This window comes from Silene latifolia, chromosome 6, assembly GCF_048544455.1.
Source record: "Silene latifolia isolate original U9 population chromosome 6, ASM4854445v1, whole genome shotgun sequence".
In the NCBI taxonomy this organism is placed as follows: Eukaryota; Viridiplantae; Streptophyta; class Magnoliopsida; order Caryophyllales; family Caryophyllaceae; genus Silene; species Silene latifolia.
Window position 1 is genome coordinate 11,201,323 of NC_133531.1, and position 72,089 is coordinate 11,273,411.

At 37.3% G+C, this 72,089-nt stretch overlaps 1 protein-coding gene across 1 annotated transcript; it reads right to left on the bottom strand.

Moving 5' to 3' along the window:
• Positions 1-3,640: 3,640 nt before the first annotated feature.
• LOC141586325 (protein DOWNY MILDEW RESISTANCE 6-like) lies at positions 3,641-52,482 on the bottom strand. The gene is made up of 4 exons (XM_074407517.1): positions 52,167-52,482; positions 51,158-51,405; positions 15,773-16,097; positions 3,641-4,441 (listed from the first exon to the last, which is right to left on the bottom strand). The coding sequence occupies exons 1-4, from the start codon at positions 52,362-52,364 to the stop codon at positions 4,190-4,192; spliced, it is 1,023 nt and encodes a 340-aa protein (XP_074263618.1). The 5' UTR covers positions 52,365-52,482; the 3' UTR covers positions 3,641-4,189.
• Between the last annotated feature and the right edge of the window lie 19,607 nt (positions 52,483-72,089).

Sequence of the window (72,089 nt, forward strand, 5' to 3'; positions counted from 1 at the left end):
TCTCAAGTTGAATCCTCTAGATTCGTGCATTTTCTTTCACAAAATGATAAGGTTGGACTTGTCAAAGTTTAAAGCTAGAAAAACTTTTTACCAATTTGGTAAAATGTCACATGTTGAGTGTTTGGGGAAAAAATTTCTGAAAAATATTAAAGTTGTATGTTTAAGTCTAAACCTAATACTTATCATCACTCAAAGGCTACTTATTTAACTATTGGATTTAATTACTATAAGTTGTACTTCTTATATGATCAAATCCACTATAAATAGAAGTCTTTACTTCATTTATTACCTAAGACTTTTCAAAGTATTTATTGAGAAATCTTGCAAATCATTTGGACATTTAAAACGTTCTTATTTAAGTATTTGCAAAATGTTTTCAGTTTTGAAGTCTTCATTTGTATTCAAAAGCTGTGGACTTCCAAGTATCAGTTCGCTGCAATGTGACATAATGAGTTTGTTCCATGATTCTCGTGTTTAAGTCTTAATCGTGATCTCTATGTTCATTAAGTGAACCCTTAAGACTCAAAGACTCTGTAAATCCGTGAGATAGAACATATAAACTCTTGAAGCGGAGCGGCTTTAAGTTTGAGTGCAATCGTGTTAGATTGGCGAGTTATTTTCATTGTAAGGGTTTAGTTGTTGGAGTAAATTTCTAAACAAGCAATAAAATAACGGTTGAACGTAGATCTCGGAGTAGAGGCTGAAACAATTTTTAAAACATCGTTTGTTTGTTCATTTAATTTTACGTTCTCTTACTTTGCTATCTCTCATTTATACTTGTTGTCAGTTCTGAGTCACAGTCATCAATACTGTGACATAGAACTGTTGTATCTTCTTATGAACTTACATTTTATTAAGTTTCTCAGTTTCTCAAGTTTTGTTTTTTTAAAGTTATTCACTTAAGTTATCAATTAACTAACTTAAGAACAAATTTTAAAAAGGTACACTTAATTCACTTAGTCCTCCCTTTTAGGTGTTTATCGTTGCTAACCCTTCACAACTAGATTTTGCTAATTGGATTAAAATGGGAGAAAATCGAAAACCAGATTTTACTGATTGGATTAAAATGGGGTTTGATTAGAAGGTTAGTGATGTCCAGTCTTGGCAATGAGTTTGTCAAAGTAAAAATTTAGAAAATCCTTCATTAGATCAGTGAAATGTGGAAATCTTCCGTTTTTTAAACAGATGTTGGTAAATTCGAACAACTCTAATATCGTGACTGAGATTTCATCACTATAAACATTAGATGGATTGTTAAAACTTTCAAAAAGGGCCTAGTTAATATGATTGTTAAGATCAATCCCTAATATATTGAATCATATTTTAACGAAATAAACTTAATATGATTTCAAATGTTAATTAACATGTAAATAGTGATGTCTCATAGTGAACGGTTTTGCATTAGACTTATTATTATGAGACTTAATATGACAGAGAGTTTCACGATTGTATATTATTATTATTATTATATGTTTTAATTTTTTAAATCGGTATAAAATGCAAGGAACTGTAATTAAAATAAGATAAAATGAGAAAAACAATCAAGTTGACATCACAAATAGTAATATTATTACAGTATCATTTAACTAAAAGTCTTGTAATTTTTTACTCTTGTTCAAACTTTCCAATTTATAACACCCTAAGAAAGTTTACGAGTGATTATTTTCCTAAATTCATTATTTTCCTAATCTAGTATTTTTTATAATATTCACAGCAATATCATTAGAACTTTCCTAATACTATACAATATTGCAAGTATAAATATGACAATGATATTATGAATTTTTATACCTCAAATATTATAAAAATACTCGTCCTACTTCGGATGAATTAAAGCTTTATATACTTATATTATTTCATTCACTAAAGTTCCCGATTTCCGGTTTATATTATTTGAATTTATCATATACACGAGATTAGATTACATCTATAGATTTTAAAGAAGCAACATACATTCAAGTCTATAAGCACAAAATCATGAATGAGGTAAGAATTTATTTTGTCGTGTCTTATGTTTTTACAAGCTTTAGGTTGGTTTGATTATGTTTGTTTAATTGGTGTTGATAACTCTAGATATATATAGTTGCTACATATTATTTGCTATGAATATTTAAATCCATCCATCCTCATCATCTGTTTATCTTTTATAATATTTACGTGTAAGTATTTTAACCAAAACTAAACAAATAATTTGTGTACATGAACAGAAAGGGAGACAACTTTATTTGATAATGACTGATAAAGGAAACCCATATTCCCTACATCGGATTGAAGAACCACAAGTTACGTCAGGTGAAGATGAAGCAACTATTATAAATTTAGAGAAACCGTTGTTGGAGATGGATGGATCCATCTTTCCTCAACTGATGGCTTTTGCAGCGGTTGGTACGAGTATATTTATGGTAGGGGGTTTAGCCTATGATGAAGGAAAGAAAATATATCGTGCTTCTAAAAACGTATTTATTTATAATACAGACTCTTCTACTTTAGTTCCGGGACCAAAATTGAATTCTCCTTGCTCAAACTCTCACCCTATCACTTTGGGCTCAAAGTTATTTGTTTTGTCTAACATAATTTACACTAATTATCGTATGGATGATAAACCTAGCTTTGAGATGCTGGATACTGATGATCTTAAAAGTGGATGGTCTCCCTTGCCTTTACCGACATTCACAGTGGAGTCTGTGTTAACTGTTGATGCGCTTGCAGCGGTTTATGTTGGTGGTAGTAGTTGTTCGGGTGGTATTATAGTCTTGAGTATTTGTGATGCAGGGACTTATGTTTTTGATGTCGATAAGCAAGTGTGGAATTATGTGACGGATGAACTGTTACCTTTCGAGGAGATGGCTGTGTCATTACCACAGGATCCTTCTATCTGCTGTGCATATTCTTTGAAATCTCAAAGATTTTCGGCTTTTCGATTTTGTTATAGAAGGGATGAGAGGAATAGTGGGTTTCAAGTTGAAGAAATTCGGATTGACACTACTGATGATGATTTTTACTCGCCATTGTCAACAGAAATATGTTATCGTCCTAGAAAGACAGTTCCTGGCCCAGATGGCCTAATATATATTATCGATAGTGGTTCCTTATTTGAAAACCGGTATGTGGAGGTCAGTTCCCTCCAATTGTCCAATCTTAATCACGACTCTAATAACAAAGAACAGTCGTTGACGAGATGTGGTATGAAAAATAGGCACATTGCGGATATTGTAGATGAAGTTGAGATTACTAAGCTTGACTTGAACAAAGGACAATCGCTCAAGAGGGGTACGAATAAGAAGAAGCGGGTGGGACATGATGAAAAACGCGATGCGATTCTTGAAGTTGACTTAAGCAAAACTAAATCTTCGAAGAGAGAGAGGAAGAAGAGGGAAATGGGACATATAAAAGAAAAGAAAGAGGAGACAAAAGAGCTTACTTTGACTAGGAGATGGCGAAGGTGTTATTTTGCAGGTCCGGTTTGTGATCGTTTACTACATGTAGCTGCTGCGTTTGCTATCTAAGTAAAACTTTGCTGAATTCTACATAGAACTTTGCTGCTTAATTAATTAATCATCAGTGTCAAATTCGTGTTAAGAGTGTTGTACGCTGCTATTCAATGAATTTCATGGCGAAGTATGTAAGAATTCCGATAAAATAAGCATTCAATGGTCACAATTTCTTTGAAAGTTCAAACGATCTTTACCTTAATGGTTAACTAGCTCCAATTTAATTACAAAAACTAACCTTAATTACTAGTACAAAAAATGGCCTAATATTAGCCATCTCGACATCTCCATAAGTTCGTTATGCTCTTGTTCTTATAAAAGCCCTTTGTGACTTAAGCAAAGTCCTACAACAATTAGCCAATCAGTAAAAAACAAATGACATCAATCCTCGGCCCGATCAGTGACACCGTCTCCTGAAGAATCCACAGAAGAGTCTCCAAATACATCTTTGTACATTTCTTCCATCATAGGCTTCCATAATCTTACTCAAAGCCAAGCGCGCAAGATAGCAACAGAGGTCTCTGGCAGTCCGCGAATGGGACGCCAGGCTTGACGGTGTGTGCCTTGGATAAGCCCAATTTGTTGGAGAGTTAACCGGCTGTTATTAGTCTGACCTTCTTGGCTCAACAGGCTTAGATGGGATACTCCAGTTCCTAACCTACCCCAACAAAAACTAACGACATTTTTTCCAAGGAAACCTAACCGACTTGATTCTTGAAGAGCTCCAAACAGTGCTCTTGATCCAAATTCCGACTCCAAAACTTCTTGTAGTATTCCGGATACGTGAAACCCTTGTACACAGCCGGTGATCCGTCGACCAGGAGGGCTGGTGGAGCACTGATTATTGCATCATCCGCGGGACAAAGGAATGAAGCCACCGATATTCTAGCTGTGCAAGTATTCACTACTGCTCTGTGCCATACACTCTTGTATATTCCATTGCTCAATGCCTACATGGTTCCCAATTAGTTTTAACCGAATTTCACCGATATACTCGGTCTGGCTTAATCATTTATTTACCCTTTATGTTTATACGTGGTGTTAGAACACTTGGTTGATGATGCCAAGTTTCATTATGATTTAATTGTTTACCTCTTAGTAAGTTTTAGCAAATTGAAGCATCCCATGGTTGCTTAAAGAAGTTCAAGATGATCAAGATAAAGGACAAGTCAAGCATGCCCATAGTCTAGAAGAAATGTTGTAAACGAGGTAGTTAAGCATATTTCTTTTGCGCATAAGTTATGGCAAAACCATGCAAATGATTCATGAGATCTGTTGCACCATGGTTTCTAGTACCAACGTATGGAGATTTTTCGGGAAAATTAACAAGTGTTTGAAACTCTTTAAAAAGCTTTTCTATGGTTAAAACAAACACTATTTTAAACTGAAGAACAAAAGGAATATGTTTGCACAATAGCCAATCCCATGTGTGCAAGTTGATTTCTTCATGCTAAAAACAAGACTAATGTTTTCTTTACTTTATGGGGAACACCCCTTTTTACCTTAAAAGAAATGCAACCACCTTGAGTCTCTCAAAGAATGTTTGCTCTGCATATTCCTAAGATGAAAACACACGCTGCAAGCTTATGGGTGTTAGATTAAAGTAGTAACTCCTACATACTACCTTCTTCTATAAATAGCCAACTCATGTTTTCATTTATGGTAAGACTTGGAAAGAGCTTTTCACTGTAAAACACTTTGCAAAACCTTTCAGCATTAAAGGCTTTGTTATTCAATCATTTGCAAAACTGTTTTCTGTTTTTCAAAAGTCTTCAACTGTTTTTCAAAGCCGTAATAATCTCCAAGGTACTAGTTCGCTTAAAACTGTTGCATAAACGAATATGTTCAATGATTCTCGTGTTTAGGTCTTAATTGTAATCTCCATGTTCTTAAGTGAACCACTGAGATTCTGACTCTGTAAACCGTTGAGATAGAACCTTAAGTCTTGAAGCGGAGTAGCCTCGAGCAAATAGAAAGTCTTGAAGCGGAGTAGCATTAAGCATTGCAACCGGAGTAGGTTGGCGAGTTATTTCATTGTAATGGTTTAGTTAAGTTTGAGTAAATTTCTAAACAAGCAATAAAATAACGGTTGGACGTAGGCTCCGGAGTAGGAGCTGAACCAATTTTTAAAACACTGTCTTGTTCGTCTATTTACTCTCGTGCTCTAGTATCACTTCTTTTTTACACGTTGATCTCACTCTCAGTGCCGTGCAACAGTCTCTCATACTGTTGCATAGACCTGCTGTACCGTTTGTAAACTTACAACTCATTGAGTTTCTCAAACTCGTATTAATAGATCCTACTTGTGTTAGTCATTAACCAAGTAAAGGAGAAAATTTTTAAAAGGTACACCTAATTCACCCCCTCCCCCTCTTAGGTGTTTATCGTTCTTAACTCTTCAATTGGTATCAGAGCCTCGGCTCTTGATATTGGTTAAAACCAAAGAGTTGATCCCCTAGTTATGGACGATTCAAAACATACTAAGTATCCCATCTTTAAGGGAGAAAACTATGCCTGGTGGAAACATCGCATGGAGCACTATGTTAAAAGTACGGACTACGAGTGTTGGTTGATCATTCAAAATGGTCCCTTCAAAATTGAGGTGACTAATGCCGATGGCACTAAGTCTATCAAAAGCGAGGACAAATATGTTGAGGCTGATTATAGAAAGGTCGAGAAAAACTCTAAAGCCATGTCCATCCTTCAATATGGCATCGGTGAACAAGAGATCAACCGGATATCCGGTTGTGACTCAAGAAAAAGAAATTTGGGACACCCTAAACCTTGCTTATGAGGGAACGTCACAAGTCAAAAAATATCGTGTTGATCTTCTCATGCAACAATATGAGATGTTCAACATGGGTAAAGATGAGTCAATTAATAGTCTGTCTTCTCGTTTCTCTAGTATTGTTAATGACCTCAAGAGTCTAGGTAGAAACTTTGAATCCGAGGATGTAGTACGTAAAATCCTTCGTAGCCTATCTGAAAAATGGCAACCAAAGGTTACGGCTATTGAGGAAGCAAAAGACCTCTCTTTGTTATCCCTTGATGAACTTATGGGCTCACTCATGGCTCATGAGTTAACTCTCATGAAGCGATCCGGTGAAAGCTCTAAAGGGAAAGGACTTGCTCTTTATGCTCTCTCAAGTGATGAGGAGGATGAAGATGATGAGTTTGCAATGTTCACCAAAAACATTGTTGGCATGATAAATGGTCGAAACTCTCAAAGGCCTAATAACTATACTAACAAGCGACGCTTTCCCAAGAGAAAGTCTACCTCCACTGTTGGTTGCTTCAAATGTGGTGACAAAGGTCACCAAATCAAAGAATGCCCAAAGTGGAATGACATTAAGTCTAAAGAAAAGCGTGAGTTTGCTAAAAGAGAATACAAAAGCAAAGTAATAACTGCCATTTGGGGAATGTCCGATTCGATGAGGATGATGTCCTTGAGGAAGAATTGGATGCCAAACTTAGTATCTCGTCTCAGTCAAGCAATGATGTTCCAAAGTCAACAAAGAAAGAAAATGTCAAATGTCTTATGGCTCATTCAGTGGACTCAGATTTGATTGACCTTGAGGTAAATAAACTCAAGAAAAAGGTTCGATCTTTCTCTAAAGACAAGATCTGTCATCTCTTAGATCAATTCATAGATAAGTGTCGTATCCAAAGTAATAAATTAGAGGCTATGCAAACTGAAATTGAGGATATAGCTGAAGAAAATGTTGGTCTAAAAGAATGTCTAAATGAAGTAGATCAACCTAGTTCATCTTTGAGTCTTGAAAAGGAGATTAAAAACTCAGAAAACAGAATCATTTCTTGCTAAAAAGGTTGATGAAATACATATAACAAATCAATACAAAGCTGCATCTGGGTCTAACAAGGGAGAAGACTCTCTTGACAAAACTGTGTTCTCACTAACCAAAGAACGTGACCAACTCTTGATTGATCTTACAACATGTCAAAATGAAAAAGAAGATCTTATCAAAATATCTGAAATGCTAAATGATGAGTCAAGTCATGCTAAAAGTGCCTTAGATCGAGTGCAAAACTCAAATGATGATCTTCTAGTTCAAATTGAAACTTTGAAAAGGGTTGAACAAATCCATGCAACAAATGATGAAACTGTTGCATCTGAGTCTATGAAGGAAATTGAGACTCTCACAAAACATGTGTCTTCACTAACTAAAGAACGTGACTCCACGTTAGCTGACCTCACCCTGTGCAAAAAAGATAACAAGCAACTTGAGCAAATTGGATTCTTGCTTAGTGTAAGTAAAGCATGCTAAACATGCGTTTGACAAAGTAGGTAAATTAAATCTTGATCATCTTGCTAAAATTGACAAACTAACTAAAGAGCTAGATGAAGCTAAAATGTTCTACTTGAAATGGGAAGGAAGTCAGAATGTCTTGGAGTTTCTTCTAAAACAATCTCAAGAATATGAAAACCGTGCAAAAAATGGTGGACTTGGTTTCAAGTGCAACAGTTCTACGCACTGTTGCACTCGAAATCAAGACCCAAGCATAACTGATTTTCGAAGAAGAAAGTATGCTGGCCTTCCTGAGTACATTATCTGCAATTACTGTGGTAAAACTGGTCATGAGTTCAATGGTTGTGAAAAGAGAGTCCTCGACCTAGAAAGAAGTACTAAAGTGGTTAAAAATGTTCATACTAGAGGGAAAGAAGTCAAGAAAGGTGTCGTCAAGAAGGAACCCAAACTTGTTTGGGTTCCTAAACTAACTGTTTAATCTCTTGTAGGCATTAGCGAAAGCGGCGCAGCAATTGGTACTTAGATAGTGGATGTTCGTCACATGACGGAGATGAAAACCAATTCCTTTCGCTAGAAGCCTACGATGGTGGCATGGTGACCTTCGGTGACAACAAACGAGGTGAAATCATTGGTATTGGAAAAGTTGGTAAGTCAAGGTCACTATGTGTCGACAAAGTGTTGCTTGTCAAAGGTTTGAAACACAATCTTCTAAGCATATCACAATTGTGTGATCGAGGTAACATCGTTGAATTTCTTGCTAGTGAATGCAGAATAATTGATGGAAAAACAAAAGAACTCATTCTTCAAGGTAAACGTGTCAAAGATGTTTACATGACTAACTTATACTCATTGTCAAGTCAAACACTATCATGCATGAGTGTCCAAAAGAATGACCCTTGGCTTTGGCACAAACGACTTGGTCATGTAAATGCTAAAACACTTAACACCCTTAAGAGGCTTGATTTAGTTGATGGCATTCCTAACATCAAATTTGAATTCAAATCACTTTGTGACGATTGTGTTAAAGGCAAACAAGTAAAATGCTCCTTTAAATCCAAAAAGATTGTTAGCACTTCCTTACCTCTTGAACTTATTCACATAGACTTATGTGGACCAATGCGTATTGTTAGTAAAGGTGGAAGTCGCTATATTTGTGTCATTGTTGATGATTTTACAAGATTTGTTTGGCTTCTTTTCTTAAGCTCTAAAGATCAAACTTTCGATGAGTTCGTAATTTGGGTTAAAAAGGTCCAAAACAAATTTGGTTATAAACTTGTCTCCTTGAGATCCGACCATGGAACCGAATTTGAGAATTTATCATTTGAGTCCTATTGCAATGAGTACGGTATTAGCCACAATTTCTCGGCCGCAAGAACTCCTCAACAAAACGGGGTTGTGGAACGAATGAATCGAACTCTTGAAAATATGGCTAGGACAATGCTCATTAGCTCTAAAGTACCAAGAAATTTTTGGGCAGAGGCCGTGAACACATCTTGTTACATCTATAATCGAGTCATGATTAGAAAAATCATCGAGAAAACTCCTTATGAATTACTACGAGGAAGAAAACCTAACATCTCACATTTAAAATGCTTTGGTAGTAAATGTTTTGTGCACAATAATGGAAAAGATAACCTAGGCAAATTTGATGCTCGTAGCGATGAAGGTGTTTTTGTTGGTTATTCTGATCATAGTAAAGCCTACAAAGTTTATAACAAGAGAACCATGAAAATGGAAGAAAGCGTTCATATAATATTTGACGAATCTAGTCTCTTTGTTTCAAAAACACAGGTTAATAATGAAGATGATGATGAGGAAGACGATGACTTTGAAATTGGAATGATACGTCATGACATGGATCAAGTAGTGGAAGAAGCTGAACAACAGTTGGAGCCACCGTCACATGAGGAGGCTGACCAGAATTCAGGGGGAATTAACCCTCCCTCATCTCAAAGTGAAGCTAGCTCATCCAGGGGGAATGAGGAGTGTAGTGAACCAATCACTAACCAAATTGAAACCAATCCACAAACACACTCACACAATATTCCCCATGCAAGCGATTCATCGACACATTGTTGCATCGAACCAACCAAAGCAGATGAAACTTCTAACATCCTTGCTCCAAAGAAATGGAAGCATCAAGGCTCCCATCCTCTATCAAACTTAACCAGTGACCTTACCTCGGGAATAAAAACAGATCATCACTCCAAAACCTTTGTGCTTTTGAAGCATTCATTTCACAAATTGAACCCACAAATATCACAATGGCACTAACCGATGAATATTGGGTCACGGCTATGCAAGAGGAATTGGAGCAATTTGAGAGAAACAAGGTATGGCATCTGGTCCCTAGACCATCTCAACGTACTGTAATTGGTACGAGATGGGTCTATCGCAACAAGCTTGATGATGTTGGAGAAATCCTAAGAAATAAAGCTAGACTAGTGGTACAAGGGTTTAATCAACAAGAAGGGATTGATTACGATGAAACCTTTGCACCAGTAGCTAGGCTTGAAGCCATACGAATGCTCGTAGCCTTTGCATCTCATATTGGTATAAAACTTTTTCAAATGGATGTTAAAACTGCTTTCTTAAATGGCTATCTTGAAGAAGAAGTTTTTGTCGAACAACCCCCGGGCTTTTTAAACAATGAGTTCCCTAATCACGTATTCAAACTTGACAAAGCACTTTACGGTTTAAAACAGGCTCCCCGAGCCTGGTATGATAGGCTTTCTAAATTTCTATTAGAAAACGGCTTTGTACGTGGTTCGGTTGATAAGACGTTGTTTATCAAGTCACAGTCAGAGGAACTGTTGCTTGTGCAAGTATATGTTGATGACATTATTTTCGGTGCAACTAACAACATTCTTTATAAGTACTTTTCGGATCTTATGACTTCACGAATTTGAAATGAGCATGATGGGAGAACTTGGATTTTTCCTTGGTCTTCAAATTAAGCAAAATGAAAAAGGGACTATGATTCACCAACAAAAGTACTTAAAAGAAATGATAAGTAAGTTTGGGTTAACTAGCTCGAATCCTATGCCTACACCTATGATTGCCAAGCTTAATCTGGACAAGGACGAAAATGGTAAGAGTGTTAGTGAAAGGGTATATCGAGGTATGATCGGTTCATTGCTTTATTTAACCGCTAGTCGACCCGACATACAATTTAGTGTATGTGTGTGTGCTCGTTTCCAATCAAATCCTAAAGAATCACACTTCAAAGCCGTTAAACGGATTTTTAGGTATTTGATTGGAACACAAGGTTTATACCTTTGGTACCCAACTCACTATGACATTGATCTTGTAGGATTTTCAGATGCAGATTATGCAGGGAGTTCATTGGATAGAAAAAGCACCTCGGGTATTGCCACCTTCTTAGGACCGTGCCTTATCTCATGGGCATCCAAGAAGCAAAATACCGTTGCTCTATCCACGGCCGAAAGTGAGTACGTAAGTGCCGCTCTTTGTTGTGCTCAAATTCTTTGGGTACGACAACAATTGCGTGATTACGGTCTTATCTTCGAAACTACTCCTATATTTTGTGATAATACAAGTGCCATTAACATCTCGAAAAATCCAATACAACATTCTAGGACTAAGCACATTGATATAAGGCATCATTTTTTACGTGATCAAGTGGAAAAAGGAAATATATGTCTAAACTTCTGTAGAACGGAAAATCAAATTGCGGATATTTTTACAAAACCGTTAGAAAGAGAACAATTCGTAAAACTTCGGTTGGAAATTGGTTTGTTAGGCGACATGTGACATAAATTAAAATTATCTCTCCTATATGATTGACTAGAGATGAAATGATGCCTATGTGTTCTCAAGTTTAAAATGTCTAAATTGCTATATAAACAAATGTGCCGAAACAATTGCATTGGAACTCTCTATTTTGCATTAGAATTATTGTGCATTGAGTCTTGTGCCTACTACTTTATGTCTAATCCAAAACACATCCTACAATATGCTTCCACCTATGTCATCCTTGTCCCCACTTTACTCCACCTCAACTCTTACCCACTCCCTCTTTAATACCCCAACCGTCCATCAAAATCCCACTTTCCCATTTACCCACAACTCACTTCAACACTAAAAAATTCCCTCAACCTCTTTCATCTCCCAAAACCGTCAAAACCATCACCCACATAAATGGCTCCCAAAAAATCAAAAAGAAAAGAACTTCAAAATCTTAGAAATACTTTCAACCCCAAATACATAGCCTTGACAAAAAATGGCCCGCAATCCCGCAAGCATTGAAAAATCCGACAAACCCACCCCGTCTCCTACCAAGCCGCCAACAGTCAAACCAAGTGTTGCACGAAAAAAATCCGTGGCTGTCAGAGGAAGAGGCCGTGGTAGAGGAGGCCGTGGTGGATTAAAAAGAAGTCCACCAATCTCCTTAATGTTGGACTCCAATGTTGATGTTGATTCCGAGGAAGAAGAGGAGGTAATGGTTACTCTTTGTTGTTGAAGAAGAGAAAGAAAAAGAGGTTGTTGATCTTTGTTGAAGAGAAAAATGATGATAAGGAAGAAAAAGATGAGGAAAGAGAGAAAGAAATTGAAAAAGAAAAGGAAACAATGAGCGACAACAATCTTGAAAAATTGATCCCCCAAATCAAGATTAAACGGAAGTCCTTCATGAGAAAGAGGCCACTCCCAACATCGAAAACATCAATAAACCCCCAAATGAAGACACTGTTGATGATGATTTCGAACCCCTTTTTCCCAAAAACTCCAAAACAAAATCCCAAATTAAAATCACCGAACTGTTTGGTGATGATGACGATACTGTCAATAAAACCCCTACCCAGCCAAAGACAAAATCTACAGTCGGTCCCAAAAGAAAGAAGGAACCTAAGTCACGAACGGCTAAAAAGCCGAGGTACCAACGGAAGAAGGAGGTGGTCCTTCCAATGGAAGAGGATGATGTCATTGAGGATAAAGTTCCTCTCAATACATGCACGGAGTTGATGGTCACCGTCCATGATGAGCCATTCAAAAACGAGGTCCTTGCTCATCTCAACTCTCTTGGCCTTCCTGATGACACCTCGGACTACATCACGGCATACTTGCATCTTTGCTTCCCATGGGAGACGCTACAAGAAAACATGGTATGATTCTTCCCGGCTTTTGCATTCTTCAAATCGCTATTATTGGTCAAGGGTGGTTTAATCTCCTCGACAAACACTCTCCGGTGTATCTGTCGAGTTGATTGATTCTATCTGTGATCAAGTTGATATTGCTTACAGTAATCTCTCGGCATTTATCAACCAAACACCTTTTGTCTTGACCATTGATCAACTTGCCTCCTACCTTGAGGTTAAAACCGAGGGTCTTACCACCTTTCCTAAGACCACCTGGGGTGATATTGATGAGACCATGGCTAGTGAGGTTATGAGAACCCTTCGACCCGACAATGGCAGTGGCACCACCAACATATACGCCTATGAACTTCTAGCTCCTCACCGTTTCACCTTTAACCTTGTTCACCGAGCCATCTTACCAAGTAATAACAGTAGGGGACGATGCTCTCTCCTTGAGATGCTCCTCATTCACCACATTATCAAACATCGTCCCATCAACCTACCCCAATTAATCTTTCACCGTATCAATGAGATTGCCCCCGACCTCCAAAAAGAGAAATTTGACAAGAAAACCGTGATTCCATACGGTATGTGGTTGTCCATTGTCTTCATGAAAATGAAGATAGTCATGAAAGGTAGCCCCGGTATTGAAAAACTCAGTGATGACATGACCATGGGTTTGCTTTCTCAAATGACTTTGGCAATCAACAATGGTAAGTTAACCCGCAAGTTCTCGGGCAGAGGCAAAACTGGTGCAACAGTTACTTCAACTGGTGAAATGGGTGTTGTTCTCCGTAAGTTAGACAAACTTATGAACATGGTGTCCAAATTGGTCGTGGATAATGAGACTCTTAAGGAAGATGTTGCTGAGCTCAAAACCCTGAATGAAGATCTTATTGAGCGTGTGCAAGCTCTTGGTAGTCATGTGTCCGATGATGAATAAGGCAGCCTTACCTACCATTGCCTTCCTATCCTTTTGACTCTCTGTTCTTAATTCTTATGCAAACTGGACTGTTTCTTTTCTCTTATTTCGCACACTTGTTGTTGGTTTAATTTTGTACTACTTGAACATGTTATCGTCTTTCTCTTGATGATGTCAAGAGGGGGAAGTAGTTAAATTATGTGTTTATGTGTTAACTAACAACTCTTCGGCTAACGTTCACCGTAATTCTGTCTTAGCTATGATGATTAAACGTTCTACTTAGGCCAAGCATGTTGACCCTCACTCACCTTGATCATGTTTAATTGATGCTCTTACTATTTGGCTCAAAGACCGACCCACCATGGGCTTAGGGGGAACTTCACATATTTAAAACTTGCCATCATCAAAGGGGGAATTTGTTAGAACACTTGGTTGATGATGCCAAGTTTCATTATGATTTAATTGTTTACCTCTTAGTAAGTTTTAGCAAATTGAAGCATCCCATGGTTGCTTAAAGAAGTTCAAGATGATCAAGATAAAGGACAAGTCAAGCATGCCCATAGTCTAGAAGAAATGTTGTAAACGAGGTAGTTAAGCATATTTCTTTTGCGCATAAGTTATGGCAAAACCATGCAACAGTTCATGAGACTGTTGCACCATGGTTTCTAGTACCAACGTATGGAGATTTTTCGGGAAAATTAACAAGTGTTTGAAACTCTTTAAAAAGCTTTTCTATGGTTAAAACAAACACTATTTTAAACTGAAGAACAAAAGGAATATGTTTGCACAATAGCCAATCCCATGTGTGCAAGTTGATTTCTTCATGCTAAAAACAAGACTAATGTTTTCTTTACTTTATGGGGAACACCCCTTTTTACCTTAAAAGAAATGCAACCACCTTGAGTCTCTCAAAGAATGTTTGCTCTGCATATTCCTAAGATGAAAACACACGCTGCAAGCTTATGGGTGTTAGATTAAAGTAGTAACTCCTACATACTACCTTCTTCTATAAATAGCCAACTCATGTTTTCATTTATGGTAAGACTTGGAAAGAGCTTTTCAGAAAACACTTTGCAAAACCTTTTCAAAGCATTAAAGGCTTTGTTATTCAATCATTTGCAAAACTGTTTTTCTGTTTTCAAAAGTCTTCAACTGTTTTTCAAAGCCGTAATAATCTCCAAGGTACTAGTTCGCTTAAAATCATTTGCATAAATGAATATGTTCAATGATTCTCGTGTTTAGGTCTTAATTGTAATCTCCATGTTCTTAAGTGAACCACCGAGATTCGACTCGTAAACCGTTGAGATAGAACCTTAAGTCTTGAAGCGGAGTAGCCTCGAGCAAATAGAAAGTCTTGAAGCGGAGTAGCATTAAGCATTGCAACCGGAGTAGGTTGGCGAGTTATTTCATTGTAATGGTTTAGTTAAGTTTGAGTAAATTTCTAAACAAGCAATAAAATAACGGTTGGACGTAGGCTCCGGAGTAGGAGCTGAACCAATTTTTAAAACACTGTCTTGTTCGTCTATTTACTCTCGTGCTCTAGTATCACTTCTTTTTTACACGTTGATCTCACTCTCAGTGCCGTGCAACAGTCTCTCATACTGTTGCATAGACCTGCTGTACCGTTTGTAAACTTACAACTCATTGAGTTTCTCAAACTCGTATTAATAGATCCTACTTGTGTTAGTCATTAACCAAGTAAAGGAGAAAATTTTTAAAAGGTACACCTAATTCACCCCCTCCCCCTCTTAGGTGTTTATCGTTCTTAACTCTTCACGTGGGATTATTTAATTAAAGGTAAACAAATGTTTACTTTTGTCTCATTGCCTTTATCATGTGACACATCATCATCCTTGATATAATAAATTGGTTGCAATATATATCAGACTGATGAGGTGTCACATGGATAAGAGGACGGGGAGTCACTACTAGTGCCAGAGGGGGTAATTGATTTATTTATTTAGTATCAATTACAGAATTAAGTTTAAATCAAACCTCTATCTGGTCTCCAATATTGATGACAAACGCGTCGGGTTGAGGCTTCACAGCAACCCATTTGTCACCTTTGAGGATTTGAAGGCCAGACACCTCCAAATCTTGAAGAAGTACGGTTAAGGTATTTGGGTCGGTATGACCGGGCAACCCGTATGTCATTTCCGGCTCAGGACATGGCGGGTAATAATTGATGGCCATATGCTGTCCTTGATCACCTACGACATTGGGTATGTAGCTCTTCTCCAAGCCCAAGCTCTCTGATATCAGTTCTTCAATCCTAATACCGAGCTCTCGAACTTCCCTACAATAGTTGCTTACTATTTCCCTGCCAAGTTCATACACCATGTAACTTGTTACCCAATCGATTAAAGTGTGTGTTTTCATCAATTGTCGCATAATAAGCTCCACGTTAGATTTTCAGTCTAAAGTGAATTTTTTTTCTTAGCAATGTTCTCATTTATATTAATAGGGGCAAGTGAATAATACATATTCTCTCTGCTCCGATCATTTGTTTACCTTATTTATCCTCACTAATGAGTGTTTTAATCAAAGATAAACAAATGATTGGGACGAAGAAAATACGTCCTATCTTTATCATATTGACAATTTGACATGATATAAGTTCTTCAATCCTAATCCCGAGCTCTCGATAAATCAATCTACTTGTAAGAGAATACAAACAATTTGTATGCTTATCAATTGCTCTGCCCAGTCTTGCTTTTATAGGGCAATATGGTTTATGGTTTTCAAGTTCAAGTCCCTTTTTTAATTGTTTGTCAACAGAACTGCCTTTGTAGACAAAGTTATTAAGCTATCAAGTAATCGAACTCCTCTCCGTGCGATTTTTATGTTAATACATACAACAATTTGTACTCCGTAGTTTATTTATACCATTTGTTTGAGTACGGAAAGGGTGTTCAAATTTGAGATCTCTGCTTAAGTTAAAATAACCCTTTACAAGCTTATCTAAGTAGGCATATGGGTTAATTTGTAAATACTCGTAATTTTATTTATCATAATATGTCATGAATATAAATAGAGTTGCTGATTTTAAATTAGTAGTCTCTATTACGGAGTATGAATTATAAATTACTACGTACTCCGTATTAGTTATAAAAAAAATAAAATGTTTGATAAAGTCGATTGTAGGACATGTGGAATAGCTCATACAAGAAAGAGCAAACTTTTGATACTTGGAAATAACTTTCATTATAAGTTTGACGTATGTAAGTCATAGGATGATACGAGGTATGTTTAACTGTTTATACAAACTCTTTTAAGTTTGACGTATGTAAGTCATACGACAACTAATACAATGTATAGTTAATTGTTTATACAAACCCATTATTTTAAAATTGTACTAATATAGTACAATTCATTACGAGGTATGTCTTATACGAAGTGCTCCATTTTATCTGTTCTAGGATGGGAAAGGGTGGTGCCCAATTCATAAAAAATGTCATTCAAATAATACCAAATTTTGCTTTGTATTTTCATCTATTTAATTACTTTGTATTTAGTTATTTATTATACACATATTTCTCCATACTTATTTATTTTTAGAAATTGTTTATTACTCTCCAAATTCAATTTGAATTTGGAAAATAATTATACTCTCCAAATTCAAATAAATTGTACATACTTTTATAAATGTATATGAGTTATATTTTAATTCAACATATAATTTATTTAAAAAGAAAGAATATGAAGTGTAGACAATTTAATTCAATTAATCGACATGACTTCTCATTTCGCAAACACGTTTAAAATAGATAATTTGTAGTGAAGGGAGTATTTCTTCGAGCAAAGGTTAACAATTTCAAAACCGAAAAACATTAGTACGGAGTATGATTTATTCAGCACAAATTCTCATTTGTGACAGTCGATATCCGTCACAAGCTTGTAATGGGTCAAATATTACTTACATGAATAGATAAGACAAAAAGTAAAATGTATATCCGTCACAAACTTGTGATAAATGCAACTTGCAACGTGTTTGTGAAACGAAAAGCCATGTCAATTGAATGAATTAAATTGTCTACATATACACACCTCGTATTAATCGTCCAACAACTTAGATACATCAAGCTTATTTTCAAGTATCAAAAGTTGGTGACCTCAATCTTACCATTCTATTTTCAATTTCATGTTTCCAACAACTTTGGGAATTGAATTCAGTGATTTCCGAACGGATTTATGAAATTAGAATTAATATTGAGTTTGAACATTTAGATTTATTCAATTAAATCCATAAAATTGGAATAAATCAGCATTTCTAAACATTATGTGAAATAATTTATATTAACATTTTTTACTATTTTTTTTTACTCCCTCTATCTCATTTTTAATAGCTTTAATTATAAATAAGTGTTAAAATGATAAAAACTAGATCCTTATGATAAAATATTTATACTCGTCGAAAACATTGATTTTCTTTATTTTAATTTTTGATACACAAAATTGGTTTTTCTTATGAAAAGACAATGAGTATGCACAATTTTTTTTGTTGAAAACGGGTATATCTGTCTTAAACATAAAATGAGTCAAACTATTAGAAGAGACAAAAAACAGGCCACAAAAAACATACTCTGTAATGCCTTGGAAATGGAAAAACTTGTCTATCGAAAAACAAAAAAAATAAGTTTAGAAGTGACTCGTTTAACCATTAGACGGGTATTTTTTGTCTTAGGAAGGTCAACTGATGAGTATAAATAGATTGTGCATCTCAAATTAGAAAAATCATTAATCTTTTTAATTTGAGTTGTAATTTTCGAGACACAATTTTTACTAGTACTTGTGTAATAATAGTAAAACTTTCTAAATTAAGCCGCACAATTTCCGAAACATCAGTACAAGCATATTTGTTTTAAGGGTTTTTAACATGACACAGATCAAACAATAAAATGAGACAAAAAAGTAGAATGTCTAGTAAATGACAAAAAAAAAACTTGTACATTTGAGTTACTCCCTCCTTTCAAATCCAAAAACATCATTTCCTTTTTTAGGCTTCTATACATTTATTAATACGTAAATTATAACGTAATCTTTAATTTTACACTAAAAAAACATAAAATTTGTACATTTTTATTGTATTTACAAGGCAAATCAATATGACTATATTTTTTCATTATATATTGGAAGCAATATCGAAGATTCTCTTTGATTTGTGATTTGTGAATAGTGTTAGAACTAGTATTACGCGGTATTTATAGAGTTCTTATTTTTATATTACTAAATCATACTCTCTCCCATCTAGACCAAAGATTACAGTTGTTTTATCACACTTGTCGAGACACGTTTTGTAACGTGCATATCTTTAGTTACACATTATTAAAAATTATAAAAATTTGATATTCTTATAGCATTCATGACGATAAATCAAATAAGATCTCACATGACTATATTTTGTCTTATAGATTAAGAATAATATCAAAGATTTCCTACGACCAAGAATAGTGCCAAAAATCAACTGTAACCTTTGGTCTGCATCAGAGGGAGTATTAAACTAACACCTTATTAATTTTTTATATTTATGTACAAAAAATCATATCTCACTTCATTATATTTTGATATGAGAAAAAAAAAATTGAGCTGTAAAATTATTCAAGAAAATTAAGTAAAATTAAACTGTAAAATAATAGTAATATCTCATTAATTATTCATTTTTCTCGTTTTATTTGTTTCGAGCAAAAAAAATTAAAACTGAAAATTAATCAAAGTGAATTGAGTAATGTACTTAAATATATTTTTTTTAAAAAAAGTTTTTTTATACCACAAAACTAATGGTTTATAGTTTTATATTATGTATACTTTAATTAAATAATTATAGTTTAGTATTTAATGAAAATTATATATATTGATGAAGATTAATTTTAAAGAAAAGAAATATATAATAAAATACATAATAATTATTAATTTTCCAATTTAGTGAATACAATTAAATTATCAATAATTTCCTTAATTAAAAAAAATGCTTTTTAGGGCGAAAACTTGTGAGCTCACCTATTCATTTAGTAAATAGGTGGTGATTAATTATGTGTTTGAAGTTAAATGGAAGGAGTATAAGTTAATCCAGTTTGGAGAACTTAAGACTGATATAATCGTCTTAGGAAAAGCCCACCAATAAATATGAATAGAGAAAATTCCGTCAACGGATTTTCTAACATGTGCCCTAAGGGTACATGATACTCACTTCATTCAACTCCACTTTGCAACTTTCTATTTCGCGCACTATTCACAAGCGGACATTCTGTTGGCAGTGATGCATTGAAAAGCAACAAGTCAACAATAGTTGTGAGAGCTTGTCCCACATCGGTAGGAAACTCCTCTATTTTGTTGTTTATATTGCTACCCTCTACTGATGGGTTAAGAGATTGGTCCAAGGAGGCTTTTGTGGTGAGTGTTGGGCCTGTGGGTATGGGCCCAAACACACGCGCGCGCGCGCCGGCCCGGCTCGACTCGGGCTCGGGTAGAGCACCTGCGGTGCGGGCCAAAGGCCCCCTTTTAACTTTTTGGGCTTTTGAGTGTGAAGTGGGCTGTGTATCTAACTGCTATGAGAATCAGTCAAAGCGATTAAGGAGCTGTTTAATCACCATTAATCACATCTTTGACCTCTGATTATGGGGAACCGTTTTTGCTCATCTGTTGCTCTATGTTTGCTATAAATAGAGCAACTCCTCTCCAGTTTATACACATCAATAATCACACTTCTCTTCTCTCTTTCTCTATTGCTCAATTCTAATAAATTTCTGGGTGAAGTTCTACTATAGTTCGTTCCAAGTCTCACAGTTTCGAGTGGGCGAAACTGCGTGGAGACTGTAGTGTTATCCTTGGGGAACTACCGACACTAGCTGATCGCCACCACGGTCGTACCGGAAAAATAGTTTTCAAGGCAGTGGCTCTTCTTTCCACGGCACTACAAATCGATATTCCGTTCTAGTTTCATTGTTACTGCAATTAGTTTTCCTACACAATCAACTTCAATTTTCTCTCGATACATAAGTGAAAATATATTCACGTGAGATCTTATTTGAGTCGTCTTTAAGAGTACATTAAAAATATCTAACTTTTATAATTTTTGCAAATACACAGCTAATGATATTTATCGTGTAAAAACTGCGTTGGCAAACGTGATAAAAGAAACTTGTAAAGTGGAGTTGAATGGAGGGAGTAATAATCTAATTAAGGTAATTTTGTTGAGAATATTTCATGATAAATTAGAGTTGAAACTCATATTTACCATAATTAGTGTAATAATCTTGAAAATCTTTCCCTACTTAACTTATTATCATGTGCCTAAGGGCACATGTTAGAAAAATCCATCAAGTCAAAATTATAAATTTTAAATTATGCAACTCAAATTAGGAATTGAAATTTGAGCATCTTAAAATAAAAAGTATTAATTTGTAACTAGGTTAGACCACGTGCTACAGCACGGCATTTTTTAGGTTTTGTTAATATAGTTATTTACAATTAAGTTATTGACATTAAATAAAAGTACTTTTTATTTAATTTATGATCTACTTAAATATAAAATATAATATTAGTATTATTAGGTAAAAAAAAAAGGATGATGACTACAATTGGATTACATTCAAATTAGTGTAGCTCCCATGCAAATGCACGGTATTTTAGATACAGATATTACATAATTTGACAATTAATTAAACTAATGCAGTTTACCTTCATTTTGAAAAGGGTAGAAAATTTTCATATGTAATTCCAAGACGATATTTTATTAGCCTTATTTATGTAAAAGTTAAAAATGATTAATGTTATAAAAATAAATTAAGAGATGAATATTGTTTAGTAAATATTGATAGTGAACACTAATTAATTAGGAAATCAGTAGAATATTACCTAGGCGGGAAATTTAAACATGAGGATTTAGAGATTTATTAATCTTTTAGTATATAAGGAGATGTTACGTAGTATGAAATATATATATATTTTAATGAATTTTTTTTATACATCAAAGTCAGAGATTTCATTTTCTCGATTTTATCAAATTATTATAATAAATTTCCTTTTTTGTCGCGAAGTTAATAATAATTGTTTATAGTTTAGTTTTGTGCATAATAAGTACATTACGTCTCATGAGAGACCGTCTTCCACTAATTTAGTAAGAGACATAATAGGGAAAAAAGAAATCTAGTGGGTCCATCACCTCATCATGTGAGAGGTCTCTCAATAACACTATTGAGAGACCGTCTCTCTGAAGTTTTTGTGTAATAAGGATGAGCCAAATACTTCTCTGTTAATAGCACAAATGAAAGATTTAGTTATTTGTCATTTATAATTTGATACCTATGTTATTTTATTTTAATTAAAGAAGCATAATTTAGAGTTGATTGAAATTATTATAGTTTGAGAAAAAGAATATTAATTTGATGAAAAGATTTGTTTAATAAAAGAAACATTTATTTCCATATTTGAGTCGGTGTACTTTGGCGGGAAATTTTTTCAGAATACCTATTCTCTTAGTAGATATCGAATTTCCTTTGACATATATATATATATTTACATTATATTTTACAGTGACATTATACATTTAGGCGTGACATGTATTTAATTTTAGCAATGATCTAGGTGTGAAATATATTTAATTATAGCAATAATTTTACAGTATATTTTTTTTTATATTTTTACAGTATATTCGTGAGATATATTTAATTATAAGAATGATTTAGGTGTGACATATATTTAATTAAAGCAATGATTTTAGGGTATATATTTTTTATAGATTATAATGTTAGGCGGAAAAAAACGTAGAGACTCCTATTCATTTAGTAAATAGGGGATTTGAAAATTGTACGACTCAGATTAGAACTAATTTGAATTGCACACTCTCCAAATAACCAATTTTTACCATAATGGTAATACTTGCTATTTTAAGCAAGTATTTACTATTATGGTAAATTTTGGTTAGTTGGAAAGTGTGTGTGCAATGCTCAAAATACCAAGTATTTATCATTATGGTAAAAATTGATAATTTGGAAATTGTGCAACTTACTGTAAAGGTAAACAGTAAGTCTTCCTTATGACGGATATAATCCGTTACAACTTGTGATGTGTCAATTTTGATCCGTATTTTATGGTATGCAAACTTTTAGTCTGTTATTTCTGACTTAATTAATGTTTGGCCTTGAAATTTGAGCACCCAAAATAGCAACTATTTACCGATATAGTAAAAATTATTTGGTAAATATTTGCTATTTTAGGATGCTCAAATTTCAAAACAAAACATTAATTCAGAAATAACAGAATAAAAGTCTGCATCCCCTAAAAAGTTAAATAAAATTTGACACGTTTCGAAAAAATCAACTGATAAACATAAATAGAAATAGAAAAAAATGCGTCAAAATGGTCACTTGGAAATTTGCAATTCAAATTAGAAATTTTTAAAATTTACATTAAAAACTTTCAAATTTGAACCGCAAAATTTCGAAGCTACCATTGGAAAATGATATTTCCACGGTCCATTTGTACAATGCCACGACAAATAAGAGCATAGAAAAGCAATGTTTGAGGAAATAATTCTAACACTTTTTGTGGCACCATTATTATCATCAATTGGTCTCCCTTGTGACGGGTTACCATTTGTGACGGATATTTTGTGAGATAAAATGGTAATAAAATGGGTTAGTGGAGAAAGGGGACCACATGAATAGTGTTGCAGAGAGAGAAAAAGTGGGTACATTGTGAGGTAAAATAGTATCCGTCTTCAGCTTGTGACGGATATGTCATGTCTTCAATGAGAATTTGTGTATTATCATTGGTAGCATTAGAAATCCCATTTTTTAATGTGACTTTATGTTGGCTAAGGCTTAAAATAGAAACCTATTTACCAATTTTAGTAAAAAAATGAAGGTAATCTCACCATATTACACGTCTAAGTGTCAAATTGAGTAAACAATTCACACACTTTTCGTAACACCATCATTATCATTTATGGCTATGCCTTCATTTTTTTTACTAAAATGGTAAATAGGTTTCTATTTTAAGCCGCAGCCAAGATAAAGTCAGTATTCAGTAATAATATACTCCCTCCTATTCTATATATTATTCCCCTTTCCTTTTGCCACAAAAAATAAGAAATTGAATTTGGACCACACAAAACACACTACCCCACATGTCATTGAATTTGGACCACACAAATCAACTTAAAAAAAGAAAATAGGAAAGAAAATTCGAATAATCGAATACAAAAATAGGGAAGAATATATAGAATAGGAGGGACTATAAAAGTGTGCTCCATTCCATAAAAAGAAAAATCAAATTTGACAGGTACGGATGTATTGTGCGACACACTAAAAGTGAAACAACAACGTGTGAACACGTATCTCCGCCGAAATAAAGACGGCATACAATAAAAAAAATTAACGTCTGTGACGTCATAATTCGACAATTTGATGATGTCACACACCATAGTATATAGACTACTTAAATGATGTCATAGTCGTTAGGTAAGTTACCTACTTTGAAATTAACAGTCGAATTATCATTTTTAAAACGTTTTTAAATCAAAAGATAGTGAGTGTGATTTCTACTAATCAATTAAAATGATCGGTTGTTGGAGGTAGTAGGCTAGTTTTAAATGTAAACTTTCTAATTAGTTGTCACATTGGAATTCGTTGGAAGGTCATTATAATCATATGAGTAATTTTCTAATCGAAAATGTCGTAGTCTAATGATTATAACCGAGGTATTGAAGATAATATGCCACGTGTTCGAATCTTCCACTCCTACAGAGTATATTATGAAAAAACATCCTTGAAATAATTGATTTCACATGTATGTATCTTTGTAATCATTTGATTCAAAAATACACACACGTGAAATCAATTATTCTAAAGAGAACAGCAAATTGAGACTTTAGAAATCAAAAGATGCAAATAAATGCATACTCAAATATATAACAGGTAAATGATTGAACAATCATCGTGTTAAATTCATAAAAAAAGATTATTACCATGTTAAATTCATGAAAAAAGATTATTCACTGTGCTCAGAAGTTTTCAGTCATGAAAAAGATTATTCACAGTCCTCGGAAGTTTTTTGGGCAGGATTATATACTTCAAGAATATGACCGGTTATTTATATACTTCCTCAACCCAAATGTACTTAGCCACGACGAAATACGGGCATTATGACACGGTGACGCACAAGCTACACGAGCTAGGACTCTAGGTTGCGTAGACGTGTGCGAGTAATTCCTTTTATTCGACTAGTAACAATGTCCATCTACTCTTTTTTACTCGATTATTTATTTAACTTTTAGATAAAATAAATGTCTTAAACAAGTCGGGTAACTAATTAATACGAGTATGGTCCAAGTGAACATGCTTTGACATTTTTGTTTTGATAAGGTAAGAAAACTAGGTTGATCCTCTAGAGTAGGACCAACGTATCTCATCCTTTCGAATGAGTGGGGTGAGTTGAAGCCACCGACTTTCAAACCACCTCGAAAGAGTTTGACATGAATGTCTAATAGAACCATGAAGTCAGCAACTTTGTTGGTTTCACGAAAGCAATGTTTAATTATTACGAAAACTATGAACATGCTTTGCATTGGCCGCGTTATGGTAGACTCGTAAAGGAACTTAAATTATCTCTTCTGTCGTGCATGCCTTCACAAATCTACCATAATTTTTTTTTCTCTCAAAACAAAATTATGGTAAACTCGTAAAGACATGCACGACAGAAAAGATAATGTACATTACTTCACAAGTAAAGCCACACCGGCAGTCTTAATGGCAATAAATATTTACGTAATAGCGAGGCAATTTATGATTTTATGTAACATAAAGTGTTTGGCCTTGATAACGTGGTTGGGCCTTTTCCCTCTAAATATCGCCCACAAACTTTATTCATTCATTCCTCTCTTTATTATTTCAATTGGTCTCCCTTGTGACGGGTTACCATTTGTGGCGGATATTTTGTGAGATAAAATGGTAACAAAATGGGTTAGTGGAGAAAGGGGACCACATAAATAGTGTTGCAGAGAGAGAAAAATTGGGTACTTTGTGAGGTAAAATGGTATCCGTCACTCAAGAGTGACGGATATGTGCCTTCACAAACAAGAATTTGTGTTATTATTTTCTCATTCTTACCATCAATTCACCGGATAATCACAAAATCTCAAGATGGCACGTATTCGTCACTTTGGAGTGACGGATACCATTTCCTTTCACAAATGAACCAAATAGAGTAGAGAGGAAAGCACATGGGGGTGCCCCCACCTTGTTCCCCCTATCCGTTTTGTGAGTGACATTACCCGTCACTTACTCCGACCCGTCTTCAGCAAGACTAATTGTCGGATAATTTGATGCAAAAACATGGCCCATTTAAAGATAGGAAAACTTATCACTTCTAATAGAAAAACTTTCTACATTATTATATACTCCCGCCTATTCATTTTAACTCTCTTCTTTCAAAAAGGCATGTAAATTAAGGGGAGGATTATTTTATTGTAAAGTATTGTAGTGGTATAATGTAATTGGAGAGAGAGATGTCAAGAAACCATCTCAACCAAAAGCTTAAGCTGATGGTTGAAGTTCCTTGATTCGTTTTATATTCTAACACTCCCCCTCACATGAAGGGCCCTTTTTTTCTTTTTTTGGGCTTGAAGTGTGGGTGCAGGCGGGATTCCCTGGCCTGTTCTGATTATCCACTTTAGAATAGAGGGGGTGGGATTCGAACCCGTGACCTTTTGGTCACCCGGCTCTGATACCATGTCAAGAAACCATCTCAACCAAAAGCTTAAGCTGATGGTTGAAGTTCCTTGATTCGTTTTATATTCTAACAAGAGAGAAGGTATTATTGTGGGTAAGATGATTAAAATAAGTATATGATTAAAATAAAATAAAGTATGAATATTGTGGGGTATTGTTGTGGGGTAAGATGATTAAAGTAAGTATAAAACTTTACTAAATAAGGAAAGGGGGAGAGTTATATAAATAGATGAAAAGGGAAAGGGTGGGAGTTAAAATGAATAGGAAGAAATATATAATAAACGTGTAAACATCCTCTTGAAATAGAGGGAGTAACTAATAACCACGCATGTATTTTCACACATAATAAACCTGATGTCTGAGTATATGTGTTAACCTACAAACTATGAAGGTCGTATTAGTTACCATTTTGGCAAGGTGACAATTTCTAGCTTTTAAGTTATAATATTCTCAAATTTAATTGTTCAACAATTTAAAGACCAGTAAGACAGTACAGCCTTCATCTTAATCATTTTTTTTTTATATTCTTATGAGGTTTTAATCAAGAGTAAACAAATGATTAAAATCGATGGGAGTATTTTATGTGCCGTGACTCGAGTTGGCATGAACTTTTGATAAAAGAAAAGCCATAAAGAAGTTGGTTAGTATCATAGTATTTGATCATGTGGGAATTTTGTCAATTTATTGGTGGTTGGTTATATTAATGTAACCATTTCACCAAACAATTCAATATCCTGTAATTCATGTAATAACATCATTATTAATATCGTACTATGTCAAATATCAAAGATATTATTATCACATACTAACATGGACTAACTAATTACTTTTATCGTTGATTTTCTGGTGCAATGACGGGAAAGTAGAAGCCAATGTGGACTTATTGCTTAATTATGTCGATCAAACATTGTCAACTTAATCAAGCTAGATTTGATTTTTTTAAATATAAAGTTAAAAAGTAGACGGTTTATTTCATAAACGATAAAAAATTGTAGGCCTAGCGATTATTATTTAATTCGTTAAATCTACTTCATAATCGATTATTATTTTTAATTCACTATAATTATGCAATTATTGTAGCTATCTAATACGGAGTATCTGATATATAATAAAAGTTAATAAGTGAAAGTACTCTCAGATAACTCCGTTTAAAATACGTATTTATATTTAGATCAATAAGGTGATAAAATCGAATAATGTACGATTCATTATTGGTTCGTCCATTATCGACAATTATATATACTTCATATTGTAAATATGGGTCACGTATTTGTAATTTTGTATACGTTCGTGTATACGAAGGGTAACATTCAAACAATTAGTCGATGCATTTTCTTTAGTGATAATGTTATGTCACGCCAAATAGATAACTAATGTGCGTCATACCCCACACACACGCTCACACTAAAAATTAAGCATAAGACTTGTCGTAGACTCGTAATAGTTAGTTTTAAAATCTCCCACTAATTTACAAAGATATACTAGTAATAAAATAAATAAATAATAGTACGTATAAATATAAGTAATAGTATGGTGTATATAAAAAATCAATTGGTCTCCCTTGTGACGGGTTACCATTTATGGCGGATATTTTGTGAGATAAAATGGTAACAAAATGGGTTAGTGGAGAAAGGGGACCACATGAATAGTATTGCAGAGAGAGAAAAAGTGGGTACTTTGTGAGGTAAAATGGTATCCCTCACTCAAGAGTGACGGATATGTGCTGTCACAAACAAGAATTTGTGATAAAAAATATATGTATAATTCAATAAATGCAAACGTCATATTTCCATGCATGAGCATGACGTAAATTTGTAATTAGTCTTAATTAATCTTTCAATTTTTCCTAATAGTGCATGCCAAGTACGGCGTAGTACAATTCTTAGATATTTTTTATACAATTGTTAGATATTTATAGGTAGTTTATATTATTACATGTACGCTACTCTTCGTTTTTAATGGATTTTTTTAATATGTATCGTAAGGGCACATAATAAAAAGCTTAGCAGGGAAAGATTTTCAAGACAATTCACAAATTACGATAAATATTAGTTTTAACTTTAATTTATTATAATTTTAAATACGAAGAGGAAAGTGTATGTAATAATATAAAATACGTATAAATATTACGGAGTAATTATTATTATTACCGTTAGTTTTAACAACCCAACTAACCTAGTTGGGTTGTATTTCAACATTTAATACCCTTCTAAATTTGGAATTAATTTAAAAATTAAAGAGTAAATTACACATGAATCAATACATTTAAGGGTTATTTAATAGGAATACTCCAAACTATGGGTACTCTTCTCAAAATACTCTGAACTTCATTTAATCTCATAATATACCCACCTATGAACTCTTCTTCTCAGAATAGACTTAGGTGACCTCCTACCTGCTAATCAGGTCATCTATTAAAAAAATCTCTCATTATTATCATCTCCTTCACCATTAACAACCGTCAACCACACATCAATATTATCACTTTCTTCACCATTATGACACCATTGTCATTAACTACCACAATCATAAACTTAACAAGAATACACCATTACCATCACACTTAATTGTCACCATTACCTTCCGCATAAACCATGGATCAACACCATTGTATTAGTTCATTGGATTTCTGATTTGATCCAGTTAAAAATTCCATCAGACGAACCCTAAAATTTGGGGAAAAATAAAGTAGCGCAATAATTTCTTCCCAATATCAACAATTAACAATCAATTCCTCAATTTCTATTCGCTTTCATCAATTATTGCTCCAACTTATTTGTTCTTTTGTGTTGTTCATCGGAAGACGACGACATCATTTTCGATATTAATGGAGTTCTGGTATTGATGTTTGTAGTTGTTATGCTCTTCTATCTTTGTGCTCCTTCACAACCTCGGATCGGAGAAGCGTCGTTGCTGTTTACCGTTGTTATTGACGATAAGTTTACGATTATATAAAGATGAGATTACAATTGTTGTACTAAGCTCCTTTGTGTTACTTCTATGTTTATTGTATTATACGAGAACTCTTTATGATTTGCATTCTAAGTTGATTCATTATTCGAAGAGTTGATTTCACTTATTGATTCGCTTTCATCAATTATTGCTAAACTAATTTTTATGGCTTTCATCAATTTTTATTCATATGTTTTTAAATTCAAGTTCTATTTCTTAATTTCAGTTTTTTCATTAGATAGATATCAAGATTGTCATAGTGCTCTTGCTAATCTTAATATTGATTCATTTGAGGTTTTTAATTAGAGTTTTCAAACTATCTGACCAATCAACAGTATTTATTTTCGGCCATAGAACTGTTAGCAGCTCTGTAAGTAGTAGAACATCATCTTGTACTATCATTGCATACGGATCGTAGTTTGCAGCTCCTATTATAAATAGCTCTTGTTAAAATAGATTGTTTTAGGTGTCAAATATAGGGGAGCTTCTTAAAGAATTGGAGTTTACGCAAATTCCGACAAGTTAGAGTTTTCAAACTATCCAGGCTTGATGTTTTTTATTAGAGTTTTTACCGTATGCCAGACAAATCAAATTTTTGAACGAGCCTTTTTGATGTTTTTGTTGGAGGTATTGGAGATATAATGACATGTGATGTTAGTTGTTACTGACAATTTGAGGAGTATATGGTGTTTTGGTTGGAGCAGGTGATGTTTTTGGAGTAGGAAAGCATGATGGGTTTGATTACAGTAGATGAATATGACAATGGCTAAAACTTTAAGCAAAGAGGAGAAAGAAACTATAAAATGGAGGGGGAAATTTGAAGTAATGAGTGGGATAGGAGGAATAGAAAATGGGATTAAAAGAAAGAAAGTAAGACCTTTTAAGGAAATAACCTGCTATTTCAAGTTAATAAAAACACAATTCTATTCCATGACAATGGGTGTAATAGTTTGTTATAATGCTAGTTAAATTGAAGTTTGGAGTAATTTGAGAAGGTGCCTAATAGTTTGGAGTATTCCCGTTAAATAACCCTACATTTAATGCATATATTAACTACTTATTTTCTCTTTTAGTTGCTTAAATACAACCCATTAGATTTTATTTATCATAACCCATTTAGTAAATAAAATATGATTTTTAATACTTAATAATAATAATAAGTTATTGAATAGTGGTCTTACAATAATAAATAAAAAAACTATAAATGTCATATATTGATAAAACGATAATAAACTCTTGGAATGTTTTAGACTTTTAGCTAGTGTAGTACAAACCATGGTATAAATAAAAACTCGAAATTAATACTCCCTCCAATTTCCTTTTATCTTCCTCTTTCTTTTGGGCATAAAAGTTAAAAAAGGGACGAAAGAAAAAATAAAGTAGAATAAAGTATTGTAAGTTGTGAAGTTTATAGGGGAGGAAAATAATAAAGAATGAATAAAGAATAAAGAATAGATAAAGTAATGAGATTTGTTGATTTTTTAAGAGAGAGATAAATTAATAAAAAATGAATGAAACTTACCAAAAAAAAAAGAGAGAGAATATAATCAAACTTGCGTGAAAAAGAAAAGATAATAGGAAATTGGAGGGAGTAATTCATTATCGTTTGTACTACATTAGCTAAAAATCTACAAGAATTTATTATCGTTTTATCAATATATGACATTCATAGGTTTTTTTTTGTAAGACCACTATTCAATAATTTATTATTAGTGAGTATTAAAAATCATTTTTTATTTACTAAAATAAGTACAAAGAAATTGATAATTGATTATACAAAAATATTTACGTAAAATAATAAGTAATTTTACAATAAAATCAATACAAGACCCTGTAGACACCTCGTTTCTGCACCCCTCGCAAACCACCCGGTGATGATTGGGCCGCATGTTTGATTCGCGGAACGATTAGTGACAGTTCGTAAGATTATCGTCAAGTGATTGCTCAAATATAAATGTCAACCTCTTAGTTGTCATCTACGTCCGATCGATCGTTTTGCGATAATTAGAGTACATTGAGTCCGGTCAAAAACCGTCTCCATTTTCTCGATATTTTGTTAAATCCCGAGTCGGAATGTTCGGAATGTTCGGATATTTCTATTCCATATTCATCAAATTTTATCTTTTGGCAAATAATATCCCGTAATATTTAAAAGATAATCGAATAAATCCGTCCTACCATAACTTAAACGCGGAAATCTTTCTTAGCGGAGGAAACCTCCGGGAGCAGAGCGGCCAGTCTTGCGCCTCTTCCAAGAGACGATGGGCTTGCGCCGCGCCTCTTCCCAGGCCCTTCTTTGCATGATTTACGTATCTTTTTTATATCTTTCCGAGATTCACTTCCAAAGAGTCTCAGAAACCCTATTCCTTCACGTGATTAGTATAAATAGGAGCTTTCGTTCCTCATATTTCTCACGCGAGTGTCCGCCCTTCTCTTCTCCCTTTGCATTCTAGACTTCGTTCTTACTAATTGGCGCCTACGTGCTTGGACTTCCGACCACGTAAGCTCGGATCTTCCGGTACCGACCTCTCCGTTGCATGACCGACCAATTTGACCACTACACTCAATCAATCTAATTAATTTAATCAATCGTTTTCCTCTTACGAGGGCACTCTTTCCTTGCATTCGCGTCGAGCATCACTAATCGATCTTCTTAGTTCTTCTCGTTCCGTCAACATGTAAGTCTGAGGGTGTATAATTCCTTTTATTTATTGTATTTTTAATTATTGTATAATAATTGTAAGGTTTATGTCGAAAGTACCTCATTAAGAACCGATTTCTACAAACCGTCTTTTAAAACCTGTTTTTGCGGATTTCCAGTAGATAGACGTCGAGAAAAGACGCAGCAACTGCTGCGCCTCTTCAAAGGAGCGCAGCACCTGCTGCGCCTCTTTGTGAGGTCGCCGCAGATTCTCGCTTCTTTTCTTCTTCCTCCAAATCCTCTGCAATTCGTATCAAATTTATTTGTTTTGTTTGTTAAATGCATTAATTCTCCGTCATAAAATCATAATAATTAGTATGTATATTGTATCATATATTTCATCGTTCATTCACATGTTTAATTCATCTAATCCGACTTAAATCCCAAATAATTCATATTTGCGGGTTTTCGTCACTAATATTCAATTCGAGTTCTAGGGATTCAATTCGTTCATGTTGAGTTTCTGGGATTCATTGTTGATATATTCTTTATCGTGTTCATTGTTAATCCGCCATCAATTCATCATGTTTAGTCAACTATTCGCTTGTTTGGTTCGTTCATTAACATCGACCCTTCACATGTTTAATCTGTCTTTGTCTCCGTCTTCATCCATGTTTTGCTGTTTTATGACCTCAATCATATGTAAATAATCTGTAAATCACTTTCATCCGAGTACATAATCTAAATCAATCCATTAAATTCACCAATTAACGTTAACAATTGCAGTTTTGGCTCACGGCCCGAGATTCGTCCTTGGAGCAGACGCAAAGAATCGCTGCGCCTCTTCCAAAGGGCGCGATGTCTCTTCTTGCTTTGTTAAGGGACGACTTCGTCCACGAACTCCTTTTCTGCCTTGACCTAGATTAATTAGTTTACGTATTAATTAACTAATATTCGTAATATCGCTAATTCCTGTTCGTTAATTTGTTATTTTATTCTTTTATTCTTTTTTATCAAATTATCCGTTTTAAAGGTATTTTCGACATAAATCAATAAATCCTTTGTAATTAATGTAATTTATATTTATTGTAATTTATTTATTTCATTGTTTTGTGTGCTTCCACATGTAAATGAACCTTAAATTCCAACTTCGACCCCAATTGTTTGCTAATTAATTGTTCACCGACTTAGTTTAAATTTCACATGTTAGGATTAATCTATTGGATGTTGCATTGCATGCATATAGCCGACGGTATATCAAGTACGAATAACTTCCCTAATCATTAGTAGAGGCCGCTATCGAGGCGGGCGGGATTAGGTGTTCGATCAAAAGAGCTTCCTAATACGTACCCTCACCCCTTACTCCAGATCTCCGTGAGCACCCGTGTTCATTGGCATCCACGAGAGTCATTCTAGACATAGAATGCTAAGGGTAACGATTGCTTAGTGTTCATGTCACTACTTTGTGTCTTGACATGACATGAGGTATTCGAACGGTTCCAATTTCCCATAAAAATTGGTGGCGACTCCATACAAAATGCAAACGCTTGTTTTCGAGCCCCTTCACTCCCAGCGCCCCGTGGCGGCCCGCTGTCACGGTTTGGCGACTCATTGGGATTATACACTTACGTGTAGCTAGGGTGAAACTTGAACAAGGTTAGGGAATAAGTTTGTGCAAGACAATTGTCGGTTTTCATAACTCGGTCTTCCTAGACCGTTTAATTCGGCCTTCCTAGGCCCAACCCAACCTATTCGACCAATCGTCCCGTCTAAACGGTCCTAATTCTTATTTGGGCCTAAGGATGGATAGCGATTGACGTCATCCATACCATGGTGCTTACTCTTGTTTGTATCAAGGGCCTTCACTACTTGAGGAAATGGACTAGGAATCGGCCTTACTCTTGTTTGGCACGAGCCTCTCCACAGACTTCGGGTTTGATGGTTCGGTATGGCAACCCACCCTTTAAACCAAAACCCTTCTAAAAGCACTCGGCATCCGTTATAATGCTTGTATAAATGTGTAAAACTCTACATGATCACCATTTCTAGACAAAACTATGACAAATTTTCAAAAATCAAAACCCAATTTCAAATCAAGAATTTCGAAATAAAGGCCTTCAATTAGCGCAAAATCCGGTCAAAGCTCTGTCCGTTTGTCGTGTCAAAGTTCGGGCCACAAGCCCATTTCAAAACCTCACTTCGAGTCCACTCCTACAACTACACTACAGTTGGCTAGGACACACATTTTCAAAGACCTTGTCTTTCTTCAAAACTCACTCAACACAAGTGGCACACACCCACTTCACGAGTCAAAACTTTTCCTCTTTTAGCAAGTGTGATAGAATGGTCGATTGTGTTTTGATTCGTCGCCGATCTCTTACTCGATTTTCAAGATGCCAGGTCAAGTGATGATACGAACCTCCAGCAAATTCAAGAAAGTAATGATCGAATCCTAGCCGCGCTAGCCCAAATGCAAGTTACCCAAAACCAAACCTATGACCGCCTCGAGCTCATCGAAGGCCGTATCTTTGACGTAGAGGGAAGGTTGCCTCCCATTAAAGGTGAAGTACTACAATTTTCCGATGACGAGTCTAAGGATGAGAATCCTCTCATGGGGACGACCTGGTGAGAAAAGGCTCCAATACCTAGAGGAGCAATTGATGTACCTTAAAGGAGATGACATTTCTGGGGAGAACAATCGTAAGTATGAAGCCGTCAATTCCAAATTGCCCACTAACTTTAGCATGACGGATATCCCTAAATTCAAGGGACATGAGAACCCTTTGAACCATATCCGTGCCTTCAAGGATTACATGTCTATCAAAGGCATCAAACCCGAGATGTTCTTAAGGATCTTTCCTTCATCTCTCGACACCATCCCAAAGCAATGGTTCTACACTTTAGATCACAAAAAGGTCGCTACTTGGGAGGACGCCGCGATCGAATTCTCAAAACAATACGCGGATAATGCCGAGATCCAAGTCAATATGCGCACTCTAGAGGTTCTTACCCAGAATGACAAAGAAGGATTCACCGACTTTCTAAGTAGGTGGAGGAAGACTAGTACTCAACTAGTAGAACGCCCGGATGAGGCCACTCTTGTGGAGAAGTTCGTGGACAATCTCAAGCCCATATATGCCAACCATTTGAGATATCAAAACATCAAGACTTTCAAAGACTTAACCGTGTTAGGGACACGAATTGAAGATGACATCCGCAAAGGACTCTTGTCCAAAACGGTAGGTCGAGGATATCAAGGGTCCACAAGTCGTTCATACGGCTCTACTAGCAAGACCGACGAAGTTAACCTTCTCGAACCATCCAAGAAAACTAGCCCACCAAGGAAGTTCACAAACCTTGGGGATACATACTCCAATGCTCTAAAAAGGCTAGTGAAGCAAGGCAAACTCCAACCCATTGGACCTACTCCCGAGCCCGAAAGGAAGTCCAAATTATGGGACGAAAATTCTACTTTGTGAATACCATAGGGGTAAGGGGCACGACACCGAAAAATGCTACAAGTTGAAACACGTGCTTCAAGATATGATCGAAGATGGTCGACTTCCAATTCCACCAGGAGGTAAGCCTAATAACACTCAGAATCCTCTTGGAGTTCTAGTGATTACAAGTGATGAATCTACCTTAGATTGCTCACATCTCATTTCTCCCGCCGAGGATGAAATCCATGCAATTGAGAAAGAAAGACTCTACTCTACCATCTCCCCTGCCATTTCCGACTTCATCGCCTGGGCAAGGAGTGTAGATAGACAAGTGTGGGAATTAGAAAGCATGGTAATGATCTTGCGCGATCCCAATGCAATACATAAAGAACGCGTACCATTGATCTTCTCTCAAAATGCTACTATGCAAGAAGTCATCACCACGGCCGATAAACTAGTCGATCAAATCATACAACTAGAAAGTGACATCATGAGGATGAGGGAACTAGCCGCGATCAATGGAGTTTGGGCCGATGACGATGAAGACGAATATCTCATTGAAAACTCTTTAGTCAAAGAAATAGTCCAAAATGGCGAAGACCAAGATGTGGATCACCTAACTCGCTCGGGTCGTCCATACCAAAGCACTACTCAAAACGGTCCCACCAATGTCATCACACCAAATGACAAACGAAGATGATTGTGATCATTTGCTCAAGCAATTACAAAAACCAAGGTGATCTTTCGGTCCGGCAACTAGTGGCAAGCTCATTTCCACACCGCCAAGCTTTACTGCAAGCTTTGGCCAAATTGAATGTGGCACACAACTCTACTCCTGAAGATGTAGTCAACTTGGTCTTCCAAGAATCCCCGAAACTAAGTAACCCTGTTACTTTCTCGGATGAAGACTTGCCACCTTTTGGCGCCAGTCACAACCTTGCTCTATACATCACCGTCATCTGTCTAAAGAAGAATGTGCCAATGACCTTGGTAGATGATGGCTCCGCGGTCAACGTCATACCCCTCAAAACGGCACACAAACTAGGCATGAGAGAGTCGGACTGGACTCCTACAAATCAAGGTGTACGTGCATATGACGGTACACGACGAAAAGTGGTAGGACTTGCTAACCTAACCATAGCAACGGGACCAATCGAACGAAAGGTTAACTTCCAAATAGTGGACATCGAAGCTTCATTTAACATACTTCTGGGAAGGCCTTGGATTCATGCTTCTAAAGCAGTAACATCCACCCTTCATCAAAAGATCAAGATCCCACTAAATGGCAAAGTTGTGACAATCACTTCGTCACCCATTAAGGCCATAATCGAGAAGCAATCAAATAATCAAGTCCTTGCGGATCCCATACACGAACTTGGGGGCTTCCAAAGTGTAAATGTCATAGAAAGTGAGTTGGCACCCTTATACTATAATCCCTACTCCAACTTGGTGGTCAACCACATACTCAAAAACCAGGGATACTTCCCTGGAATGCCTTTGAACCCAGTTCGGAAAGACACCTTCGCGCCATACAAGAAAGGCAACTCATCGAGAATACCACTTGGACTAGGGTACAAACCCACAACAGAAGAAGTTCTCGAAATGCTCGCCCAAGTCCAAAACCGCAAGTATGTAGGAGTCCAAATGAGGCCATATCTCCCTACCTTGAATGGATACTTCGTTCAAGAAGGAAGTTCGGAACTCTTTCATGGATTTCCCGAACCTTGGCATTACCTCGAGAAGAAGTTAGCCGGAATCGAGATCTTTCACGATTGCTACTTCATCCCTCCGTAAAACGGTTCCTACCGTCAAAACCCGTCAAGCACCTTGCTTAGACGAACAAGGCTGTTAGCCTCTGTTTGGAGAGGACCGATTTGTTAGGGCGCGCGCAGATGAGATCATTACTACGATACTTCAAGACGATCGCTTCAACCCCACCGCTTTGATCACGGAAATCGACACCAAGCAGCAGAAAGGGTGGAGAAAATCAATCAAATGGACCAACAATCAAGGAAGACTCTTCAAGCTCACCTTTGGAGAAGGAGAGATGTTCAAAGAAGAACCGAGAAGACGACGAATTCGAATCGAGTCGGAGTCGGAGTCGAGTCGAGTCTAGAGGAGTCATTAGAGAGTCTACTCCCGTCGTCATCCCCACTCCCCTCGTTTCTCCTAGCTTATTTTCGAGTAGTCACAGTAGTTCGGGAAATGCCCCATTCATCGTCCCTTTGCCGCCACTATCCTTGGATCGGTTGGCTTCTTTGTTTCAACTTTACTCAAATCTTAATATGAATAAATCAGGTTCTGCTTACTCTTTGCGTTATCTTGAGTGCAATTCTGTTTATGATGATGCTGAGGATGACCAAGACCCAGACTTGACCGAAATACCTCCCTACGTAGCCAAAGAAATACTACGGGAAGGGGAAGGGGACTGTAATTGAGGACACCGAACCCATCAACGTGGGAAGCGAACTGGAACCCAAAGAACTTAGGATAGGGACTACCTTGAGCTCAACCGAAAGAACCGATTTCATAGACCTCCTAAATGAATTCAAAGACGTTTTCGCTTGGTCCTACAAAGACATGCCGGGGATCGACAGGGATATCGCCGAACATAGGATTCCGATTAAGCCGGGTTTCAAAACTGTGAAACGAAGCTTCGACGAATGAGAAGCAGAGTGGGCTCACGAAGATTAAGGAAGAAGTTGACAAACAATTCAAAGCGGGTTCATCAAAGTTTCCGAGTATTACATTTGGGTAGCTAACATAGTACCCGTGCCCAAAAAGGATGGGAGAATCCGAGTTTGTGTTGACTTTAGGGATTTGAACAAAGCAAGCCCAAAAGACGACTTCCCTCTACCTCACATCGACATATTGGTAGACAATCTGCGCAGACCATGCATTACTATCCTTCATGGATGGATACGCGGGTTACAACCAAATCAAAATGGCCATAGAAGACATGCATAAGACCGCGTTCGTCACCCAATGGGGAACCTATTGCTATCTGATAATGCCGTTCGGATTGATCAACGCAGGAGCTACATACCAACGCGCACGCGACTACACTTCTACATGACATGATGCATAAAGAAGTCGAGGTATATGTAGACGACATGATTGTCAAATCCAAGGAAAGAGAGGGACATATTGCGAACCTTCGCAAGTTCTTCGCAAGGCTACGGAAGTACAATATGAGACTCAACCCTCAAAAGTGCACATTCGGGGTGACATCGGCAAACTCTAGGGTACGTCGTTAGCCAACGAGGCATAGAAATAGATCCTTCCAAAATCAAAGCTCGATTTCGAAAAATGCCACAACCTCAAACGAGAAAAAGAAGTCGGAGGATTCTGGGAAAAGTGCAATACATAAGTCGATTCATATCGAAACTTACGATGATTTGCGAGCCTATCTTCAAGAAGCTCAAGAAAACAGACCACACCATGTGGGACGACGATTGTCAAAAGGCATTCGACAGAATCAAGGAGATATTGGCTAAACCACCAGTGCTCATGCCACCACAACGAGATCAACCTCTTGGTTTATATCTCACAAGAATCGAAAGCGCCATGGGTGCTATGCTAGCTCAAATCGTAGGAAGTGAAGAAAGAGCTATTTACTATCTAAGTAAGAAGTTCTTGGAATACGAGTGCAAATATTCACAACTCGAAAAGACATGCCTCGCTCTTGTGTGGGCAACAAAGAAGCTACGTCATTACATGCTTAGCTACTCTGTCAAGATATTCTCCAAAATGGATCCAGTCAAATACCTCTTCGAGAAACCCGTTCTCAACGGACGTCTGGCAAGATGGACCATGATGCTCTCCGAATTTGACCTCAAATATGTGCCACTGAAAGTAATAAAGGGTCGCGCCGTCGCCGAATTCTTCGCAGAAAATCCCATCAACGACGCACAAACCATAGATACTTGGTCATTTCCCGACGAGGATATACTTCAAACTGATGTAGAGTCTTGGGATCTATACTTTGATGGAGCATCAAACCTAAGAGGATTTGGGATAGGAGTGTTGCTCATTTCTCTTGAAGGTGAGCATACACCGATTCTTTGTCAAACTCGACTTCGAGGTGACAAACAACGCTGCAGAGTATGAAGCTTGTCTCATTGGACTACAAGCGGCAGTAAGCTTAGGTATCAAAAACCTACGAGTGCATGGAGATTCGTCACTGATCATCAACCAAATTACGGGATCCTGGAAAATCCGAAGTGAAAGCCTTGCACCCTATCAGGCCAGGATAGACCAAGTGGCTCAATTATTTGATCATGTAACCTACTTACACCTACCTCGAGAGGAAAATCAATTTGCAGACGCTCTTGCGAAACTTGCATCTTTGATAAACATGCCAAATTACATGATGGAAATGCCTTTGTGTATTGAACGACGGTCGGAGCCGGCGTATGTCCATCAAATTACCAATGAAGAAGAAATCGCACAAGAACCTTGGTTCCAAGCAATCCTAAACTTCAAGCTTAACGGTACCTATCCGCCAGAAATGGACAAAAGGGGACAACGAGCTATACGCCTACTAGCTTCCCAATACATCCTAATGCAAAGAGAATTGTACAAAAGAACACCTCTTGGTGTAGTCCTACGTTGCCTTGATCATTCACAGGCACGAAAAGTAATGGAAGAAGTCCACGACGGAGAATGCGGTCCTCACATGAGTGGACCTATGATGGCAAAGAAAATCACACGTCTAGGGTACTATTGGACCACAATGGAATCCGATTGCATCAAATATGTGAGGCATTGCCACAACTGTCAAATCTTCGGGAACGTACAACACGTCCCTCCTTCGTTGCTCTACACAATGACATCTCCTTGGCCATTCTCCGCACGGGGAATTGATATAATTGGGAAAATAACCCCGGTAGGAACGGGGAGGTTTGTTTCATCCTAGTAGCGATTGACTATTTCACCAAGTGGGTAGAAGCGGCTTCTTACACCGCTCTTACGGCTAAAAATGTGGCGAAGTTCATACAAAACAACATTATCTGTCGATATGGTTGCCCGCATGAGATCATTAGCGATAATGGGTCCCACTTCCAAGCCGAAACCGAACAATTGCTAGCCAAGTACAAGATCAAGCATCATCACTCCTCGCCCTATCGACCACAGACTAACGGCGCGGTAGAGGCGGCTAACAAAAATGTCGTCACGATCCTCAAGAAAATGACTGACAATTATAGAGATTGGCCAAGCAAAATACCCTTCGCTTTGTGGGGGTATCGTACATCGTCGGGACGCCCATGGGGCTACTCCTTTCTATTTGACCTACGGCATGGAAGCCGTACAACCAGTCGAGCTAGAGATACCATCCTTGCGTATTCTGCTAGAAAGTCAAATCCCGGAGGCCGATTGGAAAAGGGATAGATACGAAGAACTCATCCTCTTGGATGAACGTAGGCTTCGTGCCTTACATAATGTCCAAACATATCAAGCACGTATCAAACGAGCTTTCAACAAAAGAGTTAGGCCAAGAAACATCAAAGAAGGAGACTTAGTACTCAAATCGGTTAGAGCTCTTTTACCTGTCGACCCGAGAGGGAAGTTCAAACCTAATTGGGCCGGACCATATCTAGTCAAATCCATACTCCCAGGGGGTGCGGTTAGAATCACAGACCTGGATGGAAATGAGTTTTCAAACCCCACAAATCTCGACCAATCGAAACGGTACTATGCCTAGGATAGAACGAGAAACGCGCCTCGCGTAAACCCACGTGTCGCTCTTGTGGCACTAAATAAACGACCCCTGGCCTATTTGAATGTCACTATGCTCTTGCATCTTGGCAAACTTGTCATCCTCATATCATCAAACAAACTGAATTCGCACCTCCAGAGTAAGTAAAGCTCATGCTTGTTTTCTATGTTCATTACAAGCTCTTGCTTCGAACAATTATTCTTTTACATTTACTCGAACTACGCGCAAGGGTTTGATTTCGCTTTCTTTAAGTGAATACGTAGGCAATCCTTCACCGGATTCAACCCGCCATTATATATAAAATAAATGTGAATAGAAGGACATTTGCATCGCATCTGAAATTCGACAAGAATAATTAAAGAAAATGCCAACGGTTTCATAACCACATAACCTCTTTTATTTCATTCAATTTCTAATAATAATAGTACGACAAATAATAAAAATAGATAGGCTAGGATTCTAAAGATCCCTCCTTTTTATTACAACAATAATAATAATAATCAAATAATAATAACTAAGACTTGGGCTATTCCTCCATCTTTCCCTTGCCCTTGTCGTTCTTGTCATATTTCTTGTCACGACCTCGAGCAGGGCGCTCTTGCACCACTTCAGACCTAATCACCAACGGTCTTTCTCGAGGTCGACTCTCCGTTCTTGTCAACCACCATCTCTGCGGCGGGAGTAGTCTTTGATCTCTTGAAGGATGAATGACTTGAAAACCGGCTTCTTCTTCTCCTTCGGTCAGATGCTTCTCTTTCTCTTTCTCTCCCTCGCGCACCTTGTAATCAACGGGCTCGCGCTTCCTCGATCTTCGCGCTCTTCCGAAGTTGCGGCCTTCCTCCACCTCGGATAAGAGTCCGAGCACCCACAAGGCATTGGAGGAGAAGCTCGGGAACCACATGTTTCTCGGGCCCATTTCATAGCCCACTCTCTTCGGCTCTCGGTAGTCAACGCCATGGCAATCTGCGGGACGGTGTCAAGCCTAGGGATCATCTGCTTCAACCCAACTTGCCTCATCAACCTCTCGGGAAAGATGCACACCATAAACTCCAATCCCGGGGATGCGCACGGACCTCGTGGGATCTAAAGAAGACACCCGGTGTGGAGACTTGAGGTGCCACCACGGTACAACCCACCGATCAAAAGGCCGTCATCGGTCTTTAGCTTGTTCTTCCAATAGTCGAGACCGGGTGAAGTCCACCATGTACACCGTGTCCTCATCGAAATCATACGGGCATGATAGGAAAGCGCATGAAGCGGGGGCTCAAGCAATCGGAGCGTTCCATGAGCCAAACCTACCAAGACAGGTATTAGACACCAAAAAAAAAAAACAAAAAAAAAAAAAAAAAAAAAAAAAAAAAAAAAACGAAAAAAAAAAAAAAAAAAAAAAAAAAAAAGAGAAAAAGAAGGTGTCTTTTACCTGTAGGATAACGGGACTTCCCAAGAAACGGCGGATCGCGGTTGGATTTCCTATTATCCAAACCCAAAATAATCTCCCCTAAGCACGACAGACAAAGTGCGCTCTGCGCGACTCCATTTGCTCAATAAGGCTCAAAAGGCGAGGATCACCTCTCAAGTCCTCATCAACATGTCCCTGAAAGACATACACATGCAACAAACAGAAGCCAAATGCTCTCCTTCTAGCAACATAAGAGATAGTAGGGTCGGCCCTGTTGATGAATCGATCTATAAAATCCAACATCCGCACGCCTTTCGGGGTAACAAGACGATCTACCTCGAGTCTAGTCAGTCCAAGCAAATCTACGAACTTACTCTTATACCCTTGAGCGGTAGAAGGGATGGCGGGTAAGTGTTCGGGGTCCCACCCGCCAATAGCGCAATTTCCTCAGGAAAAGGACAAATATCACCTCCTGGAAAGGCGAATACATGATAATTTGGATCCCAATAATCAAGGCAAGCATCTAAGAACGGTTTCACTACCTTGATGAGTTTCAAACTCAATAAAGACCCAAGATTATAAGCACCCATGTCGTGCTTTTCCATGTTCGAAAACTCATTAGTCCATTCCTTCAAGCGAACCTCCAAAGTATTCATGATGATAATTTTCTCTTGAAAATTTATTTTAGGAGTTTTAGGAGAAGCGACGAGAAAAGACGGAAGAATTATACGATTCAAAGCTTCGGCAGCGCTTCTATTTATACTAATTTGCTGTTTCCAAAATCCGTCAGAACCGACCTGCTTGGGAACAGGCGCGGCACCTGCTGCGCCTCTTCAAAGGGACGCAGCTCATGCTGCGCCTCTTCCCCATGCTCACTCCTGAGATTTCCGCGTTTGGATCTTTCCTAATTCTATAACACGCGTGATTTCCTATTCCTATGGGATTTTATTTTGGTAAACTACGGAAGTTTACCATGTCTTGGGATTTCCTAAATTCACGGGCGCGCATTTCGAGGCGACATTAACATTTTCGCCATTTTATCACATTTGTGTATTTAATTGTCCATTTAATTATTCTTATTATTCAAACATTTATACATTTATTTCATTTTCTTAATTTCTTTTTCTACATTTTCTAACTTATAAATTTCTATTTTTCTTTTTTTTTCGGGGGTAACCCTCCCTACCGTCCGGTCATTTCCGGCAAAATTTTTGCATTTTTGCGTTTCTTTTGAGTCTCATTGTGCGCTAATTAAAGGCCTTATATGTATATAAAATGTATGAATCGCGTGATTTTCCATGTAAATTTCGGCAGCATGACGGCATAAACCGTTATCTACCAAACCTGTTCAAGAACTAACCTGCAGGTACAAACAAACAACCCAGCAGCAAAGGCACTCAGGCCATAATATATACAACAAAAAGCAAATGTACGAGCAAACTGGGGGCTTGCGCCCCGAACAAGTCCAGATGCACAAGCAAACTGGGGGCTTGCGCCCCGACCAAATCAAAAATCCAAGAAAGCTGGGGGCTCGCGCCAACCAAGTCCAAAAATGTTTCAAAATCAAAATGTACAAATCTACAAAACTGCACAAGCTACTGCTGGACACCCTCCAACTCAGCAACTCTCGCCATCAGAGCGGCGATCTCGGCATCCCGAAACTCGAGCTCCCTCGACAGGCGAGCCGTCTCCTCCCGAGCCTGGGCCAACTCTCGTCCTGACTCGCGGTCATCCTGCAAACAGCAACGAATTGGCTCATGTCAATCAACTCAATTGGAAAACCAAAAATCAAAAAGAAGAAGATCGAAAAATGGGTATAAAGGTTCATACCTGACGACCTCGACCGCCGACGAGTGCCTCAATGGCCGTAGCTCGTAGCCGGTTGGCCACCCTCCATAGTGCCACGAACCGAGATGGCGCGACCTGCATTTCAAAAGGAAACTCTCAGCAAATTAAACAAATTCAGTCAAACGTGTTCTTACACGAAAACTATGCAAAATGGGAGCTCACCCTCCGAATCAGATGCTGCCAGTCATCTAGGCCAGCATCCGTCACAACTACGTCAAAGTCACGCAGCTCGGAGATCGTCGTCCTCCCAGTAGCGTCAGTGTACTCGAGAGTCTCGGGGTACTCTGGGGGCTCGATGCCCGCCGCCTCAACCTCCTGAAAGGACAAATAGCTCTCATCAATCGACGATCTTTCGTCGCAAGTCTCGAAAATCAAATCAACAAGAAAACAAACGATACTCACCACTACCGGCCAATACGCCAACCTCCCGTAAAGGAACGCTGAGTAATCCTCCTCAGGGAGAAGAAGGTCGTCGCCACCGACACCGGCCAAGTCCGCCTCTCTCTCAGCCTCGGAAGGCTCCCTGAACATCGTCCTAGGAGGATCGACGGGAACCGTCAACGCACCCCGAAAGCACTGACGAGCTAACCGCTCGCCCCAGATACCATACGGGACCCATCGACGTCCACAACAAGCGGCCGACTCGAGCTCCTAGGACGAAGGGTCTCGGCAACAAAGGAGGCGCTCTCAGCGTACTCCGCCCAAGGTGCAGGCACCCTTTGTGACAATATGAAGGCAAAGGTCATTCCTATGATCAATTGAAAACAAAATATGAGAAGATGTGAATGAATACAAATGGGATACTCACATTTGCTCTCGGTGAAGGGCGTTCACATCCCGCCGGTAGACATTGTGAGAAGAACGCTTGCTCTTCGTCAGGCACATGACCCAATCCCTCACCACGGGGTAGGCCCTCTCCAACGGCTCCGTCCTCTTGGGCGCGAGGTCCGGAAAGTAAGAGTACACCCACGCCTGTAAAGCAAAATGGTCAATGACGATCTTTGATAAAAGAAAGGAATTTACGTTGATCTAAAGGAAGGTTCATACCCAACAACAGCCGGTCCGGTCAACGGCGCCGGGAGAAGTCCCTTCTCCATCAACTCCGGACGAACCATGGCCCTCATAAAGCGGATGAGGACCGCGAAACCCCGGCGATGACCAGTCCCACGCCCTAAGGAACTCGGAGTCGGAAAGAAAGGGGAGAAGCTTCGTCGACGACCTCTCACCCTTGTCTCCGAGGTAAATCGAAGACAAGAACCACCAAAGCCACGGGCACGAGCCCTCCGCTCGGCTGTACAAGGAGGAGGAGCCGTCTCCCTCCCATCGATCACCACCGATGACGGGGTCTTCCCCGCAAAGTAATCTCGAACATAGGTACGGGTACCAAACAAAGCACCGCAACGACCTTCGGCGACGGGTTCCGGCCGATCAACCTCCTCGCCTCGGCCGAGTCCGCCCTCATGCGGTCTCGGCCACACCATCTCCTCGGTCACTTGCAGCGGACGGAAATCATGCCGTAGTCCTCCAAGGTGACTCCCACCTCACCAAAAGGCAGGTGAAATGTGGAAGTCGTATCCCGAATCGATCAAGAAAGCGCGAACCAGGCTAAGGTTGGCCCGCAACTTCCTCTTCACGATATCCCTCCAAACCTGAACCAGAGGACCAAACGCTCCGCGCTCGATCATGGCCCTCTCCTCCTCTCCAGCCGCTCGTAATGCTCCATCGCCGTCGTATACCCAGGAAACGATAGGATGTTCCGACCTCTATTAAAATTTGAAACAAAGCCATCTTTAGTTTTGGAATAAATTTGGAAGAGATTTGAACAGAAATGGAAAAGGATAGGTAATGAGTTAGGGAATTCCTATTTACCAAGCTCTTCACCGTCCTGTAGGACAAGTGACCCTCTGCGACCCCACACAAGGTGCCTACTCTCCCGGTCTCGGCCCGTGCAGGAGCACCTCTCGGTGGCGACCCCTCGTCCGAGGTGGGCCGTCTCGGAATCTCCTCCTCGTCGTGAGCCTCCTCCTCGGGGACCTCCTCTGCAGCGGCCATCACCGCGGCGGTGAAGGCTCGCTCTAAAGCCTCCTCAACAACAGCGGCGTCTATATCCATAGGATCTCTCCCAGAAGTAGAAGCATCGTCACACCGCAACGATTAAAGCAAATCCGGCCGCGTCACATGACGACAAGCCCTTGTTAAGAAGTTTTCGAGCCTTGAGGCCGGGAATCGCCCTTTCGGCCATCCTTGGCCATGTTCCCGCCAAATCAATCACTCATGTGATGGATAGGGTCAAGCCAAGTCAAAGTCAAAACCTAGTTCCGAGTTCGGGTCGAAAATTCGGCAAACATTTCGCTATAATGGCGATTATGCCTAAAAGGTGTCTGCAAAAGTTGTCACAAACCAAACTTCCGAGATGACATGGAAAGTTTACCCATCATCCAAGGGTCCCTACTATCAAATTTCATCACAAATGGGCAATCCTAAGGCCATTTTTGAAGCAATTTTCGATCTAGTGTGAAACTAGTCTCAAAATTCGCTCAAAGGGCTCAAAACTTGATGAAAATTCGAAGTAAATACATGGTTATGTTCCTAACATTGCCTACTACTCGTTTCTAGTATCAATTTGGCATGAAAAATTCATTTGGGGGAAAAGCCCCAAATTTTCGATCAATTGGGTCGAAAACCCTAATGTTCGCGGCTCAAAATTCGACAAATATGGAAGATTAATGCAAGATTAAAGCACATACCTCGATTAGTCATATTTTAAGCAAGCTTTTGAATCCAACCTTGATAGAAATGGTGAAGATTTGAGAGAGAAATTGAAGGATTTGTGTTTCGAAATAATGAAATAAAACCTTTCTGATTTCGCGTTTTTACGCGGAATTCTTGGAATTGGGGGAACGAGACGCGGCGGGCGCTGCGCCCTTCTTCCAAGAGACGCAGCTCTTGCTCTTGCGCCTCTTCCTTTGTTTCCCTCCGATGGATTTTCAAAAATCCGTTATGAGTTCGTTACTCGTGGGCCCATCTTTGGTGCGCCTCTTCCTCGATGACATTTTATCACTTTGGTCCGTTTCGACGGTTTCCTTTCGTCCGCCCGCCTTTTATCCGGTCGACAATATTTCGCGAGATTGTCCGAAGTTCATTTTATCCCGCATGCCATATTTCGTGATATTGCTCAACCATTTTGCCTGGCGCGAGAGTATTTTGCGATCGCTCACTCGAGACTTTCTTTCATGACGATTGGATGTTCCTAGTCGTCAAATCATTTTATCCGGCAGATAGTATTTTGCGATCGCTCATTCGAAGTTTCCCCACGACGATCAAGATGTTCCTCGTCGTCGATAGGTCCCCAACAAGAGTTCGCTTGAGACCGACGCAAGCAGATTCAACTTCCAAATTTCGCTGGTCGCTCGAGATCGACGCAAGCGGATTTTCCCCCCAGATTTCTACCGACGTCCTGCTGTTTTCAATATCTCTTATTCCCCGCGAAGTTCTATTAAGTCTCAGGTATGGTCTCTTCTTATGGCTGGCGATCCTCCTTACGTAGTCTAATGGACTTTAAACGACCCTCCCCGATAGTCGACAGAGTCTAAAATGTTCCCGACGACAGGTCCTTGGCTCGGACCCTCGAGCGCCTCGCGTCGCCATAGTCGTCAGTTGTAATCTTCGATTGACCTGATGGCTATACTTTGACTTTCGCCTTGTCCAAGCCTCAGTCAAAGTGGGGGCTCTGAGACACCTCGTTTCGCACCCCTCGCAAACCACCGGTGATGATTGGGCCGCATGTTTGATTCGCGGAACGATTTGTGACAATTCGTAAGATTATCGTCAAGTGATTGCTCAAATATAAATGTCAACCTCTTAGTTGTCATCTACGTGCCGATACGGTCGTTTTGGCAATAATTAGAGTACATTCGGAGTCCGGGTCAAAAACCGTCTCCATTTTTCGATATTTGTTAAATCCGAGTCGGAATGTTGGAATGTTCCGGATATTTCTATTCCATATTCATCAAATTTTATCTTTTGGCAAATAATATCCCGTAATATTTAAAAGATAATCGAATAAATCCGTCCTACCATAACTTAAACGCGGAAATCTTTCTTAAGCAGGAGGAAACCTCCACGGGAGCAGACGAAGCAGTCTTTGCGCCTCTTCTTCCAAGAGACGAGTGTGGGCTGCTGCGCCTCTTCCCAGGCCCTTCTTTGCATGATTTACGTATCTTTTTTATATCTTTCCGAGATTCACTTCCAAAGAGTCTCCGAAACCCTATTCCTTCACGTGATTAGTATAAATAGGAGCTTTCGTTCCTCATATTTCTCACGCGAGTGTCCGCCCTTCTCTTCTCCCTTTGCATTCTAGACTTCGTTCTTACTAATTGGCGCCTACGTGCTTGGACTTCCGACCACGTAAGCTCGGATCTTTCCGGGTACCAGCCTCTCCGTTGCATGACCGACCAATTTGACCACTACACTCAATCAATCTAATTAATTTAATCAATCGTTTTCCTCTTACGAGGGCACTCTTTCCTTGCATTCGCGTCGAGCATCACTAATCGATCTTCTTAGTTCTTCTCGTTCCGTCAACATGTAAGTCTGAGGGTGTATAATTCCTTTTATTTATTGTATTTTTAATTATTGTATAATAATTGTAAGGTTTATGTCGAAAGTACCTCATTAAGAACCGATTTCTACAAACCGTCTTTAAAAACTGTTTTTTTGCGGATTTCCAGTAGATAGACGTCGAGAAAAGACGCAGAATCGCTGCGCCTCTTCAAAGGAGCGCAGCACTGCTGCGCCTCTTTGTGGGGCCGCGCAGATTCTCGCTTCTTTTCTTCTTCCTCCGTCCTCTGCAATTCGTATCAAATTTATTTGTTTTGTTTGTTCGTCTGTTAATTCTCCGTCATAAAATCATAATAATTAGTATGTATATTGTATCATATATTTCATCGTTCATTCACATGTTTAATTCATCTAATCCGACTTAAATCCCAAATAATTCATATTTGCGGGTTTTCGTCACTAATATTCAATTCGAGTTCTAGGGATTCAATTCGTTCATGTTGAGTTTCTGGGATTCATTGTTGATATATTCTTTATCGTGTTCATTGTTAATCCGCCATCAATTCATCATGTTTAGTCAACTATTCGCTTGTTTGGTTCGTTCATTAACATCGACCCTTCACATGTTTAATCTGTCTTTGTCTCCGTCTTCATCCATGTTTTCTTTGTTTTATGACCTCAATCATATGTAAATAATCGTAAATCACTTTCATCCGAGTACATAATCTAAATCAATCCATTAAATTCACCAATTAACGTTAACAATTGCGTTTTGGCTTCACGGCCCGAGTTCGTCCTTGGAGCAGGCGCAAGAATCGCTGCGCCTCTTCCAAAGGGCGCGATGTCTCTTCTTTGTTAAAGGGACGACACGTCACGAACTCCTTTTCTCGCTTGACCTAGATTAATTAGTTTACGTATTAATTAACTAATATTCGTAATATCGCTAATTCCTGTTCGTTAATTTGTTATTTTATTCTTTTATTCTTTTTTATCAAATTATCCGTTTTAAAGGTATTTTCGACATAAATCAATAAATCCTTTGTAATTAATGTAATTTATATTTATTGTAATTTATTTATTTCATTGTTTTGTGTGCTTCCACATGTAAATGAACCTTAAATTCCAACTTCGACCCCAATTGTTTGCTAATTAATTGTTCACCGACTTAGTTTAAATTTCACATGTTAGGATTAATCTATTGGATGTTGCATTGCATGCATATAGCCGACGGTATATCAAGTACGAATAACTTCCCTAATCATTAGTAGAGGCCGCTATCGAGGCGGGCGGGATTAGGTGTTCGATCAAAAGAGCTTCCTAATACGTACCCTCACCCCTTACTCCGGATCTCGTGAGCACCGTGTTCATTGGCATCCACGAGAGTCATTCTAGACATAGAATCTTTAAGGGTAACGATTGCTTAGTGTTCATGTCACTACTTTGTGTCTTGACATGACATGAGGTATTCGAACGGTTCCAATTTCCCATAAAAATTGGTGGCGACTCCATACAAAATGCAAACGCTTGTTTTCGAGCCCCTTCACTCCCAAGCGCCCCCGTGGGCGGCCCGCTGTCCACAGACCCTCTTATAAGTTTTTTTTTTTTTTTTGCAATAGATATTCTTTTATAAGATATTTTCGTATGATAAGAACAATTTTACGATAAAACCGATATAGGACCATGTTACAAGGTTCTTGTAATATCCCATATCTAGAATTACTCCAGTGGTGGATCCAAGGTGGCTACCAAGGAGCTCATCTCCACTGACAATCGAATATTTTAAAGTTTTTAACTAAAATTTCACAATTTTTTCGAATTTTCCTTTAATCATTACCCGTTCACCCTCGTTGGAATCAATTCGTGGCTCCGCCACTTGATTAACACTAACTATAATGACTTAACAATTAACACGTCTTTAACAAGAAAAGTCGTCTCATCACTATTACATACTTGCATGTACTCCATAATGACATAATCAATAAGACAACTTGTGCAATATTAATTACGAGTAATAAAAAGTTGAATAATCAACGTAATAATATTCTAAAATGATAACAAATGAAAATGAAAGATAAAGATTATAATATTCTTACTTGAAATTGGGAGGATTAGAAGGCCATTGAGGAACAAATTGATCAAGTGGCCAACAATGAAGTCTAAGATAATCCCTCCAATTATGCACTTGTTCTTTCTTCACATTAAAACTTGTTGATAATCTTATTGTTTTTGTTGGATCATCACTATATAATTTCATCTTTTCTTCAATTGGTAATTTGAAGAAATCTTTTGCCATCTTTTGCATGTTTTCCACCTTTTCTTTTGATACTCCATGATTAATCACCTATAATATAAGCATAAAATGTCATAAATCAAACCATCTTATTAGAATTACTCCCTCCGTTTCAATCATCTGCCTAACTTTAACTAAAATACCCCTCACAAATGATTGAGACGGAAAGTGTATAATACTAGATGATTATTATGCACCTTTTCTTTGGACACTTCATCATTAATCACCTATATATAAGTATAAAATGCTATTAACCACATTATTAGAGTTAAAATTTATAATTAGTATGCACTTTTCTTGACACTCCATGGTTAATCACAAATAAATAAGTATAAAAAGTCCTAAAAACCCCTATCTGTCAGAAATGGTCATTTTTATTCTTCTTAGGGTTTATATAATAGTTATCATTTTTATATAATATTTAAATTTATATCTTACAGGACGTACAAACTGACCTATCTCAAAAAGGACACTATTAAATGTTACTACAAGGTTTGTGTATATTGGTCCTAACATGATCTTTAGGACCCACAAATGTACTTTTTCATTAGTTAATAACCTACTAGTCATGATTTACATAAAATTAATTTTTTTAAAATAAGGTCATTATATGTCACATAATTTGATAATTACTTATACACCTCATCTCATTTACAGGATGTGTACAAGGTATTGTATAATCATTTTTCGCTATACAATGATCTTACATAATAACTACGATATCGTGACAATGCATTGGTGAATAAGTCCTAGTATCATATATGATACATGCACCTTTCATTGACATGTTCCAAGACACAAACAAAACCAACCTGAAAAAAGCCATAGTTCTTGCAAGCATGATGAAGTTGAGCTAGGACCCGGGTATGATCGTGGCAACCCAAGTCAATAACGGGCACATCTTCACAAAGTGAGACTTGAGACAAATTGGGTCGTTGCGAAACGGGTCGGATATAATTGAGAGGAAGGTTTTTGTAAGGGATACCCGTTGAAAGAACCTTAGTTTCCATAGAGTAAGTAAGCAAAGGTTTTATAAGGAGGAAGGCTAAAAAGTAAATAGTGTAAGATGGAAAAATTAGGAAAAGTGGGTGGTCCCTAATGAGTGTATCTTCGAGGTTTCGAGAAAAAGAGCATATTTATAAAGTGTTGGTTGTGGTAATATTTATAGGGAGAAATAACGTTAATGGACATGCTTAATTTTGTAAGATTATGGATAAAATATTGTTAATTGTCTTAGAATTAATAGGAGCGTAAATTCTTGTTTAAGTTGAATATATCCCTTAAATAATAAAGGGTTAAATAGTCACTCTTGTAGGGATAATTGCCTAAACATTAATAAAAGTTGTCTTTATTATCATTGGGTAGTAGTATTTGGATTCCTTTTAGTGATAAAACGAATATGACTATTCTAATAAGTAAGACAATAAGATTGTTTAGTTTAAAGTATTAAAATGGATTGGAATGCAGTGTAATATCATGTAGGGTTAAATAGTCACTTTTGTAGAGACAACTGCCTAAACATTAGTAAATAAAAGTTGTCTCTATCATCATTAGGTGGTGGTATTTGAATTCGTTTTAGTGATAAAATGGATATGTCTGTTTTAAGTAAGCCTATGAGGATGATTTGTTCAAAGTGTTGAAATGGATTGAAATAAAGTTTAATATCATATAGGGTTAAATAGTCATTTGTCTAGGGACAATTGCCTAACATTAGTAAAAGTTGTCTTTACTATCATTAGGTGACGTGGTAGTATTTGGTTTTGTTTTAATGGTAAAATGGATATGTATGTCTTAAGTAAGTCTATGAGGTTAATTTGTTAGTGTTAGAAATAGATTGGAAATTTGAAATATAGTGTAATATCATGTAGCGTTAAATAGTCATTTTTATAGGTACAATTGCCTAAATATTAGTAAAAGTTCTCTATTATCATTAAGTGGTGGTATTTGGATTCGTTTTAGTGATGAAACATAAATGTTTGTTTTAAGTAAGACTATGAGGTTGATTTATTCAAAGTGTTGAAATGGATTGAAATCCAGTGTAATATCAGTAGGGTTAAATAGACATTTTTGTAGGGACAATTGCCTAAACATTAGTAACAGTTGTATTTATTATCATTAAGTGGTGGTATTTGGATTCGTTTTAGTAATATAAAATGGATGTCTGTTCTAAGTAGGGATGTCAATTTCATCCGCACTCAATCAAAATCCGATCCACCTGATCTTAAAAGATGGACGAAAACCCGACCTAAATGGATGATGGATGAAACGGATGACGGATGACGGATGGGTTGGATGAAGAAATTTCACCCGTCATCCATCCACCACCCGATTTTATTATTTTTGATTTTGGAAAAAATATATTTATTACATTTTTAAGATAGAAAATATTCAATTTCTCTTATTTTTCTACCCTCATTATATATATTTTGTGAAAATACACACTAAAAAGTTACATTAAAATGATTATATAACTTAATTTTTGTAAAGAATAAAAAGTCTTATCATTTTTTTACTCTTAAGCATACATACACACTATCACCCGTTTATCACCCGATCCATCCGTTTCATCCATGGATGATGGATGGGTGGATGACGGATGATAATTTTAGTGGATGACGGATGTGTTGGATGAGATTTTAATGTAAGGGATGGATGATGAATGAGGCTTCACCCGACCCGAACCCGATTCATTGACATCCCTAGTTCTAAGTAAGACTACGAGGTTGATTTGTTCAAAGTGTTGAAATGGATTGAAATGCAGTTTAATATTATGTAGGATTAAGGCCTGTTTTTTTGATTTGAAACTTATAGGATCTCGAATCGAATCGAACTTATAAGATGAATCGAATCGAATCGAACTTATAGGATCGAATCGAACTTATAGGATCTCGAACTTAATCGAACTTATAGGATCTCGAACTTAATCGAACTTATAGGATTCGAATCGAATCGAATCGAACTTATAGGATCTCGAATCGAACTTAAATTAAGTGACGTATAGGATCGAATCGAACTTATAGGATCGAATCGAATCGAACTTATAGGATCTCGAATCGAATCGAACTTATAGGATCTCGAATCGAACTTATAGGATCGATCGAATCGAATCGAACTTATGGGATCTGAAGTAAACTTAAATTAAGTGACTTTAAGTCCAAAAGAACAGGGCCTAAATAGTCATTTTTGTAGGGACAATTGGCTAAACATTAGTAAAAGTTGTCTCTATTATCATTAGGTAGGGGGGGGTATTTGGATTCTTTTTAGTGATAAAACAGATATGCCTGTTTTAAAAAAAGACTGAGATTTATTGGTTCAAAGTATTGAATTGATTGAAATGTAGTGTAATATCATGTAGGATTAAATAATTTTTTTTTGTAGGAATAATTGCGCAAACATTAGTAAAAGTTGTCTCTATTATCATTATATATAGTGTTTGTCTTAAATAAGACTAGCTGATGTTATAAGTGTCTGTTGTAAGTAAGAGTATGAGGTTTATTGTTTCAAAGTGTTAAAATGGATTGAAATGCGGTGTAATATTAAGTAGGGTTATTAAATAGTCATTTTTGTAGGACAGTTGTTTAAACATTAGTAAAAATTGTCTTTACTATCATTAGGTGGTAGTATTTGAATTTGTTTTAATGGTAAAATGAATATGTTTGTCCTAAATAAGACCAGTTGATGTTAAATGATCGAGTGGTGTAATATATTTTGAAATGGTATTATGATCATCTCATAGATGATTTGAGGTAGATTTTGTTATTATAGAATTAGTGCGTATCATATTTGATTGGATATTGAAATGGTACTCTTGGGTATGGTATTGGTAGTATTAGTGTTATTAAAATGAAATGGGGTTATCGGGTGGTATTGATTTTTCCTCCTATATATACCATAAGTTTTATAACTAGAGAATCATGTAGCATATGTCATATGTGTATGAGAAGATGACATTGTAATTGGTGTTTAATAAGGCATTATCTCATTTTCAAAATATTTCTCAATTTTATTGAACTAAATTACGTATGTAAGGCGGTGATATTAAAATTTAGTATCACTAGATGACATGTCGTATTATCAAAGTCTTATGTTGAATTATTATATAACTCTATTCATATTAAACATACATTTCAAAACACAAAAAATTGCATGATTTAAAAATAGAAATACATATAACTAATCATTCAAAATAATAATACACTCTTCAAATTAGTAAAGATCGGTAAGACAAGTCCAAAAATTTATTGACGTAATATTTAAAGAAAACATACGATCAACAATAAATTTATATCTCCAAGCCTAGTAAATATATTGAAAAGTTGAAGATATTTTTGAAAAAAATAATTAGTTTGATTAATATTATATAGATGTGCTTTAATACATGAATGGTTTGATATGATATTTGAACAAATTAGTTTAGTTTGATTGTATGTTAAAACTTATTACATTTTATTAATGGGTAAATATCACATTAAAAAAAAGCAATAATATTTGATCCCATTTTGACCCTTCTATGTGACATTTGCAGGGGCATTTGGTTCATATAAAGGTATCGGATAGTATGGAACCAGGAACCAGGAATCCTAGGAATCCTACAAAACTGTATAAGTATAGAACTCTATTCTTGATACCTTGTGTTTGGTTCAATCATGAATGAGGAATCAAATCTTATTTATGCATATTTTATTGTTTTTGTACTATTTACTTATGTATTAATTTATCTCCTTAAGTTTTCATATATTAATTATTTAAAACATTTATTAAAAAAACAATTTATATATTTTAATCTTTTATTAATAGTATTATTCTTCGAATGTATTGAAAATGTCGGGGGAAAATCATTGTTTATATTTTTCAGGGAACAAAAACTCTCACAAGAATATTTTTTTATGGATATTTTTCACCCACTAAAGGTCCTATTCTTTTGGACTTAAAGTTACTCCCTTGAAGTTTAGTTCCGCTCGGATAAATTTAGTTCAAAAAAGTTCAGTTCCTATAAATTCAGTTTAGAAAAATTCAACTCCTATAAGTTTAGTTCAACTCCTATGAGTTCAATTTAGAAAAGTTATGTTCAATTCATACCTATTTTTTTTATCAGTTGTAAGCTTGGTCTTGTACAATTTTAACAAAGGGAGGAAGAAATTAATAGTTGTTGAACTAACCATCTTACCTGCAGCAAAACGAGTCACATTAGGCATGCTTGTACCCGGTTTTGGTCCCTTGTCCGAAATGGGGTCCAAATTGGAGTCCGTCTAAGCACATGAGTCCTTTTCCGGCTTAGAAATCTTCCATGAGGAGTTTGGAGTATTTTTGTCCAATAGCTTATGTCTTGGGAAGGTGATAATCATAGAGAAAGGCAAAGAACAAAACCGGTGGCCCTATGGTTACACGGTTTGCAATGGCAAGTACATGGGTCACTTTCAAGTCCCTTTCACCCTTCCTAATTTAACCAAGACATCCACAAGGCTCCTTTTGTTGCTCCACTACTCTTGCATAAACTTTGCCGGACCCCCTTGAAGCTTCCAAAAGAGTTTACTCCATGTTTAATTAATCATTGTCTTATTAGTTTACTTTCTTTGTTTTTAGCTTTTGATTTTTAACTCGTGTAAGAATTTGTGTAAGGCTTTAAGATCACTTTTGGACCGGCATTTTAGGGGTCTTTTGGACCGTTAGATGCTAGGTTAGATGGATGGCTAGGATTGCTTGGCTTGGCCTATAAAAGCAAGGCTTTCCCTCATGTAAAAATCAGAATTTTATGAATGAAAACCCAAGTTAGAAATATTGATTTTTACTAATCTCCTTTGCTTAGTGCTAGGAAATCCTCTATTGCTTAGTGCTTAGAGTCGGATAATTTCTTTGCTTAGTGCTTGAAATTTCCCTTAGGCTTAGTCTAGTTGCTTAGTGCTTGGATTAAGTCATATCCCAATCACGTCCTTCACTCTATTCGATTGTAGAGTTCAGGAAACCGTGGTTCTAAACAGTTCTGTCGACTGTTCGATTGCAGTCCTCGGAGTTTCTGTTCAGTTTTTAGCCATTTTTATCACAATTATACAGTCCGTATCACTGTCCAAATCGAGTCATTTTCAACCAAAATCGAGTCTTGAGCGTTTTACTTCAAATTGGTTATCAGAGCAAAAGTTTAACACAATTCCATTGTTGTGTTAGTGTAACTCCCCGAAAAACAAGCAGGTAGCTCAAAAATGGCTCTTTTTTATTAGTAATAAACAACAACGAAATTACAAGGGCGTGGCCTCCGTATTCCCCTTTCAGAGAATACAAAGCTAAACAATTAAAATAAATAAATTATTAAAGCTTTAAACTATTTACAACTTATACTTATTATCCTCTATAATGTCAATTCCTCACACTTGACCTTCCCCGATACCTGTACCTGAAAAAGAGTGAAAGTAACGGAATCAGCTAACCACAAGCTGAGTATGACTCCAGTTCCCTCCACCGGCCTTATGTCATATTCTTTATTCAATAGAATTCTCCTTATTACCATATATCATTCAATAAAATAACTTATCAAAATACAGCATTCCATGCCAGGAACCAACCCGGTATCCCAAAAACATTATATGACTACCATACCAACAGGATATATATTCATATGACACTAATACCGGTATACCATTACCGAAAAGAATATACATTACGGAGTAAAACTCCCACCGGGTCTAAGACCCACCTCCGTGTACACAAGCTAAATAGTTAATTCCCATGGGCCAACGCCCCTCAGTTTATATATATGGAACCAACGCTCCAGGAGCTACTGCCCCTGGGGCCAACGCCCCTCATGTGTACACAGGTTAAATAATAATGTCATCCCAATCCAATAATCGTATCCCGAATGCTACAATTGGCCAATTATGCAATATAACAGAAGTACCCTTATCACATTCATATTTTCATAAGACGGTAACTAATATAATGTATGAGCAGTATAACACTCATAAGATAAAATTAACAATAAAACTAATATAAACCGGTTATTTCTAATATCTTGTTTCAAACGTAAACAATTAATTATATCGACGAAGGGTCCCGAAATCATACCGTATATATATATAAATTGGTTGCTGTGAGTAATGATCGGGATGCCAACTAATGCGTTTCTTTCCTATTCTTTCTTCTGTGCGTCTTCTTTTGTGTCTTTGTGCAAACCCGTAATCTTAAGTTTTTATTGGGTAAACATGGATTAACCAAGGTGAGTCACCCCCCTAAGCCACGTTTTTGTTGTAAATTATTTCTTTTTTTTTTTCTTTTTTTTCATTATTATCTAATAGAGTAGTAAATATTATAATGGGCCCGACTCATATACTGTTAGACAAATTACTAAAATGGAGCCGTCTTCATGTATACAGAAAAATATACGAGTTTTGTCTATAAAGACTCTAATGGTCTTATTATTATATATATCTTAAAACTAATTTTATTCGGGGTATTACAGTTAGTCTTGGGAAGAAGCTTTTCTTGTGAGTTCACTATAAACCTTAATCTCATCCAAAAACACAAAAACAACCATGAGTGAAGAAAGACTACTTGTAATTGAGACTCAGGTAACAAAACTCTCCGAGAAATGCGATCTAATGATAGACTCCTACAATGCTATCATGGCTAACATTCCAACACCACCAAGGAACCGGGGAAGACAACCACCTCACCGTGGTAGAGGGCGTGGCCGAGGGTTTGGAGCAAGAAACCAAGAGGCCGACCATGAAGAGGAGGAATTGCACTAGGATGAAGAGGGTTCCTTCATTGAAGCCGAGCACGGAGAACATCCTAAAGATCTAAAGGTAGATATTCCGGACTTTCATGGTAGTTTAAATCCCGATGACTTACTAGATTGGTTTAGGTCAATTGAAAGAGTCTTTGAATTTAAATCATACTCGGATGCTAAGTCCTTCAAGGTTGCCATTTTAAAGTTTAAGGGTTATGCATCTCTTTGGTATGAGAACATGAAAAATCAAAGGAAGAGGGATGGTAAAGAACCCATAAAGTTTTGGTTAAAATTGAAAAAGAAGCTTAGTGACAAGTTCATTCCCAAAGAGTATACTCAAGATATGTTCATTAAGCTTACTCAATTAAAACAAGATCAACAACCACTTGAGTCTTACATTAGGGATTTTGAACAACTCACTTTGCAATGTGATATCAATGAGAAACCCGAGCAAAAAATTGCTAGGTTTGTAGAAGGGTTGGATGATAAAATTGCTAATAGAGTCCGAATGCAACCGATATGGTCCTTTGATGAAGCCGTAAACTTGGCTTTAAGAGTGGAAAAATTGGGCAAGGGGAAAACCTCCAACTCAAAATTGCCGACCAAAACAACCCCGAAGACCACCCATGCCGAGAGCAAACCCAAAGAAACCAACACCCAAACCGTGACACCCACACTTGACAAAGGAAAAAGCATTGAAACCTCACAAAGAAAGACCTTAACCCTTAAAAAATATTTCAAATGTCAAGGTTATGGTCACTTTGCCAAAGATTGTCCGTGTCACAGTTGGTATCAGAGCATATTTGCTCCCGACGCACGTTTGTGCACCCCCAATATAAATAACTTGACCTTAAAATAATAAACTTGAGAGATGGGTAGGATGGGTAGACTTAGGACTTTATGTTTTAGTCTCTTTGTGATTGTTATTTATTAGGTGCTAATCAATGTTCTCTTTTACAAGATGGCTCCTACAAGAAACGTTGATAATGCAATCTTGCAAGCTCTTACTCAGATTCTTCAGAATCAGCAAAACCAACCAGCTCCTCCTCCCCCTTCTCAGTTTCCAGAAGGCGATAGACCCGGTTCTTACACTTGGGTGGCAAGTCAATTGACTCGAAACAAGACTCAAACTTATGGTGGTGAAATAGACCCGGTGGCACTCACCAAATGGTTTCGGGAATTGGAGAAGAGCTTTGTCTTGTATGACGTTCGTGAAGAGGACAAGGTGAAATTGGCTTCTCACTTCCTTGTGAAAGAAACTGATAGATGGTGGACCATGACTAGTCCTACTTCCACTCTTGAACCTGGTTTTGGTTGGGATCGCTTTAAGGATCTAGTTGAGACTAGGTTCTATCCAAAAGAGCTGAAACAACAAAGGCTTAAAGAGTTTATGAATTTGAAGCAAGGAAGTCTTTCTGTCCAAGCCTTTACCGACAAGTTCAATGAACTTGCTCACTATGCTTCTAGACTTGTCAAAAATGAAGAAGAAAAGGCCTTCTTTTACCTTGACAAGCTTACTCCAAAGCTTAAGAGCTTGATCCGTAGGGATTCTACTTCCTTTGTCTCAATCTATGATGATGCATTATGGGCCGAGAGCTCTATTCGGGCTATTGATGAAAAGGCTCGTGCTTCTCGTACTTCCCTTGGTAAGAGGCCACTCTACTCCACTTCTAGGCCTTATATTGCTCCTTCTAGACCCTTTGTGCCTACTTATTCCCCCTCTTATCCTAACAAGAAGAGGTTTGTTCCGAGTGGGCAAGCAAATCAAGGTGCTCGTGTTCTATCTCCTAGCAACGACAAAAATCCTAAGGGTCGTATGTGCTATCATTGTAAGAAGCCTTTGCATCCCGGAATTGGTTGTTTTGATAAGCAAATTGTGTTTCTCTCTGTAACAAGCCGGACACAAGGCTAATGAGTGTCCTGAGAAGAAGACTACTACTACTCCCGCTGTTCGAGAGGCCGAGAGGTCGCATCTTTGTGATGAGCCGTCCGAGGCCGAGGCACACCTGACATAGTCACTGGTACGTTCTTAATATTTGATGTCCCTTGTTTGGTTTTATTTGATACCGGTGCTTCTTTGTCATTTACATCGATGAAACTCTCCGACAAGTTACCTCTTGAACCTTCACTTGGAGATAGTACATCAATATCTCCGGCGACATCTTCTCTTGTTCTTATTTTTATTTGGATGTCCCTATATCGATAGCGGGATCTATTTTCTCGGCTAATCTCCTTCGATTTCCACTTTAGGAGTTTGATGTTATTTTGGGCATGGATTGGTTATCTACCTATTATGCTCGATTTGAATGTCGAGATCAAAAGATTGTTCTTAAAAGCCCTTTGGGTACTCGCGTATCTTATCAAGGGGTTAGAAAGCAAACAGGTGTGAAGTTGATCTCAGCTATGAAGACGGTGAATGCTTTGAAGAAGGGTCATCAAGCATTCCTATGTGTAGTGACTACTTCTAATTCTCCTTCTCTTCCTCCCTTGAAGGATGTTCCCATTGTTTGTGAATTTTCGGATATATTTCCCGATGAATTACCCGGGATTCCTCCTGAAAGAGATGTTGAATTTTCTATTGACCTAGTTCCCGGAACGGTCCTATTGCTAAAGCTCCTTATCGTATGGCACCTTCCGAATTGAAGGAGTTGAGAGTTCAACTTGATGACTTGATTAAGAAAGGCTTTATTAGGCCTAGTGCTTCTCCTTGGGGTTCCCCCGTCCTCTTTGTGAAGAAAAAGGATGGATCTATGCGACTTTGCATTGATTATCGTGAACTCAATCGTGTGACAATCAAGAACAAGTATCCTCTTCCACGAATTAATGATCTCTTTGACCAATTACGTGGTGCTTCTACTTTTTCCAAGATTGACCTCCGATCGGGTTATCATCAAATTACGGTGCGTGAGTCCGATATTCCTAAGACTGCTTTCAGCACGAGATATGGTCATTTCAAATTTAAAGTGATGCCTTTCGGATTGACTAATGCTCCGGCTATCTTCATGGATCAAATGAATCGTACCTTTAGTGAGTACCTCGATAAGTGTGTGGTGGTGTTCATTGATGATATCTTGATTTTCTCAAAGAATGATGAAGAACATGCCAAACACCTTCGTATCATCTTAGACATTCTAAGTCAACAAAAGTGGTTTGTTAAGTTCTCTAAATGTGAATTTTGGTTGCATCAAGTAACTTTTCTTGGACATGTCATATCCAAAGATGGTGTTATGGTAGATCCTTCTAAGATTGAGGCCGTTGTTGATTGGAATAGTCCGAAAAATGTGACTGAGATTCGAAGCTTTCTCGGTTTGGCGGGTTATTACCGTCGATTCGTGAAAGATTTCTCTAAGTTAGCTAGACTGATGACTCAATTGTTGAAGAAGGAGTCTAAGTATGTGTGGACCGATGAGTGTGAGAATGCCTTCTTAGAGTTGAAGACTAGGTTGACTACCGCTCCGGTGTTGACCTTACCTGAGGATGGTGTGGACTACGATGTTTATTGTGATGCTTCAAAGCATGGCCTAGGTTGTGTCTTGATGCAAAACCGAAGGGTTATTGCTTATGCTTCTCGACAACTGAGGGTTCACAAGGTGAACTATCCGACTCATGATCTTGAATTAGCCGCCGTGGTACATGCCTTGAAGACATGGAGGCATTACCTTATTGGAGTTCATTGCCGCATTTATACCAATCATAAGAGTTTGAGGTGTATCTTTACTCAGAAAGAATTGAATATGAGGCAAAGAAGATGGCTAGAGTTGGTAAATTATTATGATGCCGAGTTGATTTATCATGAAGGGAAAACAAATGTGGTGGCCGATGCTTTGAGTAGGAAGACTAGTCACTCTTTGAGCACTATCCGTGTGTTACCTGATGAACTTACCACAGAATTTCAAAAGTTAGGGATAAGCCTTGTTGGGAAGGGCTTTGACTATCTTAGTGCCTTGAGTGCAGAACCCGACTTTTACCGTGAGATTCGTACTTGCCTACCTGAGGATTAGAGCTGATCATGGGCCGGGCCTATGCGGGCTTGGGCCGGGCCGGGATGATAAAAATGGACCACATGTGCGGGTTGGGCCGGACCGGGTCAAATGAGAGGGCCTATTTAGCGAGCCCAAGCCCGGCCCTTATGGGCTAAATCAGGCTTTTGGGCCTAAATGGGCTTTTCGGGTCATAAAATACGACTTACGGAATGAGATAAGTAGTATAATACCTTCAAATTGTACTTTAAATGTGCACTTAGTATAAAAAAATCGTACAAAGTATGATGAAATACATATGAATTAATCTCCAAAAATAGAATAAAAACAATCATCGACACATTATAATGCTTAATCATATCTAGTAGATACTGTATGATTTATGTTACGTGAACATCGCTTTTAAATCTCAATAAATATATACATGAGTTTATAAGGAATTATATATAAAATTTACGCTACTTAAACAAATTTTATAAGAAAAATATTCCTTAATTAATAAATATGGGTTGGGCCAGGCCAAAATTTGGGCCAAACGCTTGGCCCAAACCCGGCCCAAAAGTACATTGGGCTTTTTTGGGCCGGCCCATGGACTTTTTTGGGCCAAAATAAAAGGCCCAAGCCCTTCAAAAAAGCGGGCTGGGCCGAATCGGGCCAATGGGCTTGGGCCATTTGATCACCTCTACTGAGGATGCTACTTTCAAGTCCATTCAAGCAAAAATCCAACTTGGGCAAGCTAAGGATTGTGTGGTGGATAGTGATGGATACCTTCGTTACCAAGGTAGGATGTATGTTCCGAGAGTAGCCGAGTTGAGGAAGGAGATCCTTGATGAAGCTCACCTTTCTCCTTACTCTATTCATCCTGGTGGTGACAAGATGTATAAAGACTTGAGATTACAGTTTTGGTGGCCTAGAATGAAGATTGATGTCCTAGAGTATGTTAGCAAGTGTCTTACCTGTCAGAAAGTGAAGATTGAGCATCAGAAACCCGGGGGTTTGCTACAACCTTTGGATGTTCCTCTTTGGAAATGGGAGTCCATCTCCATGGACTTTCTGATGGCTTTACCTAAGACTGCTAGCGAAAAAAATGCGGTTTGGGTGGTTGTAGATCGATTGACCAAATATGCTAGGTTTATACCTATCAAGGAGACATGAAGATTAGATGTCCTAGCTGGTGCCTACGTGAAGGAGATAGTACGCTACCATGGAGTGCCTAAGGATATAGTTTCAGATCGTGACCCGAGATTCGTTCCGTTTCTCGCGCTTTGCAAGAAGCCATGGGTAGTAAGCTACTGATGAGTACCGCTTTTCATGCCGCTACAGATGGACAGACTGAGAGGACTATCCAGACTTTAGAGGACCTCCTCCGTGCTTGTGCTTTAGACTTCCACACTTCTTGGGAGAAGTCCTTACCTCTTGTTGAATTCTCCTACAACAATAGCTATCATACATCTATCAAGATGTCACCTTATGAAGCTTTGTATGGTAGGAAGTACCGTAGTCCGGTCTGTTGGGATCAAGTCCAAGATGCTCATGTGTTGGGACCCGATTTGGTGACTGAGACCATCAATCAGGTTCAGATCATTCGAGAGCGTATGAAAACCGCTCAAGACCGAAAGAAATCTTATGCCGATGTCCGTCGTCGACCACTTGCCAAGGTTGATGATCGAGTGTTTTTTAAGGTATCACCTATGAAAAGGGTGAAACGGTTTGGTGTAAAAGGAAAGCTGAGTCCCAAATACATTGGACCTTTCCGTGTGCTTGAGAAGACTGGCCCCGTTGCTTACCGTTTGGAGTTGCCCCCGAATTTGAGCAAGGTTCATAATGTCTTCCATGTATCTCAGTTGAGGAAGTACATTAGTGATCCGAGCCATGTCATTCAAGAAGAAATCCCAGATTTGGAGTCTAACTTGACTTTGGAAGAAAGGTCAATCCGAATTTTCGAAAGAGCAAACAAGCAACTTAGAAACAAAGTTGTGCCCCTAGTTCGTATCCCTTGGCGTTGTGGAAATGTCGAAGAAGAAACTTGGGAGCCTGAATCTTCTATGTTAGCTAAATATCCCGAACTTTTCTCGTGAGGTAATTCTCTTTCCTTTATCTAATTCTTGTGAGTTTTAGCTACCCTTTCGAGTGTTCCTCTCCTTCTCTTAAATACTCTCCGCGTTAGTAGTTCTTGCTTAGTTGCTTAAAAGTCGTAGTTATAGTTTGGTCATAGCTAGTGGAGTTATTATCCTTTTTATAGAGTTTCGAACTAAAGATTTTTGAAAATGTTTTAATGTTTTCCACTGGTTTTAACGTCAATGAGTGGTAAAGCTCGTTATTGGAGACGTCCGATAATTGGTTTTCTCATTTGTTGGTGTAAAAATATATATTTTTATGTCTTTGATTTGGAATGTTGATGTTCTTGAGCAGTAAAGACGAGGATATTCCGTTCCATTGAAAAGACACTTATATTTCATACGTTCATATTTTGAAGATTTTGTTTACTTGATTTTAAAGAGATAGACCTACATATATACAATGTTCCTTCTTCTAAGTTTCGGGGACGAAACTTCTTAAAAGGAGGGATGATTGTAACACCCCGTAAATTTGAAGACCTTTATTATATTTTAAAAGTAATATTTTAATCTATTTTAATTTAATAATAATTTATTTGAAATAAAATTTATTTGATAAAATATAATCTTATTTTATTTTGAAGAAATGTAATTATTTTTGATAGTTTAGAAATGTTTAAAAGTGATTTAAACTATATTTAAACCTTTTCCTTTGATAAAATAGATTTCAGATAAAAGTCGTAAAACTGGGATTTTCCCATTCTTACGGTCGTTGGGTAAACGAGTTTGGATATTGGGCATATGAGTACTTAATCTTTTAGTAAAATCGTGTTTAAGAACTTTAATATTCTCGGAAATCGCGTTCGACGAATATTTCTAATTACCGTCGAAGCAAACCCAAAACGTAAACAATTGACCACCTCCCTATGCCTTGTGGACCGACCACCTCCCTCCATTGTCTCCTCTTTCAATTTTCATTTCCTCCATAATTCACTCTCCTTCTTCCTTTCATTAAACAACCAAATTTCTCTCAAAATAACCTCCTTACAATCCCTAAAACCACCATAAATCCTTAATTTCTCCACCAATTTGCATAAAACTTATATATTTGGAATCCTCTCTTCAATCCTCATCTACTAGTAAGCTTTATTTTTATTTCCCCCAATTTCGTTTCGGGTCTTATCTTTTTAGGGTTTCGAATTTAGGCTTAATAATTGTGTTTTTGTTGTTCTTATAGGTGAAGAATTTGAAGATGAGTTAGGTGACTCATATGTGGTTGAAGATGAAGAGTAATTTTGGGTTTTAAAAGCTTTCTCAAGTTATTACTTGTCTTTTTGTTAGCTTAAGGTAACTATTCCGAGTTACTCGACGATTTAATGTCACATGATGTTGTGTTTGTTGTTTGTTAAGTGTTTAGGTGATTGATAATGTGTTAGTTCCGTTTTTCACATGACTTGTGTTGTTAAAGTTTACTAATTTATGGTTATTTCATATACTTGAGTATTGAAACGAAATGGGTATTGTTGATTGTTGCTTGAGGCGATATTAAATTGAGCTTGAAACGGATTTTGGTAGGAAAAGGGGAAAAGGGGCGGAAAAACCGCCCAAAACAGCCCGTAAAACAGCCCGGTGGGTCCGGCCCGGACTTTGACCCGTCACTTTGGGTCGGGTCTTGGGTCTATTGTTTGATGTTTTGGGTCTTTTGTTTGCGTATTTATGTATTTTGGTACTTTTGGCATGTGGGTAATCATTATTATGCGAGAATTTAATTGAATTGGATATTTTGTAAGTTGGAATATATTTCCTTATGTTGATGGTTTTTCACATGATAGAAATTGGAAATGGCATGAGAATGATATTGTGATGGATTTTGTGATTTGGGCCAAAGTAGGCCAAGACTCTGAGCTGGGCCAGATTGACCGAACGAGTTTGGTCAAACTAGGTTTAAACCAGGTCGACCTCGATTTATTCTTGACCGTCGCGGGACTCGGGTCGAGGGTTTGTCTTTGAGGTGAGATTGGTTGTTACTGGATGTTTTATGTTATGCCTTGATATTTGTAATTATCATTTCACATGTTGGTTGTTGGATGCTTTGGATGCCTTATGCTTGAGTCTTGTTGCCTCTTTGCCATTTTAACTTGTTCTCATGGATTATGGAAGCTGTTGGTTAGTGGAATTTGGATTATTATTGATATTGGAGATATTGTTGGGTTGTGAAATTTGAATATGCTCTTGCGTAGCCTTTCATATGCTAGGGTGTGTATGATCATTTGTGTGTGCAAGTTTGGACTCTTTGCCCCTCTTATGGTTAAGTGGGTGTCCTACTTGTCTTGTGTGGTGTTGGTATCTTAGACCATCGTCATAGATAGGCCCTTATAGTCTTTGTGAGTGTATATTCACCGCTTAATAGCCTTTGTGTCTTAGCTTGGTGGGTTTATATCCAAGTTAGGGTATATCTTTGACGTACTCTTAGAAGTATGTGGTCGACTTAAGTCTTAGCCAACCCTTTGGTGGACTCCTTAGGGGTACTCATGTGTTGTTATCATGGGTCTTGGATGCGGTAGTTTTCGGCATGTCGCTAGGTCTGCGCAGGTTTAGGACTAGGGTGTTTACCTTACCTCGTGGTATAGACTCGAGTTCTGAGTGACTATTATTTATCTAGGAACTTATGCCCTGTCTCTAGATATATTGTCTTTCTTGTTTGATGATTCTATGAATCATAGAAGGTGAATCTGCAAGCGGCTATGGTTGATAGAGTTTTGATTCCTGGATGTTATGTGATTCACATGATAGTGTAGTATGAGTCAGTCTAGTATTCACATGCTAGGACTATGTGTTGTTATATTGTTATTCACATGATAAGCACGATTGTCTAGCATCCATGCCGAGAGCAAACCCAAAGAAACCAACTTGGCTTTAAAAGTGGAAAAATTGGGCAAGGGGAAAACCTCCAACTCAAAATTGCCGACCAAAACAACCCCGAAGACCACCCATGCCAAGAGCAAACCCAAAGAAACCACCACCCAAACCGTGACACCCACACTTGACAATATCCGTCACAAGCTGAAGACCTCTCACAATAAAGTAAGTGGGTTGGCAAGTGGGAGAGAAAATGGAGCACCATGCATATTGTCACTTGCATCTTGTGAGAGAGGCACTATCCATCTTTAGCTTATAACGGATAGTGTCCGTCTTCAATGAAATTTTGTATTTTAGGAATCTAACCTAGATTTAATTTTTGTATGTCAACCAAATAATTTTCAAGCAATTCACACGCATTATTCTACTCACGTGTTTTTCAATTTTATGGGCATTTAATTCTTCGATTACAACTAAACAACCCCTAATTTGACTATAGTACAAATTGATGTGGGGCAATTATTAACAAGGGTAATTATCAAAAAAGATGAGCGTCATTAATACGTTTGATAACAAATTCACACAAGTAGTACGCAAGTGGTGGGCACAAAAGGATTAACGTGTGGGTCGTGCACCGTAAATAAGTAGTAATTGCGTTCTAGACGGGGCAGAAGACTTAGGCTTGATCCACACATCACTAATGCTTTATTTGCCGGCCCATTAAATTCCATGTGGTTCTCGACCTAGTCAATTAAACTAGAGTGTCGTTTAATGTTGTTTATTTTTGTTTCCGTGAATCTAGGTGTGGACCATCGATAACGATAGTACTTTTCTTATCACGAGTGCTTTTCAAAATGGTACATGATTGGTCAGGAAACATTCGTATGATAGTTAACGAATGAGGTGATCAGTCAATATAATAGACCGACTCATTAACTTTTATTATTATAAATTACAATGGAACTTTTTTAAAATTGATATAGGTACCTGTTAAATAAATATTTTAACTAAAATATTTAATGGTACTCTTATGATTTATCATGTTGTCTATGTTGCCCCTCTTTTATATGAGAATGTTTCTAAACCAACTATATACCGTTTTGAAAAGTACTCACAATAAAAGAATTATTATCGTTATCGATTGTGAATACTCAGATACACCGAAAAAAATAATCAAATTTAAAAGACGCTCTCATGTAATTGACTAGGTCCGGAATAATTAAGTAAAAATTTAAGTAAAAAATTATTCTGCTAATGAAATGGTTTTACATAAGGAAACGATGATAGAGATTAGTATTATTTTAAGGTATTTTAAAAAAAAAAATCCAAAATAATTCAGTAAAAAAAATAGTTTTTCAGCCATTTTGCTACAGATATAATTAATCGATGTTTGTGTAGCAAAATCGTAAAATTAACATGTTTTTCATTCAAAGAGTATTTTTGGTAGCATAATTGTGTTTAGGAGTATATATATAGTTAATTTTTTAAAATAAGTGTTTAAGTAGACAGTAATTTTGACTATATTATTTGGTGGATAATGTAATGGATTAGATGGATATATTAGATAGGTGCGAATCTACAATTGTCGACCTTTATGTATGAGGATGTTATTTTGAAAACATTCACTCGTTCATGAGAGTGACATTTAAAGATAAGAGGGTTTTTAAAGAATATGATAGTCAAACTGAATTGCACTAAAAAAATTAATTTAAACTGAATTAAATTTAATAGAGTTAAATTAAATTGAAGTTTGAGATATTTTGTGAGGAGATGAGCTGAATCGAATTATACTGAACTAGACTGAAATGAGCTGATATTAAGTTAGAAAGAATAAGGCCTCATGGGATCTAAACCGATTTTATAGGAGCTAAATTTTTCTGAACTAATAGGATTTGAGCTGAACGAAATTTATAGGATCTGAACTTTTTTGTATTAAACTTATAAGAGCTAAACTGAACTTAAAGGATATAAATTTAAGTTCAAAAGAACACGGCCTAAGTTTTATTTAAGACGGACACTATCGCTTAAAACGGGTTGAATACAATTACATGGTAATAATAAAGATAAATATTTTAACATTTTATATGAAATTTGATACTCCCTCCATACCAATCAAAGGTAACATTGACCAAAATTAAATGACACTATTTATGGCCGTAGGGAATCTTCGATATTATTTTTAATCTATAAGACAAAATATAGTCTTGTGATATCTTGTTTGATTTATCCTCATGAATGATACAAGAATATCAATTTTTTATAGTTTTTAATAATGTGTAACTAAAGATATTCACGTTGCAAAAGCGTATGCCAAAGTGTGAAAAAAGTCAATGTTACATTTGGATTGGTATAAAGGGAGTATGTAATTTGTATGTATTTGACGCTAAACTTAAATGAATGGTTCTTGTTAAATGAATTTGTGAATACGTTGCAATGTGAAAGGATGAGATATAATAATGGTATTATTTCACGGATCAATCTAGTTTTCTTAACTTAAAAAAAAAACCTAAGTTTCGAGCACTCTAGAATAGGGCTGAGAATCGGTCCAAGATCGGATCGAACCGGACCAAACCAGACCGGACCGAAAGTAAAATTTAGTGGACCAAAGATCGGACCTAAAACTTTCGGTCTTGGACCGGACCAAACCCGAAATATTTGGTCCGGTCCGGTCTTGGACCGAAATGGACCTAAAATTAGTTTTTTTCACTATTTCATATACGATAATTACGTTTTAATTCGCTAAATAATATGCATTTAAATTATTAGATGACTCTTTTTATGAAAACCATTGACAGTACTAATTTATAATGTCTTTTGAAGATAAAATATTAATTTGATTCATAATATTTTAATGTTGCTTTATTAAAAACATGAATTTTGGTGCATTCGGCCCGGACCTAAATTAACCGGTCTTGGACCGGACCGGACCGAAAACCAAACCTTGAAAAAATGAGACCAGACCAAAATAATTCGGTCCGGGTTTGGTCCAGACTAAATGGTCCGGTCCGGTCCATGGTCCGGACCTAAATTTGCTCACCCCATCTCTAGAATTCTGTCATTGCTTTTTGTAGCTATACACATGTATAGCTGTATAAGTCTAATTACACAAATTCTTATTTCAGACCGTCTAATTAAGGCTTATTGACGGAGAGAAAGTCCACCTTACTCGTAAACTCGATTTATATAAAGTGGGTTACCGTCCTACCAGTGCAGTCGTGAGTCGACGAGTCACCTTCCTTAACAACGATAAATTTTGAAACTATTATTTATAATCAATTTTTTTAGTTGATCTTATTAAGTAAATAAGACACTAGGTTAGAATGTTTCGTTCCACTAAATACCTCATTATTGGATTTTGAAATAAAAGTTAAGGTAGGAACCCAAAATATTCGTATATGAATACTTAAACTCAATTACCAAGTTAAGAGGTTCCGAATCCAATCGTTTATCCACTAAATTATAATACGGAATATAATATATAAACATAAATAATTTAAGGAACCGAACCCCCCTCTCTCGATATAACAAAAGTTTCGGCTAAATAATCCCTCACCTCCTGAAGCTCCTAGTGCATGCTAAATAAATGTACGTGTCGCATGCACTTGAGATACGTGGTATCATGTTTTTCTTCGCCTTTTGCACGGTTAAGGAGCGTCATCTGTTAACAAACAGGTCTTGCTGCGTAGGGTACAAGAGTGCAAGTGCACAACCACAACATGCAACGATGATCAGTCTCATGACTTGGTCTTTGATCTATACTGATCACATGATGAGTATTGACTATTGAGTACAAAACATCTACGTAATATGACACACTGACACCACAACTATTTTCTTGTCTTTTTTTGTTTACAACAACTAAATTGATTTATCAAAAGATGTCTTAGTTTAGTGGTTAAGACGGAGGTATTATGGACAATAGGTCCCAGGTTCGAATCTCCCTCCCCTTTATTGTAATGCGACTAAGTGCGCGTTTCGATTAATCAAAAAAAAAAAAAAAAACTAAATTGATTTTTGGACCTACTTGTTTCTAGACCTGGCTCCATTAGGTCGGGTTTAGTTTGGAACGGGTTAATTTCGGAACAGTTCAACTCAACCGAGTCATTTCGAGTTCGGATC

Bases quoted from the DNA above. Each gene is read 5' to 3' on its own strand.
- LOC141586325 (XM_074407517.1), bottom strand. From the start codon at position 52,364: ATGGAAACTAAGGTTCTTTCAACGGGTATCCCTTACAAAAACCTTCCT. The intron at 51,406-52,166 runs GTTGGTTTTGTT...CTTATATTATAG, and splicing joins AGAACTATGGCTTTTTTCAG to GTGATTAATCATGGAGTATC. The intron at 4,442-15,772 runs GTTTGATTTAAA...GGAACCATGTAG, and splicing joins ATATTGGAGACCAGATAGAG to GCATTGAGCAATGGAATATA.